A 70,333-nucleotide genomic window follows, 5' to 3' on the forward strand; every position below is an offset into this window, starting at 1 on the left:
GTTCAGACACCAGCTTATGGTCTCTGGCTTCACTGGACATTTCACTGTTCTGGCAAAACTGGCAGTGGCTCTCCGATCCCCGCATCCTGTCCTTGGGGGGCAGCTTCAGTAGTGTGTTCTCAGATTCAGCCTTTCCAGCGGTGACCTCCTGGCTCCTTCCTCTGACAGAGGTAGTGGCTCCCCTGGTAGGTCAGTTTCTATGGTGTTCTAGGAGTCATTCCATATTTACCCAGCCTAGGGCCTATCACTTTCTTTAATAACTAGAGTGGTTTCTGCTTGCAAACCTGGACTCCATTTGATTTCTAGACTTGGACAGGGCTCCTCCTACTAGAGAGTTGTTATACTTGTTATCCCTTTTGCTTAGGCTAACACCCCAGCCCCCTTAACTCCCACTCCCATCTCTCAATTACCTCCTTATATATCCTTTCCATCTCAGATCAAACATGTTCTCCCAGATGTTATCCCAGATCTCTCAGACCAGATCAGTTTTCCTTGTGCAACATGATGTCACTGCATGTTTCTTTTAATGCATTAGCACACTTTGTAATTATGTACCTATTTGTGGAACTCTAGAATTTGAGCTACAGGGGACTTTACCATTTTGTTTTATTCCCTTGCCTAGAGTCGGTGCTTAACTTATGTGTTAAAAGAATGAACAGAATGGAGGCAGCTAGACTCGAGGGTGTTAGGACAAAATCAAACCTCCAAGCAACACTGACAAGCCCCGGGTCACCTTCACTTGGCCTTTTCCCAGATACCTCTTCCTGTGACTCTCTAGCCAGCTTGAACATGCTGTGTTCCAGGGTTCCGCACAGGCTGTTTCTTTTTCTTTTCATTAATTTTTTTTTCTTTTATCGATTCCAGAGACAGGGGGAGAAAAAAATAGGGAGAGAAACATTGATGTGAGAAAGATGTGAGAAACAGGGATCGGTTGCCTCTTGCACACTACCCGAGCGGGGACCAAACCCGCCACTTAGGCATGTGCCCTGACCAGCACTGAACCTGCAGTTTGCAGGACAACACCCAACCAACCGAGCCACATCATCCAGGCTGCACAGGCTGTTTCTGCTGCTTGGATATCTCTTCCCTCTTCACCTGGCTTCATTCATCCTGCTGGTTTCAGATAAGACATTATCTCTTCTAGAAAACCTGTCCTTCAGACAATTCTGTACCCTTTGTAATTTTCTCCAGTGTTTAAAAATTCTTAATATTAAAAATTGCTTGTTTCTTGTATGTCCCTTTGCAAGCGCACTGTCTTGTTCATGGGTGTACACAGAATGCCTGGCAGCTAGGGAATCTCTGCACACTGCCCTGGAGTCCATGAACAGTGAGGACTTGTAATTTGGGGGCTGCTAGATTGGGAGAGGAAGCTGGGGGAGGTTTGTTCCACTCCAACCCCTGGCTCACTCCCCCGATGGCCAGGCAGGAGGCCCTGGAGCGGATCCTGTGGGGGATGGGCAGGGAAAGTTTCTTCCTCTGCTCCCTCCAGGAGAGTAAGGGGGAGGGGCAGAGAGAGGGAAGATCCTTCCTAGGAGGCTTCTTGGCACAAAGCCTGCTAGGAAGAAGGGGGAGGGGAGCACGATGAATGCAGGCTTTCTCCTGGCCACTGGCCTCCAAACCCTTCGAGGGAGGAAAACCCCAGGCAGAGAAGGGAAAGAGATGCGGCCAGGGAGAGGATTAAGAGGGAAGACTACAGGGAAGAGTCTGTTTGCTTCGGGAGAGGGCATGGGGAAGGGCTGAGCTAGCCCTGAAAGGCAGGGTTCCCAAGAGCCACAACCAGGCCCCAACTACACGGTATCAGCTCTGGAAATAACCTGAAATCACTGGCTCAGAAAATCAATACAGTGGGAACTTTCTTTGGACCGGATCATCTTAATATCTCAGCTGGAAAGTTCTTCAGAGGGTTGGGTCTGGGGTAGAGGGGAGGGAAATCTCCAGAACCAGCTTGGAGTAAGTCAGCTCTCCAGGAAGAGTCCTGGAGTTTTTCTCTCTTCCTCCCTTAATAGCTGGAAGAGATGGCACTTTTAAAAAGCCCATGAGTACTTTGCATCCGATTTCTGGCACTTACAATAACTGTAAGATGATGAAACTGACATCTTCCCTCTGCCCTTCCCACTGGCTTGTAATTTTCCAAGGGCGGAGTCCCTCTCACTATCTTAGTACCACTCAGAACTGTGGTCTCAAGCCTGGCGGCCCATCAGAATTGCATGGGGATGCTTGCTAAAAAATGTTTCTCCTCGCTCAAGGGATTCCAATTCCTTGGAGCTGAGTTAGGGACTTGAAACTTGAGTTTTAACAGTGTGCTAAGTGATTAGCACACTGGGTTTGGGGGTTGGGGGAGCAACTCCAAAGGGCCTGGCACAACAGAGGAGGTGCTAAGTGTTGCCCAAAGGGGCTGGAGCTGTATTTGCAGGGTAAACAAATGGTGTGTAGGAAGTATGGATTGAACTAGGGTCTGTGTACCCATGGATCTAACACTTTGAAAGGAAATAACACAGCAGTGTTAGCAATACAAAAGATAAATATTTATTCAGAACAAAACTTTTAACAATGGATTTTACATTCTAAGCCACAAGGAAATAGCAAAATATAATACAAAAGGAAGACAAAAACTAAAAGTAGTGTATTGTCTTTTCTCCTTTAACTTGATTAACAGTTGACCCAAAGCCCTCTCTCCTGGCCTGTTTCGCAAGTATACTTTGGAGTTAACAACTCACTTGTAATTCCACTTTGAAACAGCCTTTCTCCTGGGAGTCAGGAGCTTGCAGATGAACTCCATTAGCGTCTTCTCTGGGGTTTCTAACTATTGAGGCTAAGGTGCAAATGTAAACCTTTCGTAGGTTTCCTTCCACAGGAGCACCCCCATTTGTCACTGGTGGCAATGAATGGGGAAGGGGAAGGCCCCAAAAGATCAGGCACACTGTAACCCAGATGTGGTACCCCAGGGAGCAATGAGCGCACCCTGGATTATATTCTTTTGTCCCTTTTCTATATGCCCCCAATATTCAGAAGCCCCTGCTAAACTCTTGTTTTTCTGCTTCCTCCCCCAGATGATTTCTTAAGCATTCTTCTGGGCACATTATTCTGCAGAGATCAGACTTTCAGGGCCCTCAAGTGTTGAGGAAAATGTTGTGAAGTGTGAGAGGTAGTGGAATGAGCACCGGGCATGGGGTCAGGGAACTCTACTCCGGTTAGCGTGGGCGCCAGACAGCTACGTGATTTTAACCCAGTCACTTAACCTCTTGGGGCCTGTTTCACTGTTGGAAAACCAGGGGATTGGTATAAACCAATTTTTAGGTCCTTTCCCACAGGAAAATTCTGGATTCCATGATTCTGTGAAAAATGGCCTCTAAGCCACCAAAAGAGCTGTCCCAACGTCCATGCATTGTAATGCCGTAAGCGAGGCCCTCGGCCACAATTCAGAGTTTACTGACTCAGATTACATACACTTCTAACAACACTGGTTTCACAAATTCTCAGACCACACAGATTAGAAGCAGCAAGTTAAAAGGGAGGGAAAGAGCTGCAAAAGCTAGACACCCAACAGAAGCCACCATCAACAACGTTTTCGAGTCAACCCTGATGGAGTGCCTACCACGTGCTGGGCTTCGTACCTAGTCCTAGGGGGTAAAATTGAGTCTGGCAGCCCAAAGGGGTAAAGTCTGGGGAGAAGGCAAGGCGTACAAAGTAACAAGTACAAAAAAAAACAAACAAACAAAACCCGAAAACAAAAACAAAATTAAAAAACAAAAAGGGGCTGGAGACATATCTCCACACTACAGTTCTCGGTAGTCATTACTGATGACAAAGTCATCAATTCAGAAAAGGCCGAAATGGAGTAAACTTGATTTAAAAAGGCATAAAGAGATGTCTTTTATAAGTTTAAAAAGATCTCCTTCGAACACGATAGAAAATGGTTTGAAAAAAAGTTTTGGCACTTAAGAGGGATAAACTGGCTCTGTAATCACCCTGGCAAGCAGGTGGGCATTCAGTGCCCGGCTACGCCTGTCAGCTGAGCTGCCACGGAATTGTGAACCGCTTTGGGACACTGAGCAAAGGCGTGTCCTCGCTTGCCACAAAGGTTGCACACGATGCCCTTCCTGCAGTAAGGGCTCAGGTGCCCCTCCTCCCCACACCTGAAGCACCTGTCCTGCGTGCAGCTGCCGCTCAAGTGGGTCCGGGAACCACATTTAAAGCACGTCTTGGGCTGCCCCTTGTACCAGCTGTAGCCCCGCTCGGCCCCTAGGAAGAAGGCCCCCGGAAGGTGCCTGACTCCACCCTCCCCCTGGCGCAGCTCGATCTCGCACTTGTACTCCCCAGTCCAGATCCCAAACCTGTCGGTCACTTTCACGGGCACGGCCAGCACTTCGCAGTGGCGCTTGAGCCAGGTCACGATGTCCTCCACGTCCACGGTCTCGTTCCGGAAGAGGATGAAGAGCGTCTTCAAGCTGGACTTGCTCCGCCCCAGCACCACGAAGTTCTCCCAGCAGTCCTCCTGTTCGCGCTTCTCTTCATAGACACGAAGGAACAGGGCCAGCTTCTCCGCCGAGCGAAAGCTCACGTCGAACTCGCGGCTGCCCGGGATCTGGATGACCGCGTAGATGTCGCTGGGGTCCATGCCGATGGAGCGCAGAATGAGTGAGCCGACCACGAAGTCCCGGGTCGGGCAGGCGCCCTCGTCTCCCTGGAAACAGATGCGCACGAGGAAGCGGCCCTTGCTCGGGCCAGGCGCTGAGCCCGCCACCGTCATTCCCGGCTCGTCCAGGGGCGGCCGCTCGGCCGCATCTTCAGCCGCGCCGGGCCTGTTGGGGGTCGCCATGGCCGCCCCCTCCGCCTTCTTCCTCCTGCCCGCCTCTGCTGAGCCATTCTTCTTGCGGGGGTCCGCCGCCTCGCCGGCTGGGTCTCTCCGACGACCCTTCGGGTCCCCTCGGCCAGCCGGGGGGAAGTCACCCAGACCCGGCGCTGCCAGGCCCGCGGGGGCGCCAAGCCCCCCGCCCACGCCGCTGCTGCTTTCCTCCTCCCGCCGCGGCGGCCGCGACTCGCGGAACTCACCCTTCTTCTCGGCCAAGTTCTTCACCACCTGGGCCCAGCCCATCTTCTCGCGGCCGCCCTCGTTCTCCTCAGCCCGGACCGCTGGGCGCGCGGGGGTCAGAAGCTGCAACCGCCCCCTCTTCCTTTCCTCCTCCGGGCCGCCGCCGGTGGCCATTTTACCTCCTTCCCAGCATCCTCCACTCGCTCCCGCAGCCAAAGGGCGCCCATCGCGCGCGGTGCTGTGGGGTTTGGGGTGCTTTTTTTTTTTTTTTTTTTTTTTGAAATTTGATGCTGCTTTGCCCCGCCCCGCCAAAAATATTTACAAGCGGCGCGGGGCGGCCAGCGCCAGTCCGGAACCCCCTGGTAACGGCCGAGCCGCGTTTCCGCCGGGGCTCGCCAGCCCCACCTCCTGGGCACCGGCGCGGGATGGGGAGCTTGGAGCGCGTCCCTGTCCCTCGCGAGGGTTTGGCAGCCTTGAGCCTCGCTCTCGAGGATTTGGTATTTCGCAAGCGGTCCTCGATGATTTCATTCAAGCAGCATTACCAACGGCCCACAGCCGAAGGCGGGACAGCGTTGAAGGAGATCTCGCCCATTTTGGTTTCTTTCGTGTATCTTTTCTATTAAAAGAAAACAAAACGCAGCTCTCTGTCCTCCCAAAGCGTACCACAGTGCGATTTTTTAACATTGTATTGTGAACATTTTCAAGCATGCAGAAAGTTGAATTTTACAGTGAACATTTGACCTTTAGCTTTTTACTATTTTAACTTTTTACCATTAAAATTTTACTATACCTCTATCACACTGCACCGCTATCCATCAGCCCTTGTTTTTTTTTTGACACATTTTCAAGTAAGTTATATTCCATTATTTCTTTAAAAAAAAGATCTCCAGCATACTCGATGACAGTTATAATACATTGAGCGAAGTGCCCCGAACTGTTATAAGCACAATGCAAGCCTTATCACATAGAATCTTCCAAGACAAAGCTGTAATTACCCATTTACACAGGGACTTGGAGATAGGGTTAAATTATTTGGCCAAGTGGCAGAGTTAATAGGGGGCCCCTAGTTATAAACAGATGACTTATATTTATTTATTAAACTTCTTTGCTTTTGACCTGTGGATCAAGGACTATTTGCATCAGGCTCTCCAATAAACCTCTTTACACATCATCAATTCCCTGGCTCAAGTTAGCACTGGATGGAATCTGTTCCTGTGTCATTTGCCTCAACTGGTTCTTTGCAAGTATCGGTAAAATTTGGGTGGTTGAGGAGATGTGTTTAACATCTTTTGTCAGCATTGCTTTCTTTCTGTATAGCTGTACATTTCAGGGTGCTTCAGTGACCTTTCCAACTTCAGTGAGAGAAAAGGTTAGCTGTGGAGTCAGGGAGACCCTAGTGTGAATCCGAGTGCTTCCATTCTCAGCGGGTCCCCGAGGGCCAACGACTTGGTTTTCATGGATCCGTTACAAAGAGGTATTAATATCTACTTGTCAGAGGAATGTGGGGGTTCGAGGAGATAACCTGTGTTAACGAGTTTGGTGCGCAGTGTGTTTCCTAGATAAGTAACAGGATTGGTTAATTTAATCGCTTGAAAATGCCATCAAGGGAACAGGCACCACCACTTTCTTTTCCTCAATTCCATTCAGTTAACTCCCCTCCCAGTTCCACAGTTCTTGAATTCCATACAGATGTGACAGTATCTAGAAGCAGATGCGGGAATTTTTTTGCAGTGTCTTTTTTTTAAGTGTGATGAAAATCTTTCCCAAAAGGCTCTGAGTAGACTTCCTACCCTCCTCTTTGGCCAGATGCATAGACTAAGCCTGTAACTGGCAAGGGAAATGGGCCCACAGCCTGGCTTCGAGGAGTCAGGACTGCCAGAGGGAGAGCTGGGATTAGGGCTGGGGCCTACCTCCTCTAAGATCGTGCATATCTGAATAAAATCAGGGGCTGTTGGCTGAGATGGATGGGGAGAAATGGGTGTTGGGTAGGCAACCACCTGAGTTTGCCACATATTGCTACCTCCTACTTTTTAACTGTTTCATGGTATAGAGATTCCTAGCTGGAGTGCTGTGGTACAGTAGGATCTGCAAATGGGGTTGCCTGACATAGTGATTCCTTCAGCTCTAGGAACAAGCCAGAGGGTCCTGGATGGCCAGAGTGCCCAGCTGATCACTTACCGTAGAGGTCTCCTCTGTTTACTACAGTGTGCAGTGCAATTTAAAACATTTGCCTACGATTTTAAAGAGGCGGATAAGGTTGGGAGCTCTGGCCTAGTATTCTTTTTTTTTTTTTTAAGATTTTATATATTTATTTTTACCGAGAGGAGAGGGAGAAAGAGAGGGAGAGAAACATTAATGTGAGAGAGAAACATTGATCTGCTTGCCTTTAGCATATGCCCCAACCAGAGACTGAACCTGCCACCCAGGCATGTGCCCCAACTTGGAATCCAACTGGAGAACTCTCGCTTTGTGGGACAAGGCCCAACCCACTGAGCCACAGCAGTCAGGGCTGGCCTGGGATTCTTTAGTAACATTTCCTGAATCAAGTTCAAATGATTTTGAATTGCTGTGGTACTTGTCAGCTTCCTAGTACTTGTCACATTTTGGTGACAAAATAATGTTTCAGCATGTAGGCACTTGCTTGCCATGTGTAGCACTTGCTTGCCACGTGTAGCACTTGCTACAACTTGTATAAGTTACGATGTCACCTGGCAAGAGAAAATGCTTCAACGACTTTGTTGCTTGCTTGCCACTCAGAACGAATCAAGGACAAGTAGAGAGGTACCACTATATTTGCTTTAAGTTATTTTTTTTAAACTGGAATGCACTTTAAATTTATGCTCCATCTAGCAAATCGGGTGTGGAGAGAGAACTGGAGTGGGGCTGGAGTGGGAGCTGATACTACAGTGGTGCAGGCCTGAGAGGAAAGTGGAGTATGTGTGGGTGGTGGTAGTAAGAGGCCTGATTCCAGACATACTTCGAAGGTATTGCTGACAGATTTGGATGACTCCAGGAAGAGAGCTGTCATTTTGACTTGAGTGGAAATGTTCTGGGGGAAACACTGCATGCTAGTTGCCTATTCGGTGTCCAAATGGAGATTCTGAGTAGACAACTGGATGTATGTGGCTGGAATTCAGGAGAGAGGCTGAAGATGTCAGTCTGGGAAGCATCTGGATAGAGGTGACATAGGAAGTCATGAGACTGGAAGGGATCACATGGAGGAGTGAGAGCGGAGAGAGAAGAAAAGAGGACCAGATCTGAGTCCTGGGGGAATCTGATAATAAAGGGAGAAGAGGAGGCACCAGCAAAAGAGAAGAAAAGGAGGTAGGAAGCAACTCAAGAGTGGTTTCCTGGATGCCAGGTTTAGAAAGTGTGTCAAGGAGGGAGGGAACGACCCATTGTGCCATATGCTGTGGACAGGTCACATAAGATGAGAACTGAGACGCGACTGTGAGGTTTAGCAGAGTGGAGGTTACTGGTGGTGCTGACAAGGGCAGTTTCAGTGGAGAGGCAGACAGTGAGAGCCTGGCTGAAGAGGGAGAAAGGAATGGGAAGCAAAGTAGGCAAACCTGTTTTGCTGTGAAACAGAAATGGGAGGGGGGGGCTGAACGAAAGTGGTCACTATTTTAAAAACATTTTGATCCTCTCCCAAGGACATTTTTCATTGCTTTTAGAGAGAAAGGGGAAGAGGAACATCCATGTGAGAGAGGAGCATCCATCCTGTACACGCCTGGACCTGGGACTGAACCGCAGCCTTCGTATGTACCCTGACCAGGAATTGAACTTGCAACCTTTGGTTACAAGGTGATGCTCCAACTAGTTGAGCCACACCAGCCAGGGATCACTATTTTTTTTAATAGAAAAAAATTAAAATATATTGGTATGCCAATGGCAATAATACAGAGGAGAGGGTGATGGGAGAAAGCGGGGTGAATTGCTGGGGAAGTATCTTAGAGAAAGCGAGAATAGGATTCAGTGCGGAATTGTAGGAATCGGTCTTAGTAGACAAAATAAATAGTCCAAGGAGGGAGGAGAGTAGGTGGGCAAATGAGGTGATGTGAACCTTTGAGTTTACTGGTTCCGTGACTTTCTTAGTGAAATAGGAAGCAAAGTCAAGAGTATGGATGGGGAAGGAAGTGATGTAGGCTTGATGAGAAAGAAATATGACATAGTTCTTTAGATGTTGGGCGGGACCTGCTGAGGGATATTTGAAACCAAGTTGAGAAGAATGTATAGAAGAGCTACATTGTGCCCTGCGAGATTGGACCCTCTAGGCGCTCGGTAATCTGCGTCCGTTTCCTTGGAGACGCAGACCAAGAGGAAGCATCGAGTCTCCAGGGGAAATTTGAGTGGCCTGACTTGTCAGGCGATCCTCGCTGAGACAAGGAAGATGGAGAAGAAGCCGAATAAATAGACATCCCAAGAGATCAGTGGCCCACAGACTTACGGCGCTTCATCCATTTTCTCCAATGGCGAGCGTCTTTCCGAAGTAGGTAAAAGGAGCATAGCGATGTGGTGAAGTACGCATGCGTGTCCTCTAGCCCAGCTCTGGCTGGGAGGTCCTCCCGCGGACTTTGACCCCGCCCTCTCTCCGCCCACATCCCCGTAGCCCCGCCTCTCACTGCTGCTTTCTGGGTTCTGGCTTGGCTTGAGTCCCTAGTAAACTGCGGTTTTGGATTCAAGACTCCATGCCTTTTTCACGCCCCTGCTTGCATCCCCATGGGTTGGGAATGATGGAAGTTCTTTCCTGTCTCAACTCTTTCCAGACCTTTTCACTCTGGGAGTCGCTCCACAGACAATAAGTTCCCGATTCTGGTGAGTTCGGGATGGTCAGGGCGCAGGAGGGGGGCTCGCTGATCCTCAGCCGGCTGTCCCCGCGGAAGCCACTGTCCCGGGTGGTAGAGTCCGGAGACCTGAGTTCCAGGACCTACTGTGTCACACATTTGCTGTGGGACTGGCGCATGACTCCGAACCTCAGTTTTCTCACTACCTTATCAGAATATAAGGGTATATATTATGTTGCTCTCTTATTTATGTCTAATTGCTACTCTGGTTTCCCATTGGGTCTTTCCCATACTTTCTGTTTCTCACTGTTCTTAACACCTCACAGCTTGGAATGTGCTTAGTACACTCTGGCAGATAAAAAAAGTGATAGTGTTTATGGGACACTTACCACATACTTTATAAATATCTCTCAGGATTCTCGCACCAACCTATGGAGGTAGGTTTATAATTAGAGCCAGTTTAAAGATGAGAAAATTGAGGTCCTGAGAGATAAAGTCACTTGCTCAAGGTCACAGGTAGCTGTAAGGGGTGAAACTGGGGTTTGAACCCACCAGGCTGTGTGACTGATTCTGTTACGACTGGTAGGATTGTGGTCCATGGCAGCAGCCTAAGCCGAAAGTCAAGACATCCACTACGCTTCCAGTCCTACAAACCAGTGGCCCCAAGAAAAGCAAAATGAAGACTTGGATTAGCATCCAGCCAGGTGAGCAGAGTCACTTGGGGGCTGGTGTGGGAGTTGGGGATAGGACAGAGGGGATGTTCTTGGCTCTTGGTGACACCATTTTTGAATGGAGCCCCCCCAAACCCCTGGAATTATCTTCTGGAAGGTGGGCACCTTGTAGCACAGGCTTCCCCCAATGGGTGAGTGTTCTAGAAATCCGTCTGTATCAGTGTACCAGCTGGTGTTGTTGTGAGAGACTGTGTTCAGCTTCAGTGAATTTTTTTTTAAGATTTTATTTATTTATTTTTAGAGAGGGAAGGGAGGGAGAAAGAGAGAGAGAGAGAGAAACATCAATGTGTGGTTGCTGGGGGTCATGGCCTGCAATCCCGGCATGTACCCTGGCTGGGAATCGAACCTGGGACACTCTGGTTCCCAGCCCGCACTCAATCCACTGGGCTACGCCAGCCAGGGCTTGTGAATTTTTTTTTGAAGACTTTCAACATGTTTGCCCATTTCATGATGGGTGATGTAGGAGCACACCGGCCACACTGTGCTGAGTGTTCAGCAGTTTTTGACCAAAAACAGCATGACCCTCATGCCCCACCATTCCTATTCATCCTGTCTTGCCCTGAGTGAATTTTTTTTGTTTCCCCAAATGAAAAAGTCCTCAAAGGGAAATATTTTGTGGATGTGGACGAGGTGAAATAAAACACGGCAGCAGCACTATAGGCATCAAAATCGACGAGTTCAAAAACTGTTTTGAGCAGTGGAAAAAGTCTCGATATGTGTATTGTGTCAAATGGAGAGTACTTGGAAGGTGACTGAAGTTTAAACATGTAAGAACCAATACACAATTTTTTATAAATAAATTGTTTTTTGGGTCCCCCCTTGTATATTGCAGTAGGCGGATTACTTTAATCAACAATCAGATTTCAAGTCTTAATACAGTGGCTTATGTCTCAGATATGTCAAAGTACATTTGTGGGTCTGGGCAGGAGAAGGAAATCTTTTCTACATGATTATTCAGGGACCTGGACTCCTTTAACCTTGTGACTGTGACATTTTGTAAGGCACTGAAGTCCTCTGCTGGATACTTCTGCATCCAGCAGCAGAAACAGAACAGAGAGCAAGAATATGGCCCAGATTTGAAGTGATACAGTATCACTCCCACTCATATTCCAGTGGCTTCAACTCAGTCATCTGACCACCTGTAAGCGCAGAGGAAGGTGGGAAATGTAGCCCCGCTCTGTGTCCAGGAGGAAGAGAAAACAGGGCTTGGTAAATGCAGGATGATCTCAGCCACATCGCTGTCATTTCTGCCAGGGGAGTTCTGAGGCCTTGGCTCGGGCAGACATGGCTTCATATCTTGGCTCTGCCATTTACTGTCTTGGGAAAGGCATTTATCTTTCTGAGCTTCAGTTTTCTCATTTGTAAAAAGAGGATACTTACACTTTCCTGATAGGGTTGTCGTGAGAGTTAATTGAGATCTCTTTAGATTTTATTTATTTATTTTTAGAGAGTGGGGAGGGAGGGAGAAAAAAAAGGGAGAAAAACATGGATGTGTGAGAGAAACATTGACTGGTTGCTTCTACATCGACTGGTTGCCCCTCACATGCACCCCAGCTGGGGACCCGCCCACAACCCAGGTATGTACCCTGACTGGGAATCCCACCAGTGACCCTTTCGGCTCAGTTCATAGGCCAATGCTCAGTCCACCGAGCAGGGCTGAGTGAGATCTCTTTAAAGCATCATTGCTCAACCTCACCAGACCCAACACTCCAATAATAACTACTATTTTGTGATATTCCTTTAGTGTCCTGGAATAAACTTCATAGGTAATATAACCTACCTACATATATAATAAAAAGTTAACATAATGCCCTAACTATAAAGTAAAAGGAAAGTTGTTTGTAGTTAAGTAACGCATAGTCCAGTGTGTAATGCTCAGGCTGGATTCCACTGGAAGACACGATAACTTGGAAGTGTACTCATCGGTGTTCAGTCCTGATGAAAGGACCATTTTCAGAGGCAACCACACATTGATGTTTCTGTCCCTCCCCTTTCTAAAAAGAAATAAATAAAGTCTTAAAAAAAGAAAAAATAATGTAAAAGTGTAACCATAAAAAAAAATAGGGAAGAAAAATGTTTGGGCCAAGTAAAGAGTTCCTAGACTTTACAGACAGCTTGATCCATAACAGAAAAATGAAATAAATGGATAAGTTGGACTTTATTTAAAAAAAACAACAGAAACCTTTTGTTCTATGAAAACTTCTGTTAAGAGGATGAAAAGACAAGCTACAGACTTGGGGAAAATATTTGCAAACCCACATATTTGACAAAAGACTGCTGTGTAGAATACATCAAGAATTCTCAAGCCCTGGCTGGTGTGGCTCAGTGGATTAAGCGCCGGCTTGTCAACCACAGGGGTGCTGGTTCAATTCCCAGTCAGGGCATATGCCTGGGTTGTGAATCATATCCCCAGTGGGGGCATGTGAGAGGCAACCACACAATGATGTTTCTCCCTTTCTCTTTCTTCCTCCCTTCCTCTCTGTCTAAAAATAAATAAATAAAATCTTTCAAAAAATTCTCGAAACTCAACAGAAAAACTATTCACTTAGGAAACGGGCAAAAGACATAAAGAGACATTTCACTGAGGAGGATATACAGATGGTAAATAAGCGCATGAAAAGATGTTCAACATCATTATCCATTAGGGATATGCAAATTCAACTACAGTGGGTTGTCACTGCACACCTCTCAGAATGGCTAAAATGAAAATATAGTGATAACATCAAATGCTGGCAAAGAGGAGAAACTGTATGATGCATTCATTGCTGGTGGGAGTATAAAATGGTGCAGCCATGCTAGAAAAGAACGTGGCAGTTTTTAATGAAACTGAACGTGCACTTCTCATAATGATCCAACAATTGCACTTTTATGCATGCATTTCAGAGGAATGAAAACTTACTGTCACACCAAGACCAGAGCATGAATATTTCATAGCGGCCTTATTTATAGTACCCCCAAACTGGAAGCAATCCCGGTATCTTTTAGTGGGTGAATGGTTGAATAATCTGCGGTACATCCATACCATGGCGTGCTAGTTGGCAATAAAAAGGAAAGCACTATTGATACACTTAATGACCTAGATGAATCTCCAGAGAATTGTACTGAGTTAAAAAAAAAAGAAAAGCCAGTCTCAGAAGTTACATACTTTATGATTCCATTTATATGACATTCTGGGAATGACAAAATTATACAAATGGAGAACAGATTAGGGATTCTTAGGGGACAGAGACAGAGGTAAGGAGAGGATGGTGAGGGGAGGGAAGTGGGTATGGTTATAAAAGGCAACATGAGTGATCCTGTGGTTATGGAACTGTTCTGTATCTTGCCTGTCTTAATGTCAATATCCTAGTTGTGATACTGTAATTAGTTTTGCAAGATGCTATTGTTGGGAGAAACTGAGTTAAAGGTACATAGGATTTCTCTGTATTATTTCTTAAAACTGCATGTAACCTGAACTTATCCTAAAAAGTTTAATTTAAAAAGAAGATAAACCAGGATTACTACCATTAATGAAAAGAAATACTCATTTTTTAAAAAATATTTTATTTATTTTATTTTTAGACAGAGGGAAAGGGAGGGAGAAAGGGAGAGAAACATCAATGTGTGGTTGCCTCCTGTGTGCCCCCTACTGGGGACCTGGCCTGCAACCCAGTCATGTGCCCTGACTGGGAATCAAACCAGCGACCCTTTGGTTCCCAGTCTGGTGCTCAGTCCACTGAGCCACACCAGCCAGGGCAGAAATAGTCATGATTAAACCTATAGATTTTCCTAAGTACTTAAGTTCAATTTATAAATCTTGTTATTTTTATAAATGCTTGTAAGGGGGATTTTGGAACTTGGTTAAATTCCCCTAAATCTTTTAAGGTCCGTTTAAAAATGAGTATATTTATTTTCATTTCTAAATAATTCACTTATCTGATTAACAGAAACCATTGGTTATTGAAGTAAATCTCATACATATAATAAATAAATCACTAAATACAGTTAATCTTAAGTTTTTAAAAAAGTTTTGGAATTTAGCCCTAGCTGGTGCGGCTCAGTGGATTGAGTGCCAGTCGGCTGACCTAAAGGTGGATAGTTTGATTCCCAGTAAGGGCACATGCCTGCAATTTCGGGCCAGGTCGCCAGTAGGGGGTGTGCAAGAGGATCGTTGTTTCTCTCACATAGGAGTGTTACTCTCCCTCCCTCCCCCTCTCTCTAAAAATAAATAAATAAAAATTTTAAAAATTAAAAAAATATTACACTAATAAAGTAGAACAATCCGTGATAGGCAGCTACTAGTGCCAGAGGCAGCTGTTGCCTAGAGAGGTACCACTATGGTGACAAGCAGCCACTACAGCGAGAGGCGGCCACCAAGAGCACAGGCAGCCACGCGGACATTCCTGTGATAGGTGATAATAATAATAAGGGGGAATACAGTTCGGTCTCCTGATAGGTGGGCACCGGGACTGTGCGGGGCTGCTGCGAGGATGGGAGCCTGCCACCCACCGGTACCTCCCCTCACTGGCGCAGCCCACTCTGGGTATAGACAACCCTGTTATTAGAAAGATCTTTATTTTATTGAGGCCAAAACATCATTCCCTGTAATTATGACCTTTGGTTCATGTCTAATCCTAAACATATACTTAGCCAAAAATTAGCCCCTAAGGGACCTGAAAACTGGATTGGGTGATTTTCGTGATAAATATGTAGAATCACTCTGCTATGAAAATGAAAAAAAAAAGCAGAACAATCATAACAATATACTATATTAAAAGTTATATGAAGGTAGTCTCTCAAAAAATCTATTGTGTGCCCTGGGCGGTGTTGCTCAGTGGGTTGAGTGCCGCCCTGAGAACCAAAGTGTTGCCGGTTCGATTCCCAGTCAGGGCACAGGCCTGGGTTGTGGGCAGGTCCCCTGTGGGGGGTGCAGGAGAGGCAACCACACATTGATGTTTCTCTCCCTCTCTCCTTCCCTACCCCTCTCTCCTAAAATAAATAAAATCTTAAGAAAATAGATCCTCTTAAAAAAAATCTATTGTACTGTGCTGACCCTTCTTGGATGATACAACATCTGCGCCCCGCGGTGCAGCGAGGTGAGGGAAGCAGGCCTGGTGACAGAGCACTGGGCTGCCGCTGTCCTTCTGACGACAGGGCAGCAGGAGGATCGCCGAGCCGTGATGATGTCATGTCTTCCACACACGGTTTCATGCCTTTCCCATCCTGACTAAGCAAGCACTGTGCACTGCGGCTGTCACTCGTGCAGCCTGAGGTGCGACAGCAAAACTGGCACAAATTTATTTTTCCTTCTTCACAATTTCACGGATAGAAGATTTGTTCTCATTGCAGACCGCAGCAACCTCAGCACATGATTTTTTTCTTTCCTTGTTGAGCACTTTCACCTTTTCACTCAAAGGAAGCCCTTGGCGGCCTCTCTGTGGCGCGTCTGAACTGCCAGCAGCAGGCTCTCCTGCTTGGGGGCGTTGTCCAGGGAAGGGAGGGCGCCCGCCCGCACGCAGGCACTGTGGTCCCTCCGCAGCTCTGAAGACGACGGTGCAGACGGCCACTGCGTGACTGAGGGCCAGGGGACGTGTGGAGTGTGGAGATGCTCCGCGAAGGGAGGGTTCAGGTCCCAGGCGGGGTGGGCTGCACGGGGCGGCCTGCACGGCATGAAATTTCCTCACGCTGCTCAGAATGGTGGACAGTGGAAAACTTGGGAGTTGTTTCTGGAATTTGCCGTCGTATGGTTTCGGATCGCGGCTGACCGTGAGTCACTGAAACCGCAGAGAAGGGGGGACCGCTGTACAGGGCATTTGTACGTCCACACAAAACCGTTTGAATTTACTTCATCGCTTCAATACTTAATACTAAAATTTTCCAGGACTAAGGGTATCGGTTCATTAGAAATTATATTTTTCTGATGTAAACCAGGGACTCTGGCGGGGCCTGAGAACGCGGCTGCAGCATTTGTGGTGACTTGGGTGACGTGTCTCCTGCCGGTGCAGAACACGCCGAGAGGGAGCAGGGGTTCTCGGAACAGGCCCTCTGAGTGCCTCGTTCTGACCGGGGTCGTTTCCCTGACCTGCCTTTCCGGCAGGACCACAGCTCGTAGGTCCGTCGTAGCCGGTCGGGGTTTTGCATCAGCCTTTGTCTGGTCACGTGGTCCTGAGGCCCACTCCCAGGTCATTGGTGGGAACAGAAGACTAGGAATGTGTATCCAGCACTCAATATTTTAACTACTCTTCCAAACGCTTTATTTATTTTTTAAAAGATTTTATTTATTTATTTTTAGGGAGGGAAGGGAGGGAGAAGGAGAGAGAGAAACATCAATGTGCGGTTGCTGGGGGCTGTGGCCTGCAACTCAGGCATATACCCTGGCTGGGAATCGAACCTGCGACACTTTGGTTCACAGCCCACACTTAGTCCACTGAGCTATGCCAGCCAGGGCCCCAAACACTTTAAAACACAGTAACTTCTTATTTAATTTTCAGGACACCCCTATCAGCTAGGCACGATGGTTATTTCTGTTTCGCAGACTGGGTGATGGAGGGACAGAGAGACTGTGAGACCTGCACAAGGTCACACAGCTGGTGGAAGGCAGAGCCTAGATTCCAACCCGGGCCGTCTGGCTCCTTAGTTCTTGTTCTCAGTCCCTACCCTGTTCGAGCTTGCCGGTGGTCCCGTTGGTGGGAGAGACGGTGGGGGCACCTGGCTGTTTCCTGTGCTCCTCCTCCCCTCTGTCCACACCCACGGTCACTGTGTACGTGGAAGTTCCCTGGGCTGCTCCCGCCCTATGTCGAGGCCCAGAGTGGGGCCAGGAGCCTCCTGGTGGGTGTGAGTTCCATCCTGTGCCTCACTGTCCCACAGTATAAAGCTGTGAGTGCGCAGGGCTGGGAGCCTGGGCCATCTCTCGTGGATTGCGCATTCCCTGGGACCTGATCCCAGGCCTGCCTGTGCCCTCACTCTGTACCCTGTCCCATGCCCTAGGGTACTCCAAGCCCACTATGTTGAGGACAGGCCAGCTGAGGAATCCACAGGAACCTCTGGGAAAGCGGTTGGACTCTGCAAAGGCCAAATTCCGGCTACTGAAGGTATTCGGAGCATCCTCCCTCGGGCTCTGGGGCCCATGGTGTGGGGGTGGGGATGGGGGTAGCAAACACGCTCAGAGCGCTTTGTGAGTCTGACCTGACCCATTTCCTCCTCACAGCAGCTCCGTGGACACACTTATCATTGTCCCTATTCTACAGGTGAAGAAACTGAGGTGCAGGGAGATAAATGACTTGTGTGAGATCACACTGCTTGAAAATGGCAGTTCCAGGGGTCAAAGCCAGTGCAGCAAAGTGCCGTTGTGTTTGGGACTCAGGAAAGACAATCAGAATCCCTTTTCACGTCCCTGCATTAGGAATGCAGTCTGTGGCCAGTTCATTTTCAGGAAATTCCTATCATGGAATACAGTGCATCTTGAAACAAGGCTTAGAATAGTACTATTAATTTGTTTACATCAACTGATACAATTTTGAATAATTAATTTTCTCACCAACCATTGTTTTTTACAGCTTCTGAACGATGTTTCAAAATATTTGAAATAACTAAAAGAAGGAGGGAGCTTTCATGTCTATAGCAAAAAGTATAGTACTAAACACTATAAGCATTACAAAATACTGTGGAAGAATTCTTAATTTCTCCAAGAAAGTGTTTAATAGCTCAGTGAACAGTGATTACTATATAAACAAATAGCAAAAAATGTATTTGCTTTGAAATCTTTCTTTCCTTTAACCTTCAATTTTTGCAAAACAATTGAGAGGCAGCCCAGCATTCTTAAAGGAGGAACTTGTATTTCTGATGTTACTGTTATTCTGACTTTAGAAGGGTTCACATGTTTTTGTTTGATAAAAAAATGAACTGAGACAATTTGGCTTTAAAACCTGTGCTCCTCCCAGTTTCTAACACTGCCTCTTGTAATCATTCATTTGTTTACTTAGTCAACAAATATTTACTGAACACTCACAGTATTGTGCCGGGTATAATGCACTCCCGAGTGTAATGCTCACCCATGTTTTTGGGCCAAACTTTCAGGAAAAGAATCTTCAGTTAAATTTTTAAATTCGGTTTATTTATTTATATTTACAAACAAAAAAAATTTCATATTCCAGGGTATTATTTTGCATATGGATAGTTATTGCTTTCTAAAAATATTTTATTTAGTTTTAGAGAGAAGGGAAGGGAGGGAGAACGAGAGGGAGAGAAACACCGATATGCAAGAGAGACATTAATCATTGTCTCTTGCACACTCCAACTGGGAACCTGGCCTGTACCGCAGGCATGTGCCCTGAATGGGAACTGAACCAGTGACCTTTCAGTTTGCAGGCTGGTGCTCAATCCACTGAGCCACACCAGCCAGGACTAGAGTTACGCTTTTAACGCCTAAGCATAAATATAAGAATTAAAAACATTTATGTAGATACAGAACTAGTACCACTCATATATAATGTGCATCCTTATTTTCCCCTCAAAAATTTGGGCAAAAAGTGCAGATTGTGCATGGTAAAATACGGTACTGTGCCCCAGGCCTGTGCCAAGTGCGGGGATTCACCAGTCCTATCGCCTCTGACACTCGCATTCTACTGGGGGAGGCAGACAATAAACAAGACAAGTGTGTAGTATGTGTGATGCTAACGGCTTGTGAAGAGGCATAATGATAAGGTGAGGGGCCTAGAGAGGCGCAGAGGGGAGAGTGGCCATGACTGTTTCAGACAGGGTGGTCAGGGAAGGCTGCTACGCTGGTAACACCTGAGGGAGGAGTGCTCCGGGCAGAGGAGCGGCAGCGCAGAGGCCCCGAGCTGCTGTGAGGTTTGCGTGTCCGGAGCAGTTGATGAGGGGAAAGATGCTGGGATGCGAGATGAGTGGGATTGCTTGTGTGCGGCTCCGTGGTCCACGATTCCACATGGCGTGTTAAGACAGGAAGACCCTGGAGGGCTCCCGAGTGGCGCGGGCACGTGACCTGACTCTGATTTTCACAGGAGTCCTGGGGTGCTGCTGCCCTGTGGAGAATGGACTTGTGGAGACAAGGGGGAAACAGAGGAAGGGAGTAGAAACCACCCACTTGGTTTGTTCTTGAAGATGGAGTAGGATCCTGACTCTGCCTCTCAGCCTCAGGACGATTATTTATTCAATCTACAACTCGAGAGAGAGTGCCTACTGTGTGCCAGGCACCATGCCAGGTGCTGGGGACATAGCCATGAACATGGCACTCAGAATTTGTGCTGTTATGGTGCTTCCGCTTTAGTGGCGGGAGACATAAGTGAATCTAAAACAGCCGGAGAATAGGTGCTTGTCAGCTCATTAAACCCACACTTACGGGGCTCTGGGCGATGTCCTGTGTGCTGGAGATAAGAGTTGTGACAAAACGACTGATGCCCCTGCCCTCTTGGCTGTGACATGCTAGGGGGGACAGGCAGGAAACAAGATAATAAGAAAAATATGTTTTGTTGGGTGGTGATAAGTCCTAGGAGAAAAAGAAATTGGGAGAGGGGAAGACATAATTATAAACTATAATTAGTAGTTACAGATTGGCGTAAGGGTCAGGAAAGAAGCAAAGAAAGGTTTCTACACTAGATCTGGTGGCGAGAGAAGATCCATTTCTAGAGCAGGGGCCATTAATTCTACAGTTTATCCAAATGACTGGGAGTGGGGTGTGTTAAAAGCACAGATTCCTGGTGCTGGCTCAGTGAGCCGGAGACTGGCATTTTTCACAAAATGCTTCTGGTTCCTGTGGGCCAGTTTGGGAGATGTTTTGGGGTGGAGATGTGGAGGCAAGATAGTGGAGTGACCTTGGGTAACTTACCGACTCTCGCTGACCCTCAGTTTCTGCATCTCTAAGGTGGGGCTAATCATAGTGCCAGGTGAGGTGGTAGGTGTGACGGGCTTAACACTGTTCCAGGCACATAACGAGCACCCCATAGGTTTGTCCTCTGATTCTTACTATTACGTGAGGAATAGGGGAGCTGAGGGATAGTAAGGCAGGAGGGTTCTGGCAAAGGACAGAAAAATAAGGAAAACGAGAAGGAATAAGGGAAGAGCACAGAGGTACGGCAGAGGTGGAGGGTTAGAGCCAGCGAGAGCATCAGCAGCTCCTTTTCACTGATTGCACACTGAGTGTGCAAAGTGTTGCCACCAAGTAGCCTGATTGTGAATATGATCTCACTAATGTTTTTTTCTTCACAGCAGCTCTCTGAAGTGAATGTTAGTTATCCATGTTTGAAATGAGTATAGTGGGGCTCTGGGGACTTAGCTCACCCCGTTTCCTTTAGGTGGTAAGTGACAGAGCTGAGATTTGGTGCAAAGTGCGTCTTGGCCTAAAATCCACCTCTTAATCACTTGGAGGTTCTGCCACGCCTTGCAGCTTTAAGCCCGCTCAGCTCCTTGTCTCAGTGTAGTGGAAACACAGACACACTCAGACTCAGAGGTCTGCCTTTCTGGTCCCTCAGACTCCCACTTCTGGTTGTGTGACTTGGGGCAAGTCACTTAACCTGTCTGAGCTTACACCTGTCGGTAAAATTGAGTTAGTAAACACAGGGTTGTTAGAGGATGAACTGACACCATGTGGCATGTGCCAAATGAGGCACAGTGGTCAGACACACAGTAGGTTCTCAACAGTTGTTGTTGGTGGTGGTGCTGTGGATTCTGTGTATCTGCTGGATGGAACTTAAGCCCTTAGACCCTCGCTGTTTCCACAGGGGCGTTGTATGAGATGAAAGGGTACTCAGCTCAGCTGCCTGATGGGAAACGTTAGCAATTATCATTCAGTCTGCCTCCTTGCTTCTCCTCCAGACATGGCCCATCACCTTTTTTACCTACCTGGGGCATTTTCTATTATAATGATTATTACTACATTTCATTGATTGTAAAGGTGTGCCATTGATAATAAGGCACACCTTTATTTTATTTACCCACTAATAAAATATATGTCAGTTAGACTGCGACACGCACTAACTGGAAGTTGCATCCTTGCATTAGAGATGTAAAATGATGGGGAAATGGGCATTTCCGAGTGGATGAAATAGTTGGAGGTGCTGTGACCCGTAGACAATGGGGAGCCGCCTCCCAGCCCGGGCCGCAGTTGCAAGTCGAGGCCACTAGGAGGCGAGTGTGCGACGGGAGGGAAATGGTCCCCAGACTCCGGGAAGCTCTGGCCGCCTGGTGCAGCACCGCCCCCATTCGCTTCCCTCCGCCCGCAGGTGATGCTCAGGAACCGGCAGATCTCACTCCAGGAGCTCCGCAACCAGGAGGACTTCCTCACCAAGTTCAATCAGGATCTGATCAAAACCATCCAAGACATGGAGGACAGCTCAGCCCGGAAAATGCGCAGCATGCTGCAGCAGCAGAACGTCTTTGGGGTGAGGCCTCACCGGTGGCCTTGCAGCCCCGCCTCTGCCCTCTCGGTCTGGGACTTGCCTACCACGCCGCCCTCCTGAGCGCTCTGGCGCCCTCTCCTGGCCTCTTCCGGCCGCTTGCACAGCTACCAGGGCTTTGAAATCAGACCGGGTTTGGCGAGGCTCATCCTGATGTCAGTACTTAGTAGCTGAGAGTCTTGGAGTTGACCTCTGAGCTCTGTAAAATAGGGCTCAATAGCACCCATTCCAAAGGTGGCGGGTGGTTTGTACTTGGTACACAGTAGGTATACAAGAGAAAGTCGCTGCTATCACAACCAGGCAGCAGCAAATACTTCCACAGTGTAATACTAAGTGCTTTGTGTATACTCAAGTATCCTTACAACAACCTTGCGGGTGGGCATTATTTTTTTAAATTTTATTTTACATATGAAGAAATGGATACACAGACTAGGTGACTTGCTCAAGGTCACTTTCAAGGTCACCCAGCTAGCAAGGGTCAGAGTTGAGATTTGAGCCCAGGCCGTCGTCTGGTGCCAGGATCTGTGTTCCTTCCACCAGCTGAGATTACCACCCTCATACAGTGGTGGCACTTCTGGTCTCCGGGTGAAGAGTGACTGCAGAGAGAGAGAGCCCAGGGAATGTCCTCGGCCTCCACCAGGGGAGGCTGGGTGAAGCTGTGGTGAGGGGCTAAAGGTTCACAGGGGACCCAGGAGTTGGGGCCGAAGGAGAGGCAGAGAAAGTGGTTTAATGGAGAAGTGAGCCCCCTCTCTGACCGCAGTTGGCCCAGGAAGAAAGGAGACTGAGTTCCCCGGAGCCTGTGAGGTGAAGAGAAAATTAAGTTTTGGGAACTTGGTTGGTCTGCTTCGGCTGCCATAAGCAAAATACCACAGAAGCTTTGGCTTAAAAAACCAAAGTTGATTTCTCGTAGTTCTAGAGGCTAGAAGTCTAAGATTGAGATGCCAGTAGGGTTGACGTCTGGTGAGGTCTCTGTCCCTGGGGTGTAGGCGGATGCCTCTTGCGTGTCGTCACGTGGCCTCATCTCTGTGCTCACCGGGAGCGAGAGATCTCTGGCATCTCTTCCTCTTCTTATAAGGACACCAGTCCTGTTGGATTAGGGTCCTATCCTTTTGATCTCATTTATCCTTAATTACCTTCCTAAAGGGCTTATCTCCAAATGCAGTCATGTTAGGGGTTAGAGCTTCAACACATGAATTTGAGGTGGGGTGGGGGGGATACAATTCAGTCCATAACAGAGACCAAGGGCATACGGGGTTATTCAGCCCAAGGAAACTCAGTGGAATATTCTCCATACCTAGACAGAGTCGCTGTCCGATTTCCTCTCATTGATCCATTCATTTTTTTTCATCCTGAGAACTTCCTGTAGGCCCTTGGGAAACAGTGATCAGTGGGACACCTTGTCCATATCGAGCTCTCATTCTAGTGGGGTCACAAGCAGTTAGAAAGACACTTGTGTGTACTGTGATGGGAACTCAGGACTCAGAGCACAGTGGGGCTCTCTAACCCAGACACGGGAGGATCAGGAAGGCTTCCTGGAGGAAGTGATGCTTGGGTTGGCACATGCAGCCATAGGTATTAATTGGCAGAGAGCAGGTGAGTGTTCCAGGCAGAGGAAATGGCTACATGGGCCTGGGGTGAGAAGGAGCTTGGCCAGCCCAAGGTGCCACTTGTTGCGTAGCGTGGCCAGACAGTAGGTGTGAGGAGGGGATCGGAGGGAGGTGAGACTGGCCCAGGCCAGATGGGGGAGGGCCTCGTTTACAGGGCAGCAGAGAGCCATTGGAAGGTTTCAAACAGGAGAGGGACAAGGTTGCTGTTTTTTAAAGACACATTCTGACTTCTGCATGGAGGATCAGTCAGAGGAGAGGACCAGTCAGGGGTAGCTGTTGCCACATTTCAGACCGGAAATGAAGAGAACTTGAGTAAGGCAGTGGCGGTAGAGAGAAAGGCGTGGCTCTTAGCGCAGTTTGGGGTATAAAGTCCGTACCACTCGGTGATGTTCTGGGTGAGAGAGGGTAGAGACGGATGCCTGGGTTTGGGCCTGCGTGCCTGGCTGGGCGGTGGGGCCGCTGGCTGAAGCGGGAGTTAAGGGGAACTGTGGGAGGGGCTAGGGAAGTGGGTGGCTGCTTTCCGGCCTCTGGAAGGTGTCTCAGCCTGGGAGTGGGGTTGGGTTTGGGGACTCCTCTTGGGCAGTGCCGAGTCCCCCAAGTGGCCATGCTGTCGGTGGCGTGAGCCAACCCTGCCACTCCCGCAGACCATCGTCCACCTCCTGGCGTACTCAAACGAGAAGAAGCTGCAGCAGATGAAGTGTGAGCTGCAGGAATGGAAGGAGAACGAGGACTCCAAGATGAGCTGTAAGAACCCATGCGAAGAGCTTCCCGATCTTCACCTGGCCCTCTGGGGAGGTCATCTGCAGGGCGCTCACCTGGTGCCTGCTGTCCTGGAACCATCGGGCCCATCAGTTCCCCTCTTAGGCCGGTGGAAGGGCGGAGATCCAGGGCTGATAGCTGGCCAGTGGAGCATTCGGCACTTCCAGGCCCCACGTGTCTTCGTTTTTATGGGCACACTGCCGTTTCAACCACCTGTGAGGCAGGGAATGTTCTCCTGTTTCACAGATGAGGAAACTGAGGCTGAGAGAAGTGAAGTGGCCTGCCGAAGGTTGCACAGCTAGGGGCCAGAATCCAGTCTGAGCCTGCCTCTGTTTCCCGCCAAGGTGGCTCTGGGGGTCAGTGCCTGGGCCAGGTGCCAGGTCTCCCGGTGTTTATCCTGCTGAGCCCGTGGCTGCTTTCCCCTGAGCAGACTACGAAGCCGCCTGAGCAGAGGGATGGAGTGTCAGACAGCCTCAGATACTGGGGATCCCCTGCGAGGAGGATGGCAGGGGAGGCCTAATCCTGCTGTGGCTGTGTCTTGGGAGCCAGTGTTGCCCGTCTCCCTGGGCTTGCTGTGTTGGGGACGTGCGTATGAGGGGACTGATGTCTGGACAGGGACGGTCTTGGTGAGGGTCACAGTGCAAGTCGGTGGTAGAGCTGGGACTAGTCTTGGGATGCTGCACCAGCTTCGTTTCTCTTTCCCACCCTGTACGGCTTCTTCTGTGGGGGTAAAAGGCTCTCCGGGGCCTTGGCTTTTTCACCACCTCCCAGCCTTGTGTGAGCTGGCTTCAGCCCAGAACCCAATCCATTGGCCAAGGAGAGTTTTGCCTCCGTGGGAGGGGGTCCTGGAGGGAGGATCCTGCCTCCTGCCCCTCCTGACCTCTCCAGACCTGAAGCAGCAGGTGGAGCAGCTGAGTGCCAAGATCAAGAAGACGCAGGAGGAAGTGAACTTCCTGAGCACTTACATGGACCATGAGTACCCGGTCAAGGTGGTCCGCATCGACAACCTCGTGCACCAGCTGCAGCAGGTGAAGGACAACCAGCAGGTATGTGAGTCCCTGGCTTTGCCCTGTTGGACCAGCGGGGAGGCAGGGCTGGTGGCCAACACGCTCCTGCTGGTCCCCAGGATGAGTTGGACGACTTGAACGAGATGCTCAAAAAGGTCCTGGAGTCTTTGTCTCAAGAGATTCAGATGAAGAGAAAAAAGCTTCTGAACTCCCTGGTGGTGGTGAGTTGCCGGTGGCTGTGGCGGGTTCCGGGCCCTCCACCCAGGCCTGCCTTCTTCCCCATCCTCTGCCTCCAGGCCCCCTGCGCCCCCACTGGCCTCTGCCATGCACTGCTGTGCAGGAAGAGAGGCACGAGGGGGCCAGACTCTGCTTCATTCACAGAAAACCCAGGAGCCCTGCCAGGAGGTTCTTCTGCAGAAGATCTCGGAAAACCATAACATGGTGAAGCACGCAGACAAGTTCAGAGAAGTGAGTGGGCAGGGACGGTGATGGTCAGTCTGTGAGGCAGCAGGAGGGTGGGCAGTCCCCAGGACCCGTGGGTGGCACACTGGTCCTGATCTGGTGCTCGGGAGGTCTCGGGAGTCTGGTGTTGGCCCTTCTCTTTGCCAGTGCCATTGCTGTCACTTGTCATTCATCTGAGAAGGGGATTTGTGGTGGCTTAGGCCTTGCCTTGTGAACTGTCATCACTGGGCATGACCCGTTGGTGACGTCACCAAGCAGCGCCCACTCCACCGTCATTTTACTGTCACTAGCCACCCCCTATCGTCACCCCTCAATTCTTGTCTTGACCATCACTCATTACTTGTGTTAATGAACTTCACCATCATTAGCCTCTTCATTTTCATCATCTTGAGCCTTTATCATCTATCTGTGTGAGTGGCCTTCACCATCTCTGCCAGCCCTCATTAACCTTCATTACCATGCGCTGCCCCCCACTTTGCAATGTCTCCATTCTCCACGGTCCCCTCCCCTTTCTGAGGACCATCGAACATCGTCCCTGACTTGTGAGCCAGGCCCGCCCTGCCCGAGGGGCCCCTCTCTGGAGTCCCCGGATTCCTGGGGACGAAGCCCAGGCCGCTTCTCTGAATGTCTGTACTACTCGTCCATTTCGCTCTCTTCTTCCTTCGGTTGGGTGGAATTTGGCTTCTCAGTTTCCCCTGCTGTTCCCCTCAGTTCACCAACCAGTTCAAGCAGGAAATACCCAAATTGAGGGCCGAGGTGGGACAGCTCCGAGCCCAGGTCCAGGACCCGCGAGAGATCGTGTTTGCAGACATTCTGCTCCGGAGACCCAAGTACGTGATCGCTGTGCAGCGGCCACGGTGGAACCGTTCCTCTCGCTCCCGGTGTGGGAAGAGTACTGCCCGTCACTTGCCGAGCCCTAGCTACACGCCGGCGTGATCCCATGCAGTCCCCTGCCAACGGCTGAGGTCACGTTACTCCCCGTTGGCAGATGAGGGATGGAGGCCCCCCAGCTCTGTCCCACAGCGAGGTGCCCGGGTGCCAGCTGGAGAGGAGGGGCTCTGAGAGGGGTGACTGGGTGCTCGGGGTGGCTCGGAGCCGGGTCTCCACACGGGTCACCGACTCCAAAGACAGAGTTCGACCCGAGGGGCCCCAGCGTTTCAGAACTGAGTTCCTGCTCCCTCTTGACCGTGGTCTCTGCAGGGCCTCATCAGTCCTGTCACACCTGCTCCTTTTCCGTTCCGAGCGAGTGTGTCTCGGTGTGCATGGGCACTCCCTCACACAGTTGGGCTGCGAGGTTGCAGATGTGTTTTGGGGTGGGGCTCCCCAAGCAAGTGCCTGTGTTCTAAAGAGCAGGGCTTCCCCGAGGACATGCTCGCCCACCCTGTAACTCTGGCTCCTGACCTTGGCCTCTCACGGCCCCTCTTTGCTCTTTCCTGCCAGGTGTACCCCAGACATGGACGTCACCCTCAACATCCCCGTGGAAGAGCTGCTACCCTTCTAGGTGGCAGGGCCACGGCTGCTCCCCCTTCCCTGCTCTCTCCCCTACCGCTGGAGCCTTGAGTCGTCTCCTTCCCAGGCCACATCCGCATTCAGACCCCATTCGTCTGCCTCCCCCGAGTCCTTCCCCTCTGTCCTCCCTCTCTCCCTCCTCCTCTTGGTTTGGTGCTGCTGCTTGGGCCAGGTGGGAATTTCCAGTCAGGTCTACAGTTTCTTTTTGCCAATAAAGCTGGATTTGCATTTGCACTTTGCCGGTGCCTGGGGATTCCTGGTAGGCCTTGTGAAAAGGTGCGGTAGGAATGGACTTTGTCTTCACGTAAGGGCAGCTGTGCTGGCCGCACAACTTCCTGAGGAATGCCACACTGACCCCTGCCGGAATCGCCATGGCTCTGTGGCTCCGGCCACCCCTTCCTGGTGTGGTGGAAGCCCAGGTTCCTGCCCAGGTTGTGCCCAGACCTGTTCAGACCGGTACAGACAAGGGCCAGGGGAGAGGGGAGACTCCCTGAGTTTGGTACACATGGGGACTGGCTGGGCCCTCATTGCAATGGCCGTCTCTCGTCTAGTCCCACTGTCTGTCTGTCCATGGCCTCACGCCGGCTGTGTATGGACACGGACACAAACTAATGCTCAGGTGCACAGGGAGGCACAGGTCCCCACTCCATGCACCATCCAGATCTCCCTTGGAGCACGGGCTCACTGCTCCGGTCACTGGGAGTGCCGTGGCGGGTGGCCATCAGCTGTCGGGCCCGTTAGGGTTTGCCTGGGCTGCAGAAAGCTGCTGTTTTATTTTCCCACAGGGTTCCAATTTCTCATATCTTCATTTACAGTTATTTTCTTCTCTTTTTATTTTTTTATTTTTTAAAAATTTTTTAAAAAGATTTTATTCATTTATTTTTAGAGAGGGAAGGGAGGGAGAAAGAGAGAGAGAGAAACATCAGTGTGCAGTTGCTGGGAGTTATGGCCTGCAACCCAGGCATGTGCCCTTGCTGGGAATCGAACCTGCAACACTTTGGTTCGCAGCCCTCGCTCAATCCACTGAGCTACACCAGCCAGGGCTCCTTCTCTTTTTATTTTTAAAAATATTTTATTTATTTTTAGAGAGGAAAAGGGAAAGAGAAAGAGAGGGAGAAAAACATTAATGTGTGGTTGCCTCTCATGCATCCCCTACTAGGGACCTGACCCACAACCCAGGCCTGTGCCCTGACTGGGATTTGAACCAGCGATTCTTTGGTTTACAGGGTGGCACTCAATCCACTGAGCCACACTAACCAGGGCCAGAGCATGTTGTCCTAACATTGAGTCTCTTAATGTTAGCATCCTTTGCCATTTGAGTAGCTTGGGTATTTCTAAAACCATCAAATTGTGCTTGCTTTTGGGGTAACAGTTCTCTCCTCAATTTATCTCTCTTTTCTCACATTTTACTATAAGCAGCAAGAAATCAGGCTTCACCTGTAACACTTTTCTTGGAAACCTGGGTGTTCAGGTTCATGGCTTACAAGGTCTCCTTTCCACACAGCAGGACACGGGTCCCCTAAGCCACAGGTTACAGGACCCTTTGCCCCCGGTTTGCAGTGTTGTGTTGCTCGTCGTCTCCTGACTTCCCACCAGCATCGCCTTTAACATCCACAGTTCTACCCACAGTCTGTAAACGAAAATTCCATTACGAGTGCCGCTCCCCTTGCCATGTATCATGAGGTATTCACAGGTTCCAGCGATTGGGACGTAGATTTCTTTGAGGGGACGTTATTCTGCCTCCCGCACTTCCTCTAGCCACATCGCACTTCTGCGGAGAAGCCCCCTTTCTCCACACCAGGGGACTCTTGCCCCCAAGGCCCACCCAGCACTCAGGCAATCTGTGGGGGTCTTGGAGCCTATGCTTGCTTATGCCCGAGACCTTGAGTCACATCTGGGGCACGGTTTCTTCCCTTTTTTGTCCTGCAGCAACCCGAGTTCCCAGTACAGGAGAGACAGGAATCCAGCCCAGATGAACCCCATTCGGACGGGCTTGACAGCCTGTTTTCCAGAAGCACCGCTCTCACCCTTCCTCTCCTGAACAAGCACAGAGCCCTCCTCGTGTGGGTGGGAGCCCATCTTCCTGGAAGTCTTGGCTGTAGAGGCCGGCTGGCCAAGAGCATGAGAGGTGGCCCCGTGGCCTGGTCAGTTTGGGTTGGGAATGTCCCATACCTACCCTAGGAGACAAATGAGCCCCAAAAGATCGAAGCGTGGCGAAAAGGCCGTACAATGATGGTTCATGGTCATGGTCATTGTGGCTGAATCCCACCGTTGTGGGTGCATGGGAAGGGGCAGGGAGTGAGGGGAGTTGCCCAGGGGTCAGCAGGGGTGAGCCCGGGGCTGCAGCACCCGGTGGGGAGACCCGGCCAGGGGTTTGAGGTGTTTCTCAGGAGTGTCAATTTTAAGTTACTCTGCCCACGACTCACTGTCCACATCACAGTGTCTGCGAAGCTGGGTGCTTTGCCTCCACCTCGTGTGAAAGTTCGTCATTGTTATTAGCGAGGAGTTGGCCCTTGTGTCCTTGGAGTTTTGGCGAAGCTTCATCCAGAGTCCAAATCAGCATACTTGGGGCCATGGTTGGTGGGGTGGGGGGACTAGATAATGAAAGGGTCCCACGCTGTCATCTGTGGTCAATCCGCCCACCACCCGTTACTGAGCGTTACAGGGCAGCAGGAATGAGAGCAGCTGTGTGCAGATGAGGGGAGGAGGGGGAAATCGCTTGGTATTGCCTTTAATGGCAGGAACGGCTGTCTCCAGAGTATTTTTGCGAAGGTGTAAAGTGCCCCAAAGGGGGAGAATTGAGCGTGATAAGGTGTGTGAGCAGGCAAAACCCAGGCAGTGTTAGATGACCAGGCATTATTTTTAAATTTTAGCAGGGGACGTTTGAAAAGCCTATTCTGGCACTCAGTCCAGCTAATCGAGTAAATGTAAGTTTCTTGTTCTAAGGCCCATCTCTGTGTATATTGTGAAGTTCCCTGATCTTAATCTAGTTGAGCCCACCAGTAGGATTTAGGAGGGTTTTGATAAGGTTCTGGGCTCAGTCAACAGCCCAGTAGATGCCTGCACTAAGCCATTGTGTCGACTTTGGCGTGGGCATACCGAGTATAACCAGAAGGTGGCGGTAAAGGGCAAATAAAGTGAACATATCAAGCACTTGAAGGTCTGGCTCCCGGGGAACAGAATGGATCGCCAGCTTGTAAAATCGCTAGTGGCGTGTTTTATTGAGGAATTCATGATTGGAGACGATCATTTTGGCTATCAGTGTGCAAGTGGGAGGTCTTTGGTTTGCTCCCGTTGCTACTCCTCGCTCCCTGTCCACCTGAACCGGCCTGCAGCCTCATCTCACCATTCTCCTGTGCCCGTTTCTTAGTCCCATCAGCCTGCCTTACTCCCGCCAAACAAGCTCCTTCCCGGCTCAGCCTCTGCAGTGGTTGGTCCACTGACCTGAATGCTCTTCTCCAGGTCTCCGTGCAGCTGAGTCGCCATGCCCTCTTAGTTCTAGTTTCTTTTCTCAGCGAGGTCTTCCCTGACCACCATTTCCCCTTGCCCATCGCTCTCCACCACATCGCTGTTGCGTTTTCTTCAGAGCAGTGATCACCATCTGATATTACACGTTCATTTTGGCTGGTTATGTTTGTTACCGGATTCCTCCAATCATAATGTAAGCTACATGAGTGTGAGCAATTTGTCACTCTTGTTCATGGCTGCCGCAGTGCAGAGAGCAGCACCTGGCATTCAGGTGGTGCTCAATAGTTATTTATTCCATTACTGAGTGGGTGAACTGGCTCTAGCTATTGAAAGCCAGGTTTCAGCAGTGACACTTGCATTGCCGTGGCAATAAAGACGCATTTTAGGGGGGCATCCAATGACGGGACAAAACAGAGTGAGGGCTCACACCCTGCCTGTGAGGGGCTCGCTGGTCTGTGGGTCTGTGGGCCTGTGACCGCCCACCAGGGGCGCTTGGCTGGGCCCTCCCACCCTGCTGAGGCAATAAACGGAGAGCTGGGAACCTGAGCTGTCCCTCCGCTCTTTCTTTGAGTACCTACATTTTACGTTTTTATTGAATTAATTGGGGTAACAAGGGTTAATGAAATTATATATGTTGCATGTGTACAATTCTACAACATGTCACCTGAGTATTGTAATGTGTGTTCACCACCCAAAGTCAAGTCTCCTTCCATCACCATTTCCCTCCTTGACTCTCCTCTTCCTCATCCTATCCTGCTTTCCCTCCAGTAATCTCCACACTGTTGTCTGTGTCTCTGAGTTGTTCTCTGCTTAATCCCCTTATCTTTTTCACTCAGCACCCCCGTGCCCCCGCACCCATGGTTGTCAGCTGTTCTCTGTATTTATGAGTCTGTTTTTATTTTGTTTGTTAGTTTATTTCAGGGGTGTCAAACTCATTTTCACCAGGGACCACATCAGCCTCGCGGTTGCCTTCAAAGGGCCGAATGTAATTTTAGGACTGTGTAAATGTAACTCTTCCTTAACAGTTAAGGAGTTCAAATTACATTCGGCCTTTTGAAGGCAACCACGAAGCTGATGTGGCCCCCGGTGAAAATGAGTTTGACACCCCTGTCTTGGCATAATAATCTCCAGGTCTATCCATGCTGTTGCAAAAGGTAAGAATTCCTTCTTTTATATGGCCGTGTAGTATTCCATTGTGTAAATGTACCACAGCTTTTTTATCCACTCATCTTCTGGTGGGCAGTTGGACTGTTTCCATATTGTGGCAATTGTAAATAACATTGGTATGAACATAGGGGTGCATATGTTCTTTCGAATTAGTGTTTTGGGATTCTTAGGATGTATTCTCAGTAGTGAAATCACTGGGTCATAAGGTAGTTCCATTTTTAGTTTTTTGAGGAAACGCCATACTAACTTCCACAGTGGCTGCACCAGTCTGCATTCCCACCAACAGTGCGGAGGGGTTCCCTTTTCTCCACATCCTGGCCAGCACTTGTTTGTTGATTTACAAGTGTGAGGTGATAGCTCATTATGGTTTTAATTTGCATGTCTTTGATTAGTGATATTGACCATCTTTTCATATGTCTATTGGCCATCTGTATGTCCTCTTTGGAGCAGTGTCTATTTAGGTCTTTTGCCCATTTTTTAATTTTTGGTGTTGAGTTGTATAAGTTCTTTATAACTTTTGGACATTAACCCCTTATCAGATGTATCATTGGTGAATATGTTCTTCCATTCAGTGGATTGCCTTTTCATTTTGTTGATGGTTTTCTTTGCCTTGCAAACACTTTTTAGTTTAATCTAGTCCTATTTGTTTATTTTTTTCTTTTGTTTCCCTTGCCCAAGAAGATATATCAGAAAAAAATACCGCTATGACAAATGTCTGAGATTTCACCCTTTCTATTTTCTTCTAGGGTTTTTATGGTTTGGAATCTAACACTTACATCTTTGATCCATTTTGGGTTTATTCTTGTGTGTGGTGTGAGAAGGTGGCCTCGTTTCATTTGTCTCACGGATCTGTCCAATGTTGCCAACAGCATTTATTAAAAGGAGCTCGCTCTCATCTTCACAGAGGTGGGTCCCCCAGTTAAACAGCACAAAAGCATTTGTGCGACTTTTTTCTTGGTTGGGTTGAACTTGCAAATTGTCTCCTGAGAATGCAGCAGCTGTGGCGCCCCTCAACCTGAGCAGGGTTCAGTTACTTCTGTTTCCTGTGAAAGTTCGTCATTGTTACCAGCTGTGAGTCCGCCCCGGTGCCCCTGGAATGTAGGCAAAGCTTGTGCCTTAGGCAACTTACAATTCTCACAGGGAGATGCATAAGGGGGCCGATGGGAGCTGGAAAGTCAAAAGATGAGAGCTCTTCGCCCTCAGCGCTCAAGCTGGCGGTTTGGTTATTACTAGTCAGCGTCCTGGGGCCCAGGTGGGTTTGTTAGTAGTGGCATATTCAAGTGTAGATGAAAATAAATGTTTAAATAACTGTATAAAACTTAGGTAGATTTGTATAATTATGGGCAGAGTCATTTTGAACAAGTCAATAAAAATACTGGTATGACAGTGACTAAGTAATTTTTTGTTTTAAAATGTGCACCGTAAAAACAATCCTAAATTAAAAACAAGTCTGAATACGCCGTGCTCTCGGCCCCAGATCGTCCTTGAGAACTTCAGTCTGTTTTCCATCCTCGCGCCCCTCAGTCTGACCGTGGGCCCCTGTCCCTGAGGCTGGCTCTCAGCTTTGCTGGTGGTTTCATGAAAGAAGATAAAAGGCGCTTTCAGACAGTCAGTTGGGCTTGTGCCCCACAACGCTAGACACGGCCAGAAATTTTAGGGCGGCTCCTGATTTCGCATCTCCCGTCTCAGCTTCGGGGGACCCGACCGTTCCTGGCAGCGGCGGCTCGCTCTCTGCTCCCGGCGGGCCTGCGTTGCTCTCGCTGCACGTTTTCTCTACTCTTCGGTCACAGCTCCCTCATTTCCACTGCGAGAGCCGACTCCAGCCCCACTCTCAGTCTGTGAGGAAGCTGATTCTATTTCTGAATTGGGTCCAGGGTTTATATTCAAGACGAAGGCGATCAGAGTTTCCCACCTCCCTGGCCGCTGGAGGGGTTCAAAGGTGCTCACGTGGTCTGAATCAGGCCCGTCAGATTAGCGAGGCTCAGGCTCCGGCTTCTGCTTATGCCGTGAGAGATGTGAGCTCCTTCCCACTGGATCTGGTGGTGGAGCCCATGTGTCCTCGTAGTCACGTGAGGCGTCATGTACAGCCTGACAGTGAATCCGGTACAGAGGCAGGTAGCATATTACCATTGGAGGTGAACCACGGGTGGGTTTTAATGGTATCACGTGAGCCCAGACCAGCTGCCGTTGAAGATTGGCCCTGGCCTTTCAGCCTGTAAATTACCTGAAGAGCCTCAACTGATGGGTAAATCACTTTCTTTCATAATTAAGCCTGCAATTTACTTTGAAATACATCAGGAAAATAAGATGACTTTATAACATCAAGAGGACTTGCTAAGGTTTGCATTCTTAAGAAAAGGGGGTGCATAAGCTTAAAGCATCATTCTCATGCATCAAAATACATGAATGGATTGTGGAAATGTAGCTTCCTGGCTATTAAATTCTGTGATTAATTCAACCAATGTGGCCTGCCTTGCCTATGACAGTGCTGGGTGCTGTCCCTAGATGCAGTCCCTAAATCTTTCCATCTGCCTGACTGGCGTGCCTGCCTGGCTCAGCCCGAATGTCAGCACTCCCACGAAGAAACGAGCAGTTCTCACCACCCCAGTAGCTTCGAGTTCAGATTATTCTGATGTTTTGTTGCATCAGGAAAAATAATTACCTTGTTAACCATGGGAGTCAGGGTGTGTGTGGGTGTGCAGTGACTTCAGGGCTTCATGGGTGTGTGGCCTGTGCAGTGACCCAGGTCCTCATACTCTATTGGGTGTAATATCCACTGTGACAAAGTGGGAAGCGCATCAGAGGCAACTGTGAAGGGTGCTGGTTGTCCGAGGGAAAAGCACCTGCACCACTGAACTGTGAGCTGCCCCAGCTGCTCTTTTCATGAAGCACCACTTTTACTAAATGAATGACTTACAAACTGTGGCTCCCCAGACCCTGGTGTTTGCTAGACAGTTTTTTTAAGTGGTCCATCTGAGCCAGCTACTCAAGGAAAACAGCCGATTGTATTTTTAGCAACGATAAAATTCCAAGTGTATCCACTGCTATGAGTTTGAAGCTTCTCAGGTGTTAAAAGCTTTTCTGATAAGTGGTGACATTAATGAACATGATATTTGGTGTTGTATAATGAAACCTCCAAATGTGGAAGGGGTGTATAACTCTATGCATGAACATTTTCTAAGGGACCAGTGCAGGAAGTGACCAAATCACAGATCCATTTAAAGAACAAGGAAGGCCAGCCCTGGCTGGCATAGCTCAGTGGATTGAGCGCGGGCTGGGAACCAAAGTGTCCCAGGTTCGATTCCCAGCCAGAGTACATGCCTGGGTTGCAGGCCATAACCCCCAGCAACCGCACATTGATGTTTCTCTCTCTCTCTCTCTCCCTCTCACCCTCCCTTCCATCTCTAAAAATAAATAAATAAATTCTTAAAAAAAAAAAGAACAAGGAAGGCCAAAGCATTTTAATGTAACAGTATGCAAGCAATTTCTTTGATGTGGCTTCAGATTCCATGTTTCAACTAACCTTCAAGAAACTACCACATGTTTGGGTTTTGGTGTAATATCAAAGAAGACTGTCCACAAATATCTGAAGAGCCAATTACTGAAGAAAATACTCCTGCCTCTTCCAGCTACACATATTCTAACCGTAACAACATATGGCAGCAGAATGAATACAGAAACACACACGAGAACTCTGCCGTCTTCCATTAAATCTATGAGATTTGCAGAAATGGAAACAAAGCCAGTTTTCCCATTCAGTTTTTCAAAATATATTTATTTTTCATAATACACACGTTAGCAGGTAATGAGTTGATTGCTATTTTAAAATCAATGAATAAAGAAATATTTAAAATCTTAGTTTTAACTTCAAATGTAGTAATTCCTGATAGATCTAACGCACAGGAACAAAAGCTCTCTTAGACCCTCAATAATTTTTTAAGATATACAGGGGTCCAGAGACCAAAAATATTGGCGACCTGCTGCCCTAGCTCATCCTGACTGATAGAAATTTAAGTTTTGGCTACATTGTTTAAATATTCTTTTATTCGGTCATTTATGTGTTCATTCAGCAAATATTCACTGAGCATCACTACATGGCAGTTACTCTAGGCCCGGGGGTTTCAGCAGTGAATTAAAGACATAAGACTGCTCACCTTTATGGAGTCTACATTCTAGTGTGTAGGGGGGACACACAATAAACAAAACAGATATGTACATGTCTAACATGTTAGATATTTTTACATAATTTTTTAGCATTAAGTCTGTGGGGAATCATAGAATCAGAAAATCTTGGAGAATAATATATCTGGGTAAGGGTATTCAATTTTATTTTATTTTTTTAAAGATGTTTATTTATTTTTAGAGAGAGGGTAAGGGAGGAGGAAAGAGAGGGAGGGAAACATTGATTGGCTGCTCCCCCACCTGCACTGCACACCCCCAAGTGGGGGCCTGGTGCACAGCCCAGGCCTGTGCCCTGACCAGGAATCGAACCAGTGACCTTTCGGTTTGCAGGACAATGCCCAACCCACGGAGCCACACCGGTCAGGGCAAAGGTAGCCAGTTTTAAATAGGACAGGCAGGGAAGGCCTCACCAAGGGGACATTTGATAGAGGACTGGAACAGAGCGGGAAGGGAGCTGTGTGGACGTTCGGAAAGGCCACTTCAGTAACGAGCAGCGAGGCACGCAGGCCCTCAGCAGGAGCTCGTGTAGGGGTCCTCGGAGGTTCCCCAGGGAAGCAGCGAGGCCGGATTGGCGGGCTGCGGTCAGCACCCCAGGGTGGATGTGGGTCCTAACTCTGTATGTGGTGTAATTGAGTGGATGTAAGCCATTTTGCTGGATAATATTGGTTAGTATCATCTTCAGAATGTGGCCTATAATGTTGATATATTACTCATATTTTTTATGATTACCCGTTATCTCAGACAGCAGGTATGTGGCAGGTATGTCCTATAAGGATTTATCCCTGAGATTTGTGAGGCAAGTGGGAGCAGATACAACATTTAGAAGCATGAAAACCTTTTACATACGTATAAGAAGGTCTTCATTCATTCCTTCATTCAACAAACATTTACTATTTGCCAAGCCCTGTTCTAGGCTCTTGAGATACATTTGTAAACAAAACAGACAAAGATTCCTGCCATTGGGAAGCTTGATCATTAAGTAAAGGGAGGGAGAGACTAAGCAATTGACGTCACAAGTAAGTGAGTTATGTGGTGCGTTAGAAGGTAATGTGCTGGAGAAACCTGTGGCTTGATTGTGGCGAGGGGGTCCTCCACAGGCGTATACTTACCTCCCAGCCCGTCAAGTGGTGTATGTTAACTATATACAGCCTTTGGTACTCGAATTCTACCTCAATGAAGTGATTTTAAGAAAAAGAAACTGACACATGCCGTGGAAAAGGGCAGAGAAAGGGATTCTTTTAATTTTTACATATAAGTACATAATTAAAAACTATTCTTGTAGTGATCCAAAATTTTTTTTTTTAATATTTTATTTATTTATTTTTTAGAGAGGGAAGGGAGGTAGAGAGAGAGAGAGAGAGAGAGAGAGAGAGAGAGAGAGAAACATCAATGTGCGGTTGCTGGGGATTATGGCCTGCAACCCAGGAATGTACCCTGGCTGGGAATCGAACCTGGGACACTTTGGTTCCCAGCCCGCGCTCAATCCACTGAGCTACGCCAGCCAGGGCTTGATCCAAAATTTTTAAAAACAATTTTGTGGCAAATTCTCTTTTACTTTCGTTTTAAAAGATTTTATTTATTTATTTTTTAGAGAGGGAAGGGAGGGAGAAAGAGAGAGAGAGAAAAACATCAATGTGTGGTTGCTGGGGGCCATGGCCTGCAACCCAGGCATTTACCCTGACTGGGAATTGAACATGCGACACTTTGGTTCTTAGCCCACACTCAATCCACTGAGCTATGCCAGCCAGGGCTTGCGCTTTTACTTTTAAATTTAGATGCACAGAATCTACTTAGGGAGGATCCTAAGAAGATGGATGTGGTCACTGATGATTATTACCAGGGAAATTTTTTTTTCTGCTAAGTCTAGATAATTTTAGTGCCTGTTATGCGACTCTCTTCTTCCACAGAGGAGAGGTTAGTACTGTAACGATCTGTCTCTATTTCTTACATATTTTGGTATTGGTTGTGATAACATTAGTTTATATAACATTCTTTTTTTCTTTAAGATGTTATTTATTTATTTTTAGAGAGAGGAGAGGGGAGGGGAGGGAGAAAGAGAGGGAGAGAAACATCAATGTGTGGTTGTCTTTCACATGCCCCCTACTGGGGACCCAGCCTGTAACCCAGGCCTGTGCCCTGACTGGAAATCAAACCAGCCACCTTTTGGTTCCCAGGCTAGCACTCAGTCCACTGAGCCACACCAGCCAGGGCTCATATAACATTCTAATTCAGCAGTTCAGCCTTATAGTTTACTTCTCACACACACCCAATCCATGGTGTGAGGAGTGGTTTGCTCCTCTGTGAAGTCAGAGACCCAAGCTGACGGAGGCCCTGCCCTCTTCAGCATGTGGCTACCAGGTCACCCTGGGTATTACCATCCCTCTGAAGGATATTCAGCGAAAGAGAATGGGATATTATGCAGGAGGATTTCACAGGTCACCAAGAGGCATAATCATTTCCACCTACATTCTATTGGCCAGAAAGAACTCTGTCACATGACCTCCTTCATTGCAAGTAAGTCCACAAGATGTAGTCTAGCGGTGTACCCAGGAGGGAAAGAAATTAGTTTTGGTGGCCAGTTACCCTGGTTCTGTCACTTTTCCTCATGTCATAGCTTCAGCAGGGAAAGGGGGCAGTGTGCTGCTTCTGCTCTAGACGCTGTGCCCTCACATTCGGCGCCTGTGGCTGAGACTGTCGCTGGAGGAACTAAGATGTGGATGTGATGACTTTTCACAGGTCAGCAGCTGCTGGCTCTCGTCGGCCCATGTAAAGGGCTTGTCGTTTTTTTCCTTGAAAAAAAAAAAAAAAATGAGTACCCAAAGTATTGGTTACCATTTTAAAATGTATCCAAATATGAAAGTTTCAAGCACTTTTTTTCTTTTCTGATTTTTCTTAGTCTTCCTCTCACTTATAACTTGTATGACAATTTTAAATCTTAGTTACTATTCCCCTTAATAATATTCCCCTTAAAATAATCTTAACACCCTGGCTGGTGTAGCTCAGTGGATTGAGCACAGGCTGCAAACCAAAGGGTTGCCGGTTCGATCCCCAGTCAGGGCACATGCCTGGGTTGTGGGCCAGGTCCCCAGAGGGGGCCCGCAAGAGGCAATCACACATTGATGTTTCTCTCCCTCTCTCTCTCCTTCCCTTCCCCTCTTTCTAAAATAAATAAATAAAATCTTTAAAAAACCTTATGCATATTGTCATAGCAAAGAATATGTTTAAATTGTAATATTACTTAAAACAAAAATAATCTTAATGAAAAACACAATTAAATCTAACTTAAGCATATTGTTAAGATATTATCCACAATGTACTATTTTGTTACAGGTTTTAGAGAAGTCAAGATGTTCACAGTTATATCTACACAGACACCGTGGGATGAGAGTGTGCCCTTTTCTTTTAATTGTGTACAATTGGATAGCTTTAGAATTGAATTCCAATTTAAACAAGTCTTTAGTTACATACGCATGGGTACTCATCATTGTATTGCATTCAAGTCTCCAAAGGCATTCTAAAATAGCAGAAAATGTAACATGTCAATGCAAATGATATTAAGAATTACTAGAGAAGTGTTATTCTGTTAAATCCATTCAGAAAATTTTAGTAGAATTTCAGGTCACCAATCTTTATAGTACAATTGGTGTATGTGAACCAATTTGTAAGTGATTAGCTCATAAAGTCAAGAAACACTTTATTTGGAAATCTCCGTTAGACTGTCATTGCTGCCTAACAAATGACCGCAGAGTCAGCAACTTAAACCACCACACGTGTTTGTCAGCTCGCAGTGTTTGGGTTAGAAGCCCAGGTGGGCTCGCTCGGTTCTATGCTTAGGGTGTCATGACTCTGAATCAAAGCGTCAGCTGGGTTGGCCATTTTTCAGGGGGCTCTGGGGGAGAGTCCGCTTCCAGGCTCATTCAGGTTGTTGACAGAACTCAGTTCCTGGCACAGGACTGAAGTTCCTGCTTCCTTTTGGACTTGCAGCTTCTAGAGGCCACCCACATTCTTGGACATGGGTCCCCTCCTTCTTCAAGGTAGCAAGGATGCACAAGATCCTTGTTTTGCCTCTGACTCCTGCTACCAGGCCGAGAAACCTCTGCTTCTAAAGGGCTCGCCCAATTGGGTCAGGCCCATCTGGAAAACCTCTCTGTATTAAGGGCAGCTGACTTGAGACTAATTCTACCTGCACATTCCCTTCACAGCGGTACTGGGATCATTGTTTGACTAACGGGGGGACAGGGATCTTGAAGGTGGCGGGGGTGAGGGGGTGCAATGTTAGAGTCTTTCCTACCACAAAACCCATGTTCACAGTGCATTTATATGTCTCCAGGTAATGGAAGATCTACTGCTTAATAGAAAGGCAAAGGAAATTAAAATGTATGTAGACAGCTTTGCTTTAATGTAAAAAGCTCACTTAAAAAAACAAACAGAATGAAGTATGCTATTTCTGTATTTTCAAAATTTTCTACATTATTTAATCAATACACCATTATAAAAGAATTGAAGCATGTCTATCCTCTCAAAACAATGACATTTACAATTATACCAATAGATATTTTTATTTTTGCTAATTGGTATTTTTAAGTATTAAAATTCACAAAGCTGGGTGTGATAGACCAAATATTTCTGTCTCCCTCAAATCCATGTGTTGGGTCGAAAACTTTGGGGCTCCCGGGGTGAAATCTGAAACTGGATCCCCAAATACGGAGAGCAAGGGGAGATGAAAGAAAGACGCAGACCACTTCAGGGGGGGTGGGCGGCAGTTTCATATCCAAGGGAACTTCCACAGGAGCCTTCTCTCAGGGGAGCTGCAAGGTGAGATCTCTGCCCCCGCCAGCCGGAATCTTAAATGTTTACAGAGAGGTCTTAATGGGGTGCCGTTGCGTACATAGTCCAGATGGTCTCAGCACTGCATCACTCTGCCGAGGCTGTGTCCTGGAGAATGGCTCCCGCTCTGGGCGCGAATTCTGTTCCAAGGACAGGGCAGGAGGAGCCTCTGCTTGCCCAGGCGCGGAGCCGTGGTCAAGGCCTCTGGGTGAGCATGCGCTCCCTGCCCACCCCATGAGGACCCAGCGAGAAGACGGCCAGCTACACGCCAGGGAGAGAGCCCTCACGGAAACCCACCCTACCGTCCCCTTGATCCAGGACGTGCAGCCTCCACAACTGTGAGAAAATGTATGTCTGTCGTTTAAGCCTCTAGTCAATGGTGTTTTGTTATGGCTGCCCGAGCAGACTAAGGTACTGAGAAATACTACAGTTTATAGTATGATTATTTTATACGTCTTATTATTTGCCTTTGAACTTGGAAATAAGATAATTATTAAAATTTAAAAATCAATCCTCATGTAGGTTATCCTGAGAAAGGGGTGGTTTTATTCTTTTTGGCTTAACAGCCACGGCCATAAGATGTATTTTTCAAAAGAGAAGATAAACATTTTATTTTTAAAAACCTCAGGATTTCAGCCTTAGAAAATAATGTCTCAAAAGAAGCCACTGTGCCATTTTCCTGGGCATAATGCCATGATAAAGACATTATTTTGTCAATTTCATCACTTGCCAATTTAAAGTTTTGATAACGCACAAGTTCAGTTTCCCCTGTGAATACGATGATACGTAAAGATAGAATATTAAGGACAATTTAATTTCACAATAGCATTTTGGTTTTACTGATTAAAATTCCTTTTGAAGTGGGTTAATAGTACAACCTCTTAACATATTTCACTCCTCTGTCTCTGTTCCCTCCCTCTCTCCTTTCTTTCTGGGCCAAGAATACAATGATTAGGCAATTATCTTTGAAAGAACAAGATTCAGAATAGTTTTTCTGCTTTGAAAGAAAAAAAACTAGCCAAGAAACAGGAGCAGGCTGAGCACATACCTATTAAAATTGTTACTGAGATTGCGCATGGTCAAAGCTCTGTTTTCGTCTTTTCAAGCGTCATGTGCTCGTCACAGTTACTGTTTCAGTTAAGATTTAATGAGAACAGGAGAGGAAAAGAGAAGGAAAAAATCATCACGTTTTTTTCATAGGAGAATGGTTTACTTAAGTTATATGTAGGGGTTTGTTATAGCTCTTGAGAGTTTATATTTTAATATTTTATATTAACATTTTATGAAGGTCAGATTTGTATAAAAGTTCTCTATTATTTTGATATATTGAAGCAATTTTTCCTGTGATACAAATGAGATTTTTGTGATTGTATCTTTTATTTTTTAACTTCTGAAATACACTAACATTGCCCCGGCTAGTGTGGCTCAGCTGGGTCTCGTCCTGCAAACAGAAAGGTCGCTGGTTTGATTCCAGTGAGGGCACATGCCTGGGTTTCAGGGTACGTCCCAGCTTGAGGTGTATACTGAAGGCAACCGGCTGATCTTTTTCTCCCTCTCTTTCTAAAATATAAAAATTAAAAATATATAGTAAAATTGACTAAATTTTGGGTGGACAGCTGTATGAGTTTTTTAATTTTTAAAGATTTACTTATTCTTAAATTGTATTTTAAAAAGATTTACTTATTTTTAGAGAGAGGGGAAGGGAGGGAGAAAGAAAGGGAGAGAAACATCAATGTGTGGTTGCCTCTCATGTGCCCCCTACTGGGGACCTGGCCCACAACCCAGGCATATGCCCTGACTGGGAATTAAACCGGTGACCCTTCGGTTCACAGGCCAGCACTCAATCCACTGAGCCACATCAGCCAGGGCCCATAATCCCATATTTTATCTTTTAGGGCCTTTTGCTATCAGAAATGTATTTACAATGACAATGAAATAATTTATTTGGAATGCCATGCTATTTTCTAGACAGTAAGTACCTGTTGACTTGGGTCTGGATGTAAAGATGTGAATGGGAGAAGCAGAGAGAGGACCAAATGGCCTTCCTATGACAAGGGGGAGAATTGGAGGCGGATGGGGGCAACTGGAGGGGAGTGTGTGGAGAAGTGACCTCGAGACCCACAGCCTGTGGGCTGAAGTGTCTGTCAGTTGGTGATAAAGAACTTGAAAATAAAATGAGAATTTTTAAAGGGAAGTGTCACGAAGATTTGCTGTGTAGCGGTGATGCAAACCTTCTTCCACATGTCCCCTCGCAGTCTTCAGTAAAACTCCTATTTCTCTGACTGTTTTGTGGAGATGACTTTACTGTGGGAGGCGCTGCATTTCTTCTCTGAGACGGGCGTGGAGCAAAAACAGTGCCCCAGCATTCTGGGTACCTTACAGTGTGTGTGTACTTTTGTTATAAAATAGGATTAATAATATATATGATTTTAAATTTCCTCTTGAATTGATAACATGACTAGATTTATTCTGTATGATTGAAGAAAGCTCTAAATTTATATACATATATATTTTTATGGTGTTCTTTTTTTTTATGATTTTATTTATTTATTTTTAGAGAGGGAAGGAGGGGAGATAGAGAGAGAGAGAGAGAAACATCAATGTGCGGTTGCTGGGGGTCATGGCCTGTAACCCAAGCATGAACCCTGGCTGGGAATCAAACCTGCGACACTTTGGTTCGAAGCCCATGCTCAATCCACTGAGCTACACCAGCCAGGGCTTAAATTTATATTTTCAAAGGGGCATATAGCATTCCACATTATGAATATATCTAGTTTATTTAACAATTCCCTCATTTCTGGCCACTCAGGTAGTTTTCAGGTTTTCACTGCTTTAAACTATGTTGTTAGGATTATGCTTGTACATACATTATTTTATATAGATTCTGCCTGTTTCCTCAGAATATATTTATTCCCAATTTTAGAATCTTCTAAGCCAAAAAACATTTCTAAGTTTTTAAAAAGTATAGTTAAATGTCTCCCAGAATTTACCCATTTGGTCCTAAATACGAGTGTCTGATGACAACACTTGTTTCTCTTTGTGCCTTGTCAAACTTGGGCTTGCAAATCTTTTGACTTTTGGAAGATCTAATAGATAAAAATTGACATCTCATTGTAGTTTTAATTTGCACTGATTTCATTACAAGTAAAACAGATTTTTTTTTTGCCCGGGTTCTTTTGGCGGTTGTAGCGGGTCCATTGCTAGTTCACGTCACGCTCCGTTTCCGCTGGAGGCTTCATGGTTCCCGTGACACCTCGTGTGAACTTGTTGTGTTTTCAGGGAATCAGAACACTTCAGCATCTGTGTCTCAGTGTGTCATTTGTTTTCTTAACTGTGATACTTTAATTTTTTTGTTTCACACTGAAGTTTATTTTAATAGCTTCTATTGAGGTATAATTGACATACAGTAAACTTTTAGCACACATTTGAAGGGTAAAACTTGGTAAGCTTTTTGCTTTTGTGTATCTGTGCTAGGCCATCAGTGTAATCAAAGTGGCGAACGAACGCATCCACCGCCCTTCAGAGTGTCCTCTGCCCTTCGTAACTCCGCCCACCGCCCGACTCCCTCCGCCCCTCATATCCCTAGGCAACCGCTGATTTAGCTGTCCTCAGAGCTTACTTTGAATTTTCTTCTAGAATTTTACCTGAATGGAATCATACAGAATACACTGCTTTGGGTAACTGGTTATTAAAGAGATGCAAGTTAAAGTCACAGTGAGCTACCACTGCACGCTTTTAGAGTAGTTCAAATGAGAAAGACTGGTCACACCAACTATGGGTAGGATGAGGAGCAGCTGGAATTCTCACAGGCTGCTGGTGAGAATGTGCAGTGATACCACTGCCTTGGAAAAACAGTTGGGTATTTTCTTGCAAAGTTAAATATTTACCTGCCATGGGATACAATTGTTCCATTCCTAGGTATTTAACTAAGAGAAACGAAAACTCAGGTCCATACAAAGACTTGACTGTGAGTGTTCATAGATGCTTTGTTTTAATAGCCCCAACTGGGAGCAACCCACATGTCCGTCACCAAGTCAGCAGATAGGTAAATTATATCTATACAATGGAATAGTATTCATACATTTTTTAAAAAATAACTTATACACATAAGAAATATGGATATATTTTAAAATGATATCTTCTGGCATACAGAAATTTGGTATTTTATGTTATCACTTATTCTTATGTGAGTTTTGCCTTTATTGCCATACTTACTGAGAACTTCCTTGTTCCCAAATGAAATATTTAACTCCATGATCTTTTAGTGCTTTATTTTTCACCCTCTCATTTTTAAACCACCTGGAATTAATTTTGGTCTTGTAAGGAATTGGCATTGCATTTTTTTGCTATGGTTAGAATGTTTCCAGGGTCACTTTAAACCGGCTAGTCCCGAGTGCTCGGTTTGTGCTTCTCAGGTTGGGTTCGGTACCTGTCCCATAAATGTTACACAAAATTAGTGGGTGTCAGGCTGTACAGTGAAATTTATGCATGATCCTGCTTTCCAACTAAATAAGAAAGTCATAATTTTCATGAGAGTTTCATTGTGTCGCTTGAAGAGACAATTTTGCCATAATGGCAACCATAGTATAAACACTACTTTGAACAATGTCATTAGTATGTCTCATCATTCTACAAGCATTTCCATTTGTCTGTAATTATACATGTCATTGATATATAATATTTCATCGTTTAGAATGTTCTCATTTTCTTGCCATTTAAATGACATTGCATTGAACCCCTTTGTGCCCATAACTTTTTGTTTCTGTGGAATAACTTACGTTGCATGGATTCCCAGAAGTACTGTTAACTGGATTAAATGAATATAGGTTCTGTTTCTTTGTACTTGTGTCTGCTCTGCTCTCCAGCAGGGTTATGCCAGTTTTGTGCCGGGGGTGGGTCCTGTGAGCCACCAGTCTCATCACAGCTTTGCTTTCAGAGAGTGCTGCCACTGTTGACTCTGAGTACAGGGCAGGGCAAGGGTAGGTCTACAGTTGTGTGTGTGGAAAATAATACAATGATTAATGCATAATAACACAAGAATAAACTGTGTTTTACATACTCCGCACTGTAAATGACTGTCACCAGGGTGTAATTGGTTGACAGCCCCCGGTTGCCAAACCTCCAAGTCTACGGTAGCATTCACCCCAAAGCTGTGTTTTGCAGGAGCTGCTCCCAGCCGGTGCCAGAACTCGGACATCTCTGCCCCTCGGTGGGGCTCCTCTGAGGGGCGGTTCTTGCTTTGGGCTTCCCCATGTCCCGTCTCATGGCTGAGACTTCCTTAGATCTGCAGTCCTCCCTCCTCCTCCGAGTGCCAGACCAGCCTTGCCGTCTGAAGGCTCTGCTTGCCTACTCCCCCCTCTCACCTTTTTCTATCACCGTGTTTCTCCTCAGTAAATCTTTTCATGTCTAGCTCTGTCTCGGCACGGCTCTGGGAGGACCCAAACTGACACATACCCCATGGACGAAGCCACATGGCAGTAATTCCTATAGGACGGATACAAACTCCAAATTCTTTTTTGAGCAAATGGCAAACTGATGGAGAGCACAGGAGCTTTGAAGTTGATCATAAGTTGAAGGCGCAGGAGGCGAAAGCCTCAACTTTTCGGAGAGGTGCTAGGTCTCTGAGTCGTTGGAGATTGTAGTGGTTTTGGTGTTGTGTGTGTTCCTGGCTTCTTGTTTGGGCTTTCTGTGTGTTTTCTGCATGGGTGCTTAGGTTTATGGATAGATGGGGCCGGAATGGGTTGCGGCATCAGGTCGTTCTTGACACAACATTGTCTGTACCTGTCACACATGAACATAGGTTTTTCGAGGGAGCCGCAGTACAGCCTGCAGTGTCCGGGCAGCGTCCGCCCACAGCTTGTCCCGCCCGCACTGGCTGCAGGGAGAGGAAAAGACCAGAGAAGTCAAGTTAGAAGTGGCATGGGAACTGCCAAGGGGTCGAAACCAGATGGGGGCATTTGGCTCTTCATTCTGAGATGTATGCTTGAGATACCCGGCGAGGGAGACTTGGGAAGGGCTGTGAAGAGCAGACACAGTCTCCCTGGATTGCCATCCTCCGGGAACTCTGAGCAGCTGTTTCTCTTCGCCAGTATTTGCATTTTTGCAGCCGGGGAAGGCCTGTGATTTTGCTGCTATGCTGGGTGCTGCAGAGTGTAGGGGTGAGAACGAAGGAGTGGGGAAAGCCAGGTCTTCATTGTCAGGGAGGCACATGAGCACAGAAAAGGAGGAATTGGGGCCACTTTTACTCACGGCAACCTCCCTTTTTAAATGGTGTGTCTGCTTCATTTGTGTGCTTAGGGAATAAGAAAGCTGTAAATAGCAGTTAACCCAGGGCAAAAAAAAAAAAAAAAGCATCTCATCATTGTCCAAGAGCAGTAAAGGGTGACTAATGACTGCTACCCACAGTTTATTTTGTATTTTTTTGCATTCGGACACTGCCTAGCACCGCGGACCATCTTCCGGTTAAATCTGGGAGCTTCATCTCAGCTGCGTCTGCCTTCGGCTCACGGCACTTCCGAAAACCTTCCCCCTCTGGCTGTCTTCGCAGCCATCGTGGCAGCCGTTGCCTGGCTCTCTGATTTCTTTCTCTCTTTGGTTCTTCCTTCTCTCCTCGTCCCAGGGTTTGAGCTGAGCACCCTGTTTGCCGTCCTGTGTGACCTTGCTGAGAGGTCTCATCACCCTGCCTGCCAGCCCTCTGTTGGGCATGGGGGTGGGGCCTCTACCAGGCTCCTTCTCACTGCTGAGCACTAATCTGGGCTAGTCTCAAAGGATGAAAATGGTGAAGAGAGATGCCTTCTCAGCATCTTAGAAACTTGGGTACCGGGAGAGCACATAAAGTGAGGAGAAATATTTGCATCAGGTTGAGGCTGACTTTCATTTCAGAGCAGGAAAAAAGTTTGGGGAACTGGTTTTATTTTGTACAAGGTTGTGTAGGGTGGTGGCTGGGTGTGGGGTGTGAGACCAGTGGTGGATGTGGGGATCCCTACTCTAAGTTGGAACTCAGTGGGGTGAGCCCTGCCTCCTTCCAGCCTAGCTTGTCCGTCACCAGAGCAACCACATCTGCTCGTGTTCCTGGCCCCTAGCTCTCCTTTCCCTCCCCCGCCCGGTTTACCTGGAGTCACCAGGAATCTGAGGGCTGCAAAGACCAGGAGCAGGAGCTTCATGGCTGCAGGAAGGGCTCAGAGAGCGGGTGGAGGTTTAATGGCATCAGGGCCCTTTATAGGATCCACATGATGCCACCCAGGATATTGGCAGTGAACCAGAAGGAGAGGTCCCTGCCACTCGGACCTGTCAGTTTAGATCAGAGTGTCTACTGGTCTGTGGCTGGGACTGATTTATTGGACACCTGTATTCCAGGATGTTAGGAGGTAAAGAGGCAGAACAAAGAGGGTATCAGTTTGTAGTGCCCCGTCTTTGAAACTATGTTTTCCAGCCAGTGTTGGTGGGGATGTGGGGAAACTGGTGTTCTCTTGCCTTATTGCTGAGAGTGTTAATTGGTAGCCCTTTCGGAGAGCGATTTGACAGTATACATCAGAAATCTTGAGAAGTACCTACCATTTGATTCAGAAACTATTCCTTGGACTTTTGTGTCATAGCAATAATCGAGCAAGTATGCAAAGAGGTTTATCTGAACAATGCTTGTAATAGCAGGAAGCCAAAGCCACCTAAATGATGGTAAACCATAGATACAATAGACTATAGACTATAGTAGAGCACTATGTGTTCTATTATAATGATCAAAATGTAGAAACGCCACAAGAGCTACATCTAGTATGACTTAATCTTTGAACAAGAAACATCTGTGCTTCTGGTCAAGGTGGCAGAGTAGGTAAATGAGGTACTTTCATCCTCCCACAGCCACATCAAAATCACAACTAAATTATAAAACTACCATCTTGCAGAACCACCTGAAGTCTAGCTGAACAGAAGTCCTGAAACCAAGGCTGTAAAGGAGAAGCCACGCTGGGAATGGTAGAAGAAGAGGGAGGACCTTGGCACGGGCTGCTCCCACGCTCGTGTGTGGCTGTTAAAAGCCAGGATGGACATCTCAGCTGCACAGATCACACCCCCCCCACCACTCCCGGCAAAGAATGAGGGGTCCCACCTCCGCACCAAGACCCCCAGGCCATGCTCCAGTGCTGGGAAGAGACGTCCCCATAACTCCTGGCAGTTAAAACCAGTGGGGATTGTGCCTGAGGGGGACCAGGGCTGCTGGCGTCTCAGACGTTCCTCTTAAAAGGCCCACATGTGGACTTACTTGGACTCACTTTCTCTGAGCCTCATCACTGGGGCCGCAGCTCGAAAGGTGCCAGGAACGTGTGGAGAGGCACTGAATTGTCCGGCATCACGGTCAGGGCTGGAGGGGCAGCTTTCTCCCAGGCAGAAGTGCTGGCGGAGGCCATCGATCCTTTACTGAGACTTCCCCTCACAGAGCCAGCAAGAGAATGCCATACCTGAATCTCCAACAACCTGGCTAACACTCTTTGCTCCACCCTGGTGATTCTGTAAGACCCCTCCTCACCAAACTTGCAGGCCCACCCAAGTCTTTCCAGTGACTTTTCCATATAAGTGGCCTGTCTTGGGTCAGGCTGTGGACTTTTCCTAAAGCTTCTCGAACAGGCAGCACCAGGTCTCTGCCTACCCTATACCTCTTGCTCTGTGACCCCAGGCCCAGCATGAGCGGCGGTCAGCTTTGGTTCGCAGCTTGGCCTCTCTGGGGCAGCTCTAAGCCCAGCACAAGTATCAGCCATCTTCAGATCACTCTGTAGCTCATGCTGGGTGGCCTCAGGCACAGCACAGGTGGTGGCTGACCTTGGCTTGCAGCTCCTGGGAGGCCCCAGAGCCCATGCACCCAGTGGACAGCTTCAGACCACCCAACCACCTCCGTAAATGACGCACTCAGGGGCAGACCCAGAGGGCACCAGAGCTCTGTCTAACACATAGAAGCAAACACAGGGAAGCAGCCAAAATGAGGAGACAAGAAACATGGTCCAAATGAAAAGAACAGGAGAAATCTCCATAAAAAGAACAAAACAAAATGGAGACAAGCAATCTACCAGATGGAGAGTTTAAAACACTGGTTATACAGGTACTTAATGAACTTAGGGGAGGGAGTAGGTGAACTTAGTGGGAACTTCAACAAAGGGATAGGAAGCATAAAAAGCAGAGATAGAAAACAGAAAAAAGAACCAGTCAGGAATGAAGAGTGCACTAACTGAAATGAAGAATGCATTACAGGGAATCAGCAGTATAGTACATGAAACAGAGGATCCAATCAGTGATTTGGAAGATAAAGAAGCAGAAAGCAACCAATCAGAACAGCAGAAAGAAAAAAAAGAATTAAAAATGAGGATAGTTTAAAGATCCTCTGGGACAATTTCAAGCACACAAACATTTTACATCATGGTGCTGCCAGAAGGATAAGAGAGAGAACAAAGAATTAAAAACCTATTTGACCCTGGCTTGTGTAGCTCAGTGGATTGAGTGCTGGCCTGCAAACCAAAGGGTCATTGGTTCGGTTCCCAGTTAGGGCACATGCCTGGGTTGCGGGCCAGGACCCCAATAGGGGGCATGTAAGAGGCAACCATACATTGATGTTTCTCTCCCTGTTTCTTCCTCCCTTCCTTTCTCTCTAAAAAAATGTTTAAATTAATTTTTAAAAACCTATTTGAAAAAATAATGATGGAAAACTACCAATCTGGTGAAGAAAATAGACATACAAGTCCTGGAAGTGGAGAGAATCTCCAAAAGATGAACCCAAGAGACCTATGCCAAGACACATCATAATGAAACTGACAAAGCTTTAAAAAAATGCCAAGAGTTCAAGACAGAGAGAAACTTAAAAGCAGCAAAATGTAACAGGTCAAGTAGACATAACTTTTTTACGTGATTCCTGCTCAAACGTCCCAATTTTCACAATCCTACCGACCATTACGTTTTCTCATTCTAACTGAAGCCCAAGCCAGGGCTTCCCAGTGGACTTTGGGTACCACGGTTTGAGGGACTTCCGTGTCAGGGAGCCCTGGAAACGCCTCCTTTCCACCGCCCGACCGTCGTACCCACTCCTGTGCAAAGTGAGAGGTGAGGCCAGGGGGCCCTGTCTCCCCCTTTTTTAAACAGGAAAATTGCTATTGTGGTTGTCTTTTAGTTGTGAGGGTTTGATATTATTTTTATTTTTTATACTTTTTAATTTCAATTACAGTTGACGTGTTAGCTGCAGGCATGCAGCATAGTGATTAGACATTTCCGTAACTTACGAAGTGATCACCCCGCTTAGTCTCGTCCCTGGCACCACACGTAGTTGCTTCCGTAGTGTTGGCTGTGTTCCCTCTGCTGTGCTTTACTTCCTGTGACTGCTTTTATAGCCGGCAATTTATACTTCTTAATTCCTTCACCTTTCTCACCCATTCCCTGAACCCCCCTCCCATCTGGCAACTGTCCAAATGTTCTCTGCACCTATGAGCTTGTTTTTGTTTGTTGGTTTATTTTGTTTTTTAGATTCTACATGTAAGCGAAACATATGGTGTTTGTCTTTCTATGATTGATTTATTTCACTTAGCCAGATACTTTCTAAGTCCATCCAAGATGTTGCAGATGGCAAGAGTTCATTCTTTTTCATGACTGAGTAATAGTCCATTGCATACGTGTACCACAGCTTCTTTATCCACTCGTTTATCAGTGGGCACTTAGGTTGCTTCCATATCTTGGCTGTTGTAAGTAATGCTCCAATGAACATAGGGGTGCAGACCCTGCCCTTTTTTTTTTTCAGTCTTTATTTTGACTAATCTGTCTAACCACTGCTCCAAGGGGCAGATTTCTTACTGTAACCTCTGTCTTCCTGCTTTTTTCCAAACTTTCAAATTTCTTCAAACTGGCATAAATAGGACAGACTTGTTTGGGGGTCCTTTAATGTTGGAGAATCAGCAGGGGATCCTTTTGTCCCACCCAGCTTTTGGGAGGGCTGCATTAAAACCATTGTTGAACCCCATTAGTGCTTGTTTTATTTATCCCATTTCTTAACAACTATCTAAACTGATGATATTGATCCCCAAAATGAAATAACTCCCTCACATTAACACCCAGGGTTTTTTTTTTCTTTCTCTTCCCCTAGACAGACTACCTTCTTGGTGACTAGAAGTACTTTCTGGTGTCCCTGCATAATTGCCCCTTAGGAGTCAGTTCTCTGGCTAGTGGTGGAAGCTCAGACTCACTCAAATCTAAGCTCCGTCCAGCATCAAGGTCTGAACCAACTTCTCTTTTACTTTTAGTTTAGTATTGCAGACAACAATAAGTAAGGGACTGAATATTTTGCTTTTTTATTATTAGTTTGTATTTCTTTATGCATCCAGTGGAACCAACTTCCCAGGAGTTGGAATAATCTTTAGATTCCACTGGTAACTTTTACCTTCAGTGACTGTAGCACAGCTGCTGTTCCATCCCATGCGGGACCCCGTGGCCTCCCAGGATTCACAGGTTCCTCATGCCATGCCCTTTCAGCCGTTCTCTTTCAAAACCTTATGTCTTCACGGGCTAGGATTGTTTGAGCAAATCCCAATTCTGACACTAGTTTGAATGTGTGTTTTTCTTTTTTTTTTCCTACTTTTTAAAGAATTTTATTTACTTGTTTTAGAGAGAGGAGAAGGAGAAGGGAAGGGAGGGAGAAAGAGGGAGAGAAACATCGATGTGCAATAGATACATTGATTGGTTGCCTCTCACACACCCCACCTGGGGGCCTGGCCCACAACCCAAGCATGTGTCCTGGCTGGGAATTGAACCAGCGACCTTTTGGTTTGCAGGCTGGCAGTCAGTCCACTGAGCCACACCAGCCAGGGCTGAATGCATGTTTTTCAACACCGACAAGTATTCAACTCAATTCTGACGGTCTCTATCTGGAGATAGCATCAGATCCCGCAGTTTGAGAGCTCAGTCCTAAAGACCGCCCCTCCACCCCCTCATCAGACACCAGTCCTAAGTCCAGGCCGTCACCAGTGCTTCTGACCAACAGTTGTATGCCTGTGTGAGTACCTCAGAGATTTCCAGAGACCCCCTCCCCTGGTTCAGCTAGAGTGGCTCACAGAACTCAGAGAAACACTCACTATATAGGGATATAACTCAGGAACAGCCAGAGCGAAGAGATCCATAGGGCAAGGTAGCGGGGAAAAGGGCGTGGAGTTTCCATGCTCTCTCCAGGCATGCCCCTTGCTCTGAGTCTGTAAGTGTTCACCACCTGAAAGCTCTCTCTTTCTAATTTTCTCCGTTCCAGAGGCTGGCAATCCAGGACCAAGGTGCCAGCATGGGTGGCCTCTGTTTAGAGTTCTCTTCCTGGCTTGTAAATAGTTGCCTTCTCACTGTGTCCTTACATGGCCTTACTTGGGGTGCGTGCGTGGAGGGTAGTGAGCAAGCGCTCTGGTGACTCTTCTTCTGAGGACACAAATGCTATCATGTCGGGAGCCTATGCTTATGGCCTCATTTACCCTTCACTACGTCATGAGAGGTCCTGTTTCCAAATACACTCACATAGGAATCTTTTTGGAGACATAAATATTTAGTCCATGACACCCCCGTAAGGCCTATTTCAGTTTGTCTTATCTCTTAAACTTCCTTTAATTTGGAATATTTATACAGCATTTCTTTGTCTTTTACAACATTGTAATTTTTTTGATTAATATAGTCCTTCCTATTTTGCTTTGATAGGATGTTCCTCATTTGTTCTTGTCTGATGTTTCCTTGTGATTAGATGGAGCGGATGCGTTTTCAGTCAGCGTGTAGCAAGGTGGTGCTGCACCCTTCTCAGAGCGGCATCTGGAGGGGCATGCCGTCTGTCCGTCCCTCCTAGGTGATGTTAGTTTTGACCAGCTGACGAAGGAGTTGTCCCGTTTTCCCACTGTGATGTTGCTCCCTTGCAACTACTAAGCAGTCAGCATGGACACGCTGTAAGACCATGCAGATCTCTGCCCACGGTCAAAATTTCACCCCAGATTTGGCAACCATCGGAGATTCTGGCCTGCCGCAGTCTCTGCCCTGATGGTTGCAAAACCAACCTACTTTTGAATGCTCAGTCTTTACAACCTATGATCAGAACTTCCATTTCTTTACATTTCTTCACTCTTGTGCAAACATGAAAAGTTCATTGTTTTTTGAAGCTCTGTTTCATGAAGAAACACGTTTAAAAGTCAGTTCATAGGAGTTGCAGTGTTTGTGTCTCTAAGCAGAGAACAGTAGGGCCGCTGTCAGCCAAGGGCGTCAGCAGCTGTCGGGTTTTCTCACACTGGGATCTTCAGTATGTGCCTCAGAAAAAGGAATAAAAGCCCAAATTTCAGCAGTCTCCAGGGTGGCCCACAAATTATGGAAGGAGAGTTTTAATGTATGAATGTGAAAGGTAAACTGTCTCTGTATTTTTATGAATAAAACCTAACACTTCATTTCCTTTTTTACTGGCCACTCCTTGTCAATGAAAAACTCTAAGTATTCTGCGTATGGGCCACTGCTAGAATACTCTTCTTTCCGTGGCTTATTTTTGGATCTAAGTCCAAGGATGTTTCAATTATTCTCTTCATTTTGTTGGGCTCAGCCATTGCTATAGCTTCTTGAGATTTCTGATTGTCTTTGTGCATATTTACTGTTCTCTCCACAAAATTATCAGATTTGATAATCATGCTTATTGCTTCTTCCAAACATTAATAAAAAGTGAAATATATATACATATATATGTAGCACTTACATATTGAGATCCCCAAAGAGTATTTTTTAGAATTGAAAACTGAGAAATTAAAAAAAATTATTATTATTATTTTTTAAGATTTTTATTTATTTATTTTTAGAGAGGGAAGGGAGGGAGGGGGAGAGAAAGACAGACAGACAGACAGACAGACATTAATGTGTGGTTGCTGGGGGTTATGGCCTGCAACCCAGGAATGTACCCTGGCTGGGAATCAAACCTGGGACACTTTGGTTCCCAGCCCGCGCTCAATCCACTGAGCTACGCCAGCCAGGGCTTTAAAAAAATTATTAATTGGGTAAAAATAACAACCAATTAAAATAATTGAGACATTACAGTGTATACTAGCTATTTCTTAGAACATCCACAGGGCACAGGTGACTGTTTATTTATAAATTCAGGACAATACCAACGTGACCCTCTATGCAGCCTTTCAAAAGCAATTAAATGCTTATTGCAGAAATATTAGAATTTGAATTTAAGCAGGAAATGGAATTTCTCATTTAAAGAAGAAAGGTCTAAAGAACGAGTAAAATTGTCCACAGTTAAAAAGTAATGAGACCCATTACATGGGTAAGATTAATAACATAATTTTAATGAAAATAATTGCTTTCCAAAACAAGGAACACTTAGTGAGAATAGTGGCAGTTCGCATTTTCTCCAGTCCCTTTAAAGACCTGGCTAAATAAAGGACGTCTGGATCCTCACACCCACTTCTGCGTTGTGTTGGTTGTGACGTCTTGCGCCCGGCAGCCCCTAGAGAACGCACTGGGAGAGAATGACAGTGAAAATGGCAAACAATGTCTTAGTGTTCTTATGAAAGTAGTTTGGATTTCATGGACTCCCTTGAAATAAAAAGAAAAATCTGAGAAATGTCAAAACTAGACTTAGAGAATTAAAAAAACACAACAACAGCTGACATGGAAATGAAATAACCATGTGTTTTGAGGGAGAGAGGAAGGGGGAGAGAGAGATAGAAACACTGATTCGTTGCTGCGCTCATTCATGCATTCATTGGTTGGTTCTTGTATGCGCAGGTTTGACCAGGGATCGAACCCACAACTTTAGTGTATCAGGACGACGTTCTAACCAACTGAACTACCTGGCCAGGGCAAACATAGAGAAGAGATTTTATTTATTTATTTATTCATAATTTAGAGAGGGGAAGGAAGGGAGAAGAAAGAGAGAGAGAGAGAAACATTGATTGGTTGTCTCTCGCACGTGCAGCAACTGGGAACAGGCCAGCAACCCAGGTGTGTGCTGTGACTGGGAATTGAACCAGCGATCTTTTGCTTTGCAGGATGAGCCACACCAGTCAGAGCAAGACTTGGAGAATTTTTGATTCATAAAGAAGAGAGGTCTGTCTTGAAAAGTATTATAGACTTGTGTTTTGGACCACGATGTCGATGCTAGTCAGATCCACGCAAGGTCCACCAAGTTTTAAAGATAATTGTACACACAAAAAACATCAACTAGGAGTAAAACAGACCTGAGACAGATCAAAATGAAAAGACTCCTCTAGGACTCCAACATCCTCCAAGCAGGAAGTAAGATAAACAGCTGCACAGGCCGTTTCTGCTATCTCACAGGGTGCAGCCGAGTGCCAAGAGCAGAAGCGAAAAAGCGGGTCCGGGGATCTTTCCCTTGGCACAGAAATGCTTACTGATCAAAGAGCATTCCCTGTCCGCAGAGAATGGGGAGCTATCAGCGCGTGCCTGATTGGATTTAAGAATTGTTCTGGACCAGGGGCTGTTACGTATGTCTCCTCCTGTCCCCTTCCCCCTTTTGAGCAGGGATGTTAATCATAGCTCTTCTGCCCCTGCATCTCCGTTGTACTTTGGGCGAGATGTGTGTGGGGAAGGAGATAACTGTGAGGACGATGGGTGACTTGGGCTGTGAAAGAATTCACAAAGAGAAGAAAGTGTAGAGAATAAAGGCTTTGTTCATTCTCCAAAAAGGAGAGGGCAGGTGTGGAGAGATACACCAGCAATGAGGGGTGGGGGCTTTGAGCTTTTGTTGGATTCTGATTGGATGAGAAAAGGGTGGTGGGGCTGCTGTAACACGGGATGCAGTTTGTTCCGATGTTATCTTCTGCCTGTGGCTGGGGGAGTGCTGAGTTATCTTCTGGCTTTCCAGTGATTTCCAGTCCTGGGGACAGAAACTGAGAAGAGTCAAATGGCAGTCATGTTTAACGAGGTCACAGGCCCGCTGGGCAAATGGTGCGACACCAGCTAACGGGGTTGACTTCATCCTTTCAATAACCTGCTCGTTTAGTTCCTAGGTCTCTGGATCAAGAGGGTCAAGGTGAAGGAGTTTCATCTTTTTGGACCTAGTTTAGAGTTCTTTCACAGCCCGAGAGTCTTGGGATGGAGGGAGTATTTTTTGTATGTGGGAAGGATGTGAATTATGGGGGCCGGAGGAAAGGCTGTAGACCACTACCTGGATGGTCTCCCCTGAACGTGTCTCCCAGGGCCCCATCCCGTGTTGTCACTCCCAAGTCCAGAGCAAGTCCCACCCCTGATGCTACCAACTGCCACAATCTTACTGAGATGTCACAGATTCTCTTTTCTTTCCTTTTTTAAAAATCCTCACTTGAGGATCTGTTTACTGATTTTTAGAGAGAAAAGAAGGGGGGGGGGCAGAGGGGGGGAGAGAGAGAGAAATGTTGATGGATTGCCTCTCGTATGCACCTCAACTGGGGTTCGAACCTGCCACTTTTTGGTGTACAGGATGATGCTCCAACTAACAGAGCCACCTGGCTAAGGTTGTAGTAGATTTTTAAAAAATAAATGCTTCTTGATTTGCTGTATATATTTAGGTCAATTTTCAGAGACTTTAAATGGTTGTTTTTAATCCTCTCCTCCTATAGATGTCCATTTAAAAAATTCCCTTAAAAACAGGTGGATCTAATGTTTTTGTTTCTGTCTCCCCTTCCCTCCTCGCTCTCTCCTCAACATGGAGAATTCCAAGTTACTTAAGGTCACTGAAGCCAGGAGCAAGACAGCAGCAAAGCCAGAGGCAAGAACTTCGTGCCTGAAGGACAGGCACATGCCCGCAGAGAGTGCAGTGGGGTGGATGGGACAGAGCTCCCTGTGCCGCTTGCCTGGAGCTCTAACCTTCATTAGGCTTGAAATGAGATCAAAAGTTGGGCAGTGAGCCAGCGACACAGCAGAAATCTCTGCCCTCAGGCAAACAGATTCGGTCAGAGCGTCTAACCGGCTACTGCATGCATGTACTGAGTCCTCACAGACCACCTGAATGTCTAGCACCCGCTCTCTGAAAATAAGCTTTCTAGCGACCGTTGGCAAGGGTGAGGCAAACCAGGGGCCCTGCGCCCTGTTTCTGTGATTTTAATGTATTGGTACAATATATTTTGGAGAGCAGCTTGTCAATATATATTCAAGGCCAAAACAAAATTGAACAAACAGCAAAAAACACTGTTCTTGCCCCTTGACCAGAATGAACACACACGGAAGAAAACAGGCAAGTTCACAAGGCCATGGGCACCAGAGCCCCTCCTCAGCATTACCCGTAGCAGAGATTTGAAAATTTTAACATTCAGCAATGGAGAACGTGCTGGTTTGTGGTACACAACACATTAGGATTCCACGCATCTTTAAATGTTAATAATTGAGGATTTATGAGGTAAAAAGCCATCAATGATATATTAAGTGTGAAAGAAAAATTATGAGAAAGTATGCATTGTACGATGTAGTCTTTGTTACACACATATGTACATGTGTAAAATATTTTTAAAGTCTGGTAGGACATACACCAAAAATTTTAAGGGTCTGTCTTTGGGAAAGATTATTCAAAATTTTAATTTTATCTTTCATAATTGTGCATTTCATCTGAATGTTATAAAATGACTATCTGTAACTTCACAATAAAAAAAACCGATTTAGCTATCCTGTAGGGGAAACATCTTATTTGAAAGTTTTGAGATGATTATATGCACGCAGAAATATGTGCTTTCTTTTCCTGATTAACACAGAAGATTGAATTCCAATCAGATTTACAGGAATCAGAGGTCCTTCCTATATTAAGCTTTAGTAATAATTTCAAGTATACAGGTAATTACGAAGCACAGGTGAAATGTGCAGAAGTCGTGGTGTCCACACCACTTCCTAGGTCCTTCCTTGCCTCATAAGCATGAGCCGTGGGTTGGATTTAATGTGAATTCTCTAAGTGACTTCTAAGTGATACCTGCAAGCACATCAGTTACAGTCAGTACCGTGAGAAACATCTCCGTCTTATCCTCTGAAAATTACATAGCATGATAAATGCATGACATTTTTCAAAGAACCATGCCTTGGAAACCCTTGGTTTTCAGGTTTGTTTACCCGAAACATTCCAGAGGGAGCAGATGCATTCTGCTAGATAAAGGCTGTGATGCTAGCGGATACCATTCGTGAGTCCTTCAGGAAGTCTGCTGGAGCTTATTTACAAAGGAGATCTGATGGAGTCAGCTTTGTTCTTTTCTTTCAGGAGCAACCCTGGTAAAGGGAGAGAGGACTGAGTGTAGGGACTGCGGTTAACCCCTTCTTTCCCATTCCTTAAAATGAAAGCATTTTTGAGAGGTATTACCACTGGATTTATGATTTATGAAAAGAGTGTGTGTTTCTTATTTTTTTTTAATATTTTCACTATCACGGCTCCTAGTCTAGACTCTAATTCTCTCTCTCCTAAATTCCTTTTGCAGTGTGGTGGGCAGAAGCAAAGGCAATAATCCAAGTGTGAGCCGACCAGGTCACTCACATGTGGCAGTTGCGGGGGCTGCTGGAGTCCTTCAGGATAGGCGACTGTATAGGGTTTTTGTAAGGACTAAATGAGATAATACATTCAGAGCCTTCAGTACTGTGACCTGGCACTTTAAAAATGCTCTATCACTCCTAAATTTTTGCATTATTAATATTGCTTTTCTATAGATCTTCCTCCAGGTTGCTATTCTTTTTTTAATACCCTTTGGTATTGTTATGGGTCACTTATTAATTCATTGGGTTGCCTTTGAATTGAACCTTTATTTACTGATCTTGTTCTTCAGGATCAAGTGTCAATTCTCAGGTTCTCTGAGAGTCAGAATGCACCAGCGATAAGCCTTGGAAGTGTGAAACCCAGAGTTGTAAGAGGTTCTTTGTCATAGATGCACAGAACCTCTAGAGCCAAGGTTTCCCTTTAGCATCAAATGGTGCTTTCATTATTTGTTAGTTTCTGGGATTGTGCTCAAAAGCTGAAATCTGAGATGGAGGACATAGGGCAGGAAGCACAGTGAGTCCTGTTTCCTCCTTTGCCCAGACTCACTGGGGAGGAAGCAGCAGCCAACAGTATCAGTTACCCCGCAGTTCCTGAGCTTGTTGTTGCTTGGTCACTGGTTGGATTCCCGCTCAGGGCACGTGCCTGGGTAGTGGGCTGCGTGCTCTGCTGGGGGTGTGTGAGAGGCAACGGATGGATGTTTCTCTCACACATTGATGTTTCTCTCCCTCTCTCTAAAAATCAATAAATAAAACCTAAAAAAAGAGAATGTTTCTTATATTCCTACATTTCCCCTAACATATGCCACTATGCAGGCTTCTTTTAAAAAATTTTTGTATGGAATTTATTGGGGTGACATTGGTTAATAAAATGATACAGGTTTCAGGTGTATAGAAATGGTGACGTTGCCGCTTTGGCTGCCAGCCCAGCCTGGCACAGGCAGGCACCCCTGACAGTGGGGGAAGAGGGTGTGGTGTGGACCAGAGAAGGGGCCCTAGGCTACTTCTTCCTGGAGCAAATGGGGATGGGCAGTCCGGGAGGCTCGGATGCACTCCACCGAAGGACCAACAACAAACAAGGAACTGGGAGTGAGAGGGAGAGAACAACCTCTTCCACGGGAGAGAAATTCATGCCCAGGTGAACCAGGGTTCAGAGACCCGGCGCGGAAGGAGATGGTAGGTGCTGCCCACATGGCGTCACGGGCATCATTTTATAACAGCCCGAGTGCACGTGGGTCTGCGGTGCACCGAAAACATGGGACCAGTGGAAGGGACACTCTGTTTTACATCATAATAAACTACTTTCTATTTAATGTCTTTTGCCATTAGAACATAATCCCCTTGGGAGCAAGACCTTATTTGTCTTGTTCACTTCAGAGCCCCAAGAGTTTAGCTTTAGCCTGTGTCTGATACTTACAAAGTCCTCATTAAGTTGCTGTCCAATGAATGAAAGAAAGGCCTGTAATATGAACACGACCCTGTCCTTGCTTATGATGCGGACGGAAAGAGAACCATTTCTGTGGACTATAACTGTGGGCCACAGAGTGTTCCAGGTGCCTAATGTGTTGTATCACTCAGTGATGATATATTCAATATTCTTGCCATTTTGCAGGTGAGGAATTGGAGGCCATGGGGATTCAAGTTTCCGAACAGAGGTCCTACCATGAGTAAGTGGCAGAAATAAAACTCACACCATGTCCATCTGACTCCAAGGGTTGTGTGTCTGAGAAGCTGGCACCTTGGCCTGAGGAGTGGTGTCAAGGCCACGACCAGGGCAATAACATTGAGGCTGTTGCCAGCGGATACAAATCAGGAATTCTTTCTCAGGAAGAAAGCAGAGTGGAGACCACAGGGATACTCATCCAGCTAAAGAAATAACTTTCCAAGCTGAAGGCTGAGGTCTGCAGAGGGAGCATGGACACATGAGAGCCCCAGAGGCTAGTGTGGGACATGGCGTTCCTACAGACCTTTTTTAGGCCAGGGGGTGCTTGCCAGAGAATTTGAAGTATTCCCAGTCTCATCGGCACAAAACAATAAGACTGTGTTGTGTCTTATAAGGCGATCCTATATGTTCGTTTATTCATTCATTCATTCACTACATTTGTTGATCACCTACTAATGTGCTAGGCTGTGTTCTGGGCATGGAAAAGCACCTGCGCCCCCCCACCCCCGCCACGCCCCGCCAAGGAGCTGCCATTCTAGTGGATCCACAGGAATATGCCATGCAGAGCTTTAACTAATTTAATTAATTTCCATTGTTCTGACTCAACAAACTTCTAATTATGTTTGGACTTCCTGGATAGTCCTGGCTGCACAGAGAGAATGTGTGAATTATTTAGGATTGGGATATTTTGGTCTGATGTGTATTTATTTCTCCCGAAGTTGCTTAGTGTGAGCAATGGAGTCACTCTTAGTGTGGGCACAGCAAGACTGGAAGGAGACTTTGAGAAATTTATCAAGGAAATGGTGTCCCGTCCTGGTCCCTGCCCGGTTGGGAGTCCTGGGGAAAACAGGAGGCTTCTCTTCTGTGTCCCTTTCTCTCCCTGCTGCTGAGCACATCGTTGTTAGTCTCATGCGAGGGGTTGATAGGCCAACTGGGTCCAAACAGCTGAAGTAGAGCCTTCACTCTGCTACTCCCTGGCTTTGTGATCTTAGGTGAACCCCTTCAAGCCCCAGTTTCATCACCTGTCAGATTGAGATAACCGTCCCCTCCCTCATGATCAGGCTGTTTCAGGATTAAATAAGATGACCCATGTGATTGATTTGTCACTGTGCTGGCTCATAGTCAGGGCCCAGTGGCAGTAATCGTTGAAAGCTTTTCTAAAACGGGATCACCGGTTGCAGCTGCCCCCGCGGCAGTGGCCACGGCTGTGGTCCGGTCCACTCCCATGCTCCCGGTGCCCTCACGTGCAATGTGCGCGCGCTGGGCACCCATGGATTCCTTTCTCTCCCTCCCCCCCAACACCAATTTTTGGTATTTATTAGTAAATTGAAACCCAGTGTGTGCGCGCGAAACTTCCAATTATTTGACAACAGTGGAATCATCATTTCATGCTTGTTTCCTTCCGCGATTCATTGCATGGGTTTGATTCTCACAGTGAACAATAAAGAGTCGACTCTGACCACTACTTTCTATAAACGGAGTTCTTGTGTTTGAGTATAAAAATCCTAGTCAGGGTGTTTTAGGAATCATCTGTCGTTCTCGCATCCTTTCACCCAGAGGTCAGAGGAAAGGAGGAAAAGGATATCATAGTGTGTCATAGTCTGCTAGGGCTGCCATAGCAAAATATCATAGACGGGGCATTAAACAACAGACATGTACTTTCTCCCAGTTCTGGAGGCTGGAAGTATAGGTCAAGGCGTTGGCAGGTTTGGTTGCTGCTGGGCCGCCTGCCTTGGCTTGTGGATGGCCTCCTGGTCTCTGACCTCACGTGGGCTTTCCTCTGCGTGAGTGCACCCCCGTGTCTCTTCCTCTCACAAGGAAACCAGTAACGTTGGATCAGGCCCCACCCATTGACCTCATTTAACTGTAATTGCTTGCTTAAAGGCCTTACCTCCAAATAAGCTACATTGATGGTTAGGGCTTCAATATATAACTTTTTGTGAGGGACGCAGTTCAATCCATAACATGGCCCCTGGCTGATTTAGTGTGTTGTCAAAGGAAGCAGACGACCCCTGTCTGCACAGGAACGGGTCAGGCCGGAAGGGTCAGCCCGGAAGGGTCAGCCCATGGCTCTCTGACTAGATGAGTAGTGGGCGGGGAAGCCAGCACGGGGCTGTTTCTGGCTCAGAGTTTTCCCTGCGCACTCAGTTGGGTGCGGGCTGGAGCCCGACGCGCCAGGCCAGCTGTGGCGTGGCTCCCAAGTCCCCCAGGACCCTCCTACTCCATCTTTTCTGAGCCTTGGCTATTGACAGATGGCTTTTCATTTATTAAAATTAACATTTTTCTTGGACACTATCTTCAGCCCCCAACTTTTAATCTATTGTTGTATTTAGGGCCCTTTCCTCCATCATCTTAGGTTATTTACAGGCCAACTTAATTTATACATACTCATACAAGGGGGGACCCCCCCAAAAACCAGAATTAGCTTCTGGAGGGCGGGGCCCTTGCAGTACAGACTTCTCCCGCTGGGTGAGTGTTCTAGGACTCACTCTAGAACACTCTAGGAGTGTTCTAGTGTTCCATCTGCCTCAGTGCATCAGCTGGTGTGGTGAGAGGCTGTGTTTGGCTTCAGTGAATTTTTTTTGAAGACTTTCCATGCGTTTGCCCATTTCATGATGGATGATTTACAAGTGCACCTGCCCACACTACACTGAGTGTTCAGCAGTTTTTGACCAAAAATGGCATGACCCCCATGCCAGGCCCTTCCTATTCATTTGATCTCACCCCAGAGAATTTTTTTGTTTCTGCTCCTCCCTCCTGCATGCACCCCCCCAAAAATCCTTACAGGGTAACGTTTTGCCAATGTGGAATAGATGAAAGAAAAAGTGGCAGAAGCACTAAAAGGCATCAAAATTGCCGAGTTCAAACACTGTTTTGAGCAGTGGAAAAAAATATTTTGATACGTGTATTGCATCAAATGGAGAGTACTTGGAAGGTGACTGAGCTTTAAACATGTAAGAACAAATACACAATTTTTTATAAATAAATTCTGGGGTTTTTTTGGATCCCCTCTCATAGTTCTCAAACTTTTACAATTTTAATGTGGCAATCTATGTTCATAACTAATATTTTTAAAGTGGTTCTAAACTGGAAGTCAGACCATTATAGGTGATGTGAATAGTAGAGAGAAGGTCTGCTAATAAGTTAGGGTTCCCCTCAAACACGAGTTTCTTCCCCAGCCCTGCCTTCTTCTCTTCCCTGCCAGACAAGCAGCAACATCAGCATTCTGTGTGGGATTAGCCTGCCACCTGTCAGGAAGTGGGAAGGATTCAGCTTCATACATAGTTTCTTTAAAAAAAATAATAGCAATAATAACAATAAACATAAACACTGTATGAGAGCTATAAGTCCATGTTGCAAAGGCAGATTCAGCCCTGGCTGATGTGGCTCAGTGGATCGAGTGCCGGCCTGCAAACTGAAGGGTCTCCAGTTCGATTCCTGGTCAGGGCACATGCCTGGGTTGTGAGCTGGGTCCCTGGTGGGGGGCATACCTGTGAGGGGCAGCTGATCGATGTTTCTCTCCCTTTGTCTCCCTGTTTCTCCCTCCCTTCCCCTTTCTCTAAGAATAAACAAATAAAATCTTAAAAAGAAAAAGGCAGATTCAGTGCTGCAGTCACCAGTCCTGGTGTTTTCTCCGGGCATGTAAACTAGAATTCTACTCCTCTGCAGCCCTGTCTGCCGTGTGAAGCTCCTGTGAGAATGATACCGGTACGTAAACTGTAGGCACTTCAGCAGGATCTATTGAATGGCGCATGACAGCAGAAACAGTTCTATGTCTTATTTAATAGAAAGCAAAGATAGAGAGGAACTTGGTGTTTTAAGGGAAAGACCCACATCCCCACCCATCTGTTTCCTCCAGCTCCATCTGTGGTGTTGGCAGCGTCTAGGGTGGTGGTGATGGTTGGGGGGAGTCAGTGGCTGACCCTCGGCTCTCTCTGGTGTTGCCCTTGGTAGGAGTGGCGGGGCGTGTAATCTCTCCCGAGGCCACGGGGTTGGTGCTGGTGCTGGCAGAGTTCCCAGGGCTGGCACTTGAGATGCTGATGGCGTTGAGATGACGTTTGGCAACAGGGCTTTTGACTTGCGGGGAGAGAGATAAACTACGATATTTTGTTTGGATTGCAGGGCTAGAAAGCTTGGTAATGTTTATCGGTCTGGGGATGTCTTCTTTAAGTGCTTGGAGCAGCTCATTTTGCAGGTAGGTATTTATCAGTCGAACTGTTTTTAGTCCAACACAGCATTTTTTCTTTTTGCATTTCTGCATCTCTCTTTCATCCACAGAACAGTGGTCTTTGCATCGCCCAAAACCTGTTAAACATCTTTTCCAGCCAAAGAGTTCTGCACAAACAAAAGAGAAAACCAGTGGGTTAAGGTTAATGACTAGGTATGATCTGAAAGCTGTTGGAGGGACAGGATAGAGTAAGGAGGGGTCTGTCAACACTAAGTCTTAAGGACAGTGTTTAGGGAAGTCGATGGAAGCCCACTGCAGACCAAGAGAGTCTCTGTACACCAGTGGAACCCACAGTAAATCTCTCCAGTTTCCCTTCATTGAGTTACTTTAAAATCTAGGGCACGTAGGGGAAAGAAGAAAAGGGAACCCAGTTATTTGCTTCTGGATGGGATGTTCAACCTCCGGCTCAGCATCTTAGACACTTCCAGGGAGGGCATCACTCTTTCTCCATGATCCTAGGGGAAAAGTAAAATCTACCAAGAAGGGTAAAATCTGCCATAAAACTCACACGAGAAAGAATTTCAAGAGAGAATCAATAGGACTTCAGGAGTGCTGACATCTTGCCAAACCCAGTGGTCCCGACCTCGCCCTTCTCGGGAAGGGCTTCCCCTGGGGCTCCCAGGCGCTCTGCCGTTTGCAGCCTCCCTGGGCTCTCTGTCCTTGGGAGGCATGTTCACACCCATCGCCTCACCCTCATCACTGTCCGTGCAACCCCCTCTTCACTGTCTGTTGCTCTCGCTCTCAACGCTCTGCTCGGTTTCTACCTCCTTTTCATCTGCCAGATGCTTTTTTCCATCTCAGTGTCTCACCTTTGTTTTTTCTGAATCAAGAAAGTTTTTTTTTTTCTCATCTTAACAATTCAGCTGATCATGTTCACATACATTTCAACATTGGTCCTCAACCAGAGGCAAGCCAGTAAAATTCCTGTATCGCAAACAGCTACGTTGATTGACCCCGTTAAACTCACGTGGAATCTGAGGCTCACTGTGGCTAAGAGACTTTGTCCAAGGTGACAGTCACGCTTGCTTATGTCGCTCCCCTTCCCTTAGGGTCCCAAGACAAAAACATCAGAAGCATCTTTGACTCTTTCCCTGCCCTAACCCATTGCCAGTTGTTCCCAATGTCTGGATGATTCTTGTATTTGGAAACAGGTCTCGCTGCTTCCCTCTTCTAGAAACAATGGCTGATCCTCTGGTTCGGCCCTTTGCCGCAGTGTATTCTTAGATGCTCCTACCGGTAATTTGTGTGTTTCCAAGACAAAAAGTGCTGAGAGAAGGGATAAAACTCTGAAAAAAGTTGAGATGGAGAACACAGACCTGTTCGCTGGATCTTAGAAGATTTTTTTTTTTGAGCATGAGGTGTAGGGACTTCCTCCTTGCTACTGACAGGAACCTTTGCATCAAAGGGGGGTTTAAATTAGAAATAGAGCAGAAATGAGCGAGATTAGGCCGATTCCCAGCTGACAGCTCTGTAGAGGGTAAGAAGGCAGCTCTATATGATGGATAGTTTCCGAGCACACAGAAATGCCCCGATTTTGCTGGAGCTAGCTCCCGGCGCGTCTCCATCAGACACAGTTTGGGTTTAGGGCCTGTGGGGAGGCTTGGGGGATGGTGCACAGCTGGTGTGTCAGGAAGACTCTTCCTTTGGGCAACTCATCTTTCAGCATCTCTTGGGGTTCCCCTTGTCATGGACAACCAAGTCTCTGCTTTCTCACGCCAACCCCTCTAAAACCTGGGATTTCACATTACCTGTGTTCACCTGGTACTGTAGCATGAGGCTGGCGAAGATAGGAAAAAGGAGCTTCATGGCTGGGTACCAGAGAAGAGGGCCCGGATCTGGGTTGATGGTCTCTAGGCTGGGTTGAGCTCCAGCCTTTATGGGCCTCTACATGGCCTTAGGCCACAAGCAGCGAAGGGCATCCAAAGCACACAGGAGTTGTGTTTTCCCTGGTTCTGTTTGAGAACAACCTTTTCTGAACGCTCCATGCAACACATTTCCTGCTCCTTTTCTGAACACTCCATGCAACACATTTCCTGCTCTTGATCCTGAGGGAGATACAAGATATAAGATACAAAAGTGCAGGCCCTTTGTATCTCTCCTTCTTAAAGTTTGAGCAGAGAGACAATAATGAATTAGCTTCCTTATAAGTCAGCTAATCCTGCCTGAGACACGCAGGGTGTGCGAGTCAGAAGGGCAGAAGTTGCTCTAACCCTGGACCCCTGTCTTTTCTCCATACTGATGTCTTCAGAGTCCAGCAAGGCTACTAAATCAACATAAGAACTCAGTATGCATTGGTTAAATGAGCGTGTAGGAAGCATCTCTTAGCATAACTTTAACTTACAATATTTTTTGAGATATAATGGACATGTAGCATTATATGAATTTCAAGTGCAACAAAATAATGATGCAATATTTGTGTAGACTGTAAAATGATCACGATGTGTAGTTACCAGCCATCACCACACAAGTTACATTTGTTTTAAGATTTACTCTCCTAGCAACTTGCAGATAAACCATACGATATTGTCCACTGTAGTCACCGTGCTGTGTGTGACACCCACAGAGCTCATTTATGGTACAACCAGTCGTTTGTGCCTTTTGACCACCTTCACCCATTTTTGCCCTCCACCCCACCTCTGGCAACCACCTTTTTTTCCTCTGTATCTATGAGGCCTTTTTTTTTTCTTTGTTTTTCATGTTTGGATTCCACATTTAAGGGACATAATATGGTATTTGTCTTTCTCTGACTCACATCACTTAGTATAATATTTTTAAGGTCCATCCATGTTGTTGCAAATGACACGATTTCTTTCCTTGTTATGGTCCAATAATGTTTCTTTATATATGCGTATATATCACATTTTAAAGAATCCATTCATCCATCAATGGACACTTAGGTTGTTCTGGTGTTTGGCTATTGCAAATAATGATGGGAGAGCATGTCTTTTTGAGATAGTGTTTTGGTTTCCTTCAGAAAAATGCCCAGAAGTAGAATTTCTGGATTATGTGGTAGTTATATTTGTAATTTTTGGAGGAGCCTCCATACTGTTTTGTAAATGGCTGCACCAGTCTGCATTCCCACCAACAGTGCACAAGGGTTCCCGTTTCTCCACATCCTCGCCAACACTTGTTACTTCTTGTTTTTTTGATTATAGACATTTGAACAGGGGTGAGGTCATATTTCACTGTATTTTCATTTGCATTTCTCCGACAGTCAGTGATGTTGAGTACCTTCTGGCCAGCTGTGTTCTTCTTTGGAAGAAGTATCTATTTAGAAATAGAAAGTATCTATTTAGAAATAGAAAGTATCTATTTAGATCTTCTGTCCATTTTAATTGGATTTTGCTTTTTGCTATTGAGTTGTGTGAGTTCTTTATCTATTTTCAGATATCATCTTATCAGATATTTGATTTGCAAATATTTCCCCCCATTCAGCAGGTTGCCTTCTCATTTTGTTGATGGTTTCCTTTGCTGTGGACACAGCTTTTCCTTTTAATGAACGTCACAGAGTTGTGATCACAAAGCCTGTATCTTTTTGAGACTGGCTTCTTCCACACAGTAATATGTATTTACATTTTCTCCATGTCTTTTAATGGCTTGATAGCTTATTTTTTAAAAAAGAGTTTACTTATTTATTTACTTTTAGAAAGAGGGGAAGGGAAGGGGAAAGAGAGGGAGAGAAATATCAATTGTGTGGTTGCCTCTCACATGCCCCTACTTGGGACCTGGCCTGCAACCCAGGCATGTGCCCTGGCTGGGAATCGAACCTGTGACCCTTTGATTTGCAGGCCAGCACTCACTCCACTGAGTCACACCAGCCAGGGCAATAGCTCATTTCTTTTTAGCACTGAATAATATCCCATTGTCTGGATGTACCACAGTTAAGGTATTCATCTGTCTACTGAAGTACATCGTGGTTGTTTCCACACTTTGGCAATTACAAATAAAGCTGCTTTAGCCCTGGCTGGTGTGGCTCAGTGGGGTGAGCACTGGCCCATGAACCAAAAGGTCTCTGGTTTGTATGTAGCTGTCCAGATCTCCCGACACCATATGTTGAAGAGGCTATTTTTACTCCATTTTATGCTGCTGTCCCCCTTCCCAAATATTAATTGATCATACAGACATGGGTTTATTTCTGGGCTCTCTATTCTGTCCCATTGATCTATGTGTCTGTTCTCATACCAGTACCAGGCTGTTTTGATTCCAGTGGCCTTATAATACAGTTTGATATCAGGTATTGTGATCCCTCCTACTTTGTTCTTCTTTCTCAAAATTGCCAAGGCTCTTCAGGGTTGTTTATGGTTCCATATACATTTTTGAAATGTTCGTTCTTTATCTATGAAACGTGTCATTGGTATTTTAATAGGGATTGCACTGAGTCTATAAATTGCTTTGGGTAGTATGAACTTATCCTTCTCTTCATGTATTGTTATCCTGACTTTGTTTAGTTGTCTCTCTGTGTTTGCTTACACTTCACTGAACTTCTTTAAGAGGTTGATTCTGAAATCTGTGTCCGTCAGTTCGTAGATCTCCATTTTTTCAGGGTCAGTTATTGGAGTTTTATAAGTTTCTTTTTTCCCTGACTCTTTGTGATCTTTGCCTCTTTGCACTGGTGTCTGTGCATTTGAGGAAGCATTCACCTCTTCTATCTTTATAGGTTCGCTTTCGAATGGAAAGACCTTTCTAGGTCAGCCTAGCCTGGGGTCCCAGAGGGGCTAGCTTGTACCGTTCAGGGGCAGGTGTGACTTGCCAAGAGGTCTCTGGTTGGGTGGGGCTGCTGCCTGTGCTGTGACCTTGGGTAATGCTTCTGGCTGGGCTCCTCAGTCAGGTCCGGATGTTGGTTGGGCTCCAGGGTCAGCACAGCTGCTGAGTGGGCTCTGCAGGCAACTGGGGCTGTTGGCTGGACTCTGCAGTTGGCCAGGGCTGCTGGTTGGGCTCCAAGGTCAGGCAGGGCCAGTTGCTGCACTCACTGGTTGGGTGTGAATACAGCCTGGGCATCCTGACAGGGCACTGCTGCTGGTTGGACTCCAGTCGGGCAGGGCTGCTGGC

The 70,333-nt window shown here is 46.6% G+C and overlaps 3 protein-coding genes across 5 annotated transcripts; 1 reads left to right on the top strand and 2 right to left on the bottom strand.

The window, feature by feature from the left end:
- Window positions 1-2,503: 2,503 nt before the first annotated feature.
- On the bottom strand, window positions 2,504-5,444 carry ZCCHC3 (zinc finger CCHC-type containing 3). Its single transcript, XM_028524728.2, has one exon. It carries the CDS (start codon window positions 5,204-5,206, stop codon window positions 3,989-3,991), a length of 1,218 nt encoding a protein of 405 aa, XP_028380529.1. The 5' UTR covers window positions 5,207-5,444; the 3' UTR covers window positions 2,504-3,988.
- A 3,268-nt stretch (window positions 5,445-8,712) lies between these two features.
- Window positions 8,713-27,513, top strand: C9H20orf96 (chromosome 9 C20orf96 homolog). 3 transcript variants are annotated; one of them, XM_036009676.1, is made up of 11 exons: window positions 8,713-9,521; window positions 9,799-9,847; window positions 10,403-10,520; window positions 17,514-17,617; window positions 21,764-21,922; window positions 24,189-24,288; window positions 25,075-25,349; window positions 25,430-25,531; window positions 25,692-25,778; window positions 26,484-26,602; window positions 27,213-27,513. In XM_036009676.1, the coding sequence occupies exons 1-11, from the start codon at window positions 9,502-9,504 to the stop codon at window positions 27,271-27,273; spliced, it is 1,194 nt and encodes a 397-aa protein (XP_035865569.1). In that variant the 5' UTR covers window positions 8,713-9,501; the 3' UTR covers window positions 27,274-27,513. The 3 variants fall into 3 exon arrangements, with proteins under 3 accessions (XP_035865569.1, XP_035865570.1, XP_035865571.1); XM_036009677.1 differs by having other exon boundaries at window positions 8,714-9,521; window positions 25,192-25,349; XM_036009678.1 differs by lacking the exons at window positions 8,713-9,521; window positions 17,514-17,617 and having other exon boundaries at window positions 9,535-9,847.
- Window positions 27,514-64,939: 37,426 nt separating this feature from the next.
- DEFB129 (defensin beta 129) lies at window positions 64,940-67,102 on the bottom strand. The gene is made up of 2 exons (XM_028523886.2): window positions 67,033-67,102; window positions 64,940-65,391 (listed from the first exon to the last, which is right to left on the bottom strand). The coding sequence occupies exons 1-2, from the start codon at window positions 67,088-67,090 to the stop codon at window positions 64,940-64,942; spliced, it is 510 nt and encodes a 169-aa protein (XP_028379687.1). The 5' UTR covers window positions 67,091-67,102.
- Window positions 67,103-70,333: the final 3,231 nt, after the last annotated feature.

Source organism: Phyllostomus discolor, chromosome 9, assembly GCF_004126475.2.
Source record: "Phyllostomus discolor isolate MPI-MPIP mPhyDis1 chromosome 9, mPhyDis1.pri.v3, whole genome shotgun sequence".
In the NCBI taxonomy this organism is placed as follows: domain Eukaryota; kingdom Metazoa; phylum Chordata; class Mammalia; order Chiroptera; family Phyllostomidae; genus Phyllostomus; species Phyllostomus discolor.

What these genes read in the sequence shown, in the direction of transcription:
- ZCCHC3 (XM_028524728.2), bottom strand. Translation starts at nt 5,206, where the DNA reads ATGGCCACCGGCGGCGGCCCGGAGGAGGAAAGGAAGAGGGGGCGGTTG.
- C9H20orf96 (XM_036009676.1), top strand. Translation starts at nt 9,502, where the DNA reads ATGGCGAGCGTCTTTCCGAA. An exon ending in TTGGATTAGCATCCAGCCAG is followed by an intron (nt 10,521 to 17,513) that starts GTGAGCAGAGTC and finishes CCCATGCCCTAG; the next exon opens with GGTACTCCAAGCCCACTATG. An exon ending in CCAAATTCCGGCTACTGAAG is followed by an intron (nt 17,618 to 21,763) that starts GTATTCGGAGCA and finishes CTCCGCCCGCAG; the next exon opens with GTGATGCTCAGGAACCGGCA.
- DEFB129 (XM_028523886.2), bottom strand. Translation starts at nt 67,090, where the DNA reads ATGAAGCTCCTTTTTCCTATCTTCGCCAGCCTCATGCTACAGTACCAG. An exon ending in ACAGTACCAGGTGAACACAG is followed by an intron (nt 65,392 to 67,032) that starts GTAATGTGAAAT and finishes TTGTTTGTGCAG; the next exon opens with AACTCTTTGGCTGGAAAAGA.